Source organism: Psittacula echo (assembly GCF_963264785.1).
Source record: "Psittacula echo genome assembly, chromosome: Z".
In the NCBI taxonomy this organism is placed as follows: domain Eukaryota; kingdom Metazoa; phylum Chordata; class Aves; order Psittaciformes; family Psittacidae; genus Psittacula; species Psittacula echo.
Window position 1 is genome coordinate 18,027,794 of NC_137742.1, and position 72,089 is coordinate 18,099,882.

A 72,089-nucleotide genomic window follows, 5' to 3' on the forward strand; every position below is an offset into this window, starting at 1 on the left:
TGGGGCTACAAAACTGATGGACATGGGCAGAGCAGTTGATGTCATCTACCTGGACTTGTGCAAAGCGTTTGACACTGTCCCACATGACATCCTTGTCTCTAAATTGGAGAGACATCAATTTGATGGGTGGACCACTCGGTGGATAAAGAACTGGCTGGATGGCCGCACGCAAAGAGTTGTGGTCAATGGCTCAATGTCCAGCTGGAGACCAGTAACGAGTGTTGTCCCTCAGGGATTAGTGTTGGGACCGGTCTTGTTCAACATCTTTGTCGGTGACATGGACAGTGGGATTGAGTGCGCCCTCAGCAAGTTTGCCGATGACACCAAGCTGTGTGGTTCGGTTGATACGCCGGAGGGAAGGGATGCCATCCAGAGGGACCTCGACACACTTGTGAGGTGGGCTGATGCCAGCCTTATGAAGTTTAACCATGCCAAGTGCAAGGTCCTACACCTGGATCGGAGCAATCCAAGGCACGGCCACAGGTTGAGCAAAGAAGAGATTCAGAGCAGCCCTGCAGAGAAGGACTTGGGGGTGTTGGTCGATGAGAAAATGAACATGAGCCGGCTTCAGTGTGCGCTCGCAGCCCAGAAAACCGTACCCTGGGCTGCATCAGGAGGAGCTTGACCAGCAGGTCAAAGGCGGTGATCCTGCCCCTCTACTCTGCTCTCGTGAGACCTCACTTGGAGTATTGTGTGCAGTTCCGATGTCCTCAACATAAAAAGGAACATGGAACTGTTGGAACAAGTCCAGAGGAGGGCCACGAGGATGATCAGGGAACTGGAGCACCTCTCGTATGAAGACAGGCTGAGAAAGTTGGGGCTGTTCAGCCTGGAGAAGAGAAGGCTGCGTGGAGACCTCATAGCAGCCTTCCAGTATCTGAAGGGGACCTACAAGGATGCTGGGGAGGGACTATTCATCAGGGACTGTAGTGACAGGACAAGGGGTAACGGGTTCAAACTTAAACAGGGGAAGTTTGGATTGGATATAAGGAAGAAATTCTTTACTGAGAGGGTGGTCAGGCCCTGGAATGGGTTGCCCAGGGATGTTGTGAATGCTCCATCCCTGGCGGTGTTGAAGGCCAGGTTGGATGAGGCCTTGGGTGACATGGTTTAGTGTGAGGTGCCCCTGCCCATGGCAGGGGAGTTGCAACTAGATGATCTTAAGGTCCTTCCCCACCCTAACTATTCTATGATTCTAGGATTGTGAGCCTTCTACCCAGCAACAGAGGACACACAAGCTAATGATCAGGACAGAGCTTCTCTTCTTGGTTGCACTTCTATCATATCTCGGCATTCCTCCACTATCACATACATAATAGCATTTCTAGCTGTCACTGCTTCTGCTGGCTTTGTTACAAAGGTGCAGTCAGCAGATTAAGTTCTACCTGGAAGCTTAGACATGCAGGAGGCCTTAATACCCATGGCACTGCGTGCTTCAATGTCTCCTTTTTACATCAATATGATGTGCCTCAAAGAAATATATGGAAACAATCACTCCACAGGACATATTAAGCTTTCTACAAAGAAATACTGAAGACAGTGGTACTTGGAAACTTGCTGCTACCATGTTCAAAATGCATAACTGCAAGAAGTGTCAGTGAGATGGACTCAGACATCCATATAAACTAATCTGTTTAATTTGGGCAGAAGAAAATTAGGGAAAAGGAACCTCTGCTTTGGGAATTGACAGGTCCAGAGCATAATTCTTCTTCCTGGCCTGTAATAGGACATTTTTCTTACTGCCCTATCTACACTGAAATAATATAAACTTTCCCATGGAGACAAAACTCCAATTTTGAAGGACTGGAAAATATAATGGCAAAATGCAAGTAAACCATCTTAAAAACAAACAGGAAATTTTATCTGTAAATTTAGAAATTGTCTATCTGAACCCTTATTTATGAAAGTATTCCCTAGCAGCTGAGCCTGCTTTTTCACTTCTGCAGTTAGAAAATAATGTCCTTGTTTAGATGTTTCAACATCCTGTCTCAGTTTGTCCTTCCCAGCTGCATTTGTTTGGACTGAGAAAGCTATCAATCATGCAGCATAATCAATGTATGCTACTCTTTGTAGCTGTCAGTGACTCTCATGCATATTAATGTTGTAATTTTATTAAAGCTTTCGAACAAATAATATGATACTTGATGTGACACTGAGGAAGAGAATATAAGACATCAGGACTCATAAGTGAGTGGTGTATCCTACAGAATGATGGTGAATGTCCTTTAATCATTGTCTAAACAACAGTAGAAAAAAACCTCAAGCCTATGAGTAACTTCAGCTTCTCATCAATAAATTATTATCAATTTGATATTTCCCTCTTCAATTGCTAGTGTATCACATGAAATATTAATTACTGTTCCTGCATATTAGGCTGGACAGCTGGGAGTCCCTTACACATGTACTCCTGTGAGATCTGGGTCATTTTGAAAAGGCATCTCTGGGGACATACAGAAGTTTTTCTGAACTGCTGTTAAATTGGAGAAGACAGTAGAAATTAGAGTGATTTCATTGAGTAAGTCAGCAGAGAGAGGTGGCTTGCAGGCTGCACACTAATATCTATGCTGCCTTCAGGTCTGTCAGCTAAAATTAATGGCTCGCTGCAAACGAGAAAAGACTGTTTTCTGTGAGCTGCTAGGGGATAGAACAGCTTTGCAAGGTCACAGTCTGTGTACACTGTGTTCCTCATTAACCTCCACCCGGCCTAATCATCAGAGAAAAACAAAATCCCAGTGTAGACATACGATAGAAGACAGTAATATCTGATTAAATTTGGGAGACCAACAGGAGGTAAGTGAGCTTACTCTAAGAACAACATATTTAGCTAAATATGACTTTGGATGAACAAAGCTCGTTTTTAGTGGAGTTAAAGTAAGAAAAATATTAATATATTCCATACCTAAGAACAAAGTATGGTCCTACAATATTCACTTTATAGCATGCATTTCTTTTAAACACAGCTTTCTCATGCATTTTAACTTGCTGTCTTAATTTTCCAATCTCTATCAATATTAGCCATAACATTCTTTGTCTTCATTTATTTTAGGGCATGATCCATTTAGATTGCTCAGATAGAGCTCGTAATGGAAGGAAAAAGAGGAAAAAGGGCAGCAACTTTACATTATTTGCCAGAAAAGGGTATATTTTTGACCTTTAGCCACGATACTCAGCCCAAAATGAGTCAAAAGCTGTGTTCAAGAAAGAAACATGTTGTGTCTTCATTTCTCTCAGAAACTTAAACTTGGTATTAGATTTCTTCAGCTAGAAACAGAACTCTGTTTCTCTCAAGGGACTGAGAAGAAAGCACACAAAGCAAACTTTTAAAAAACTACATGAACATTTGGGAACTAAAGATATTGCAGAGCAAAGAAAAGCTTGAATAAAGTTAAAATAATCAAGATTAATTTCAAATAATAATATGTTTAATCAAAACAGTAGGAAATGTATATTGTTCACATGATACAGGTTGGCAAAATGATTAAGTAACACATTTTTGGCCAGTGAACTACAAAATGTAGATAGTTCACATGATATGCGCTGGTATAATGATGCTGCACTAGCTGTCACCAAATCGTACTGGGCACTGTGCATACCCTAACTTCAGTGAGCTTACAGATAGCTGCAAAGTGGCCATGTTTTGCCATCCCCTTGGAACTGCAGTTTTTCTCAGAAAGGAAGAAGCTCCTGAGGGTTTCTCAGGAGTGTGTGGCTTTCTTATTGGTGGAACACTGTGGGGACAAAATACGTTTTGGTTATGCTAATCTTTTTCAGATTTGGCCTATTGTACCTTAACAAATAGGTACCCTAAACTAAGCTTGAGGTATTACATGATTCAATCTGGAAAAATCAGGAAAACCTCATATCCAATATACTACACAAGGGCAAAGTTTTCTTTGTATTTTTTTTTTCCACAACTTTTAACATTTCCATAAAGCATTATTTAATATAGTGAATTACAAGAGCTCTTTCATATTCTTTTAATATACCTATGAGCTAGAGAAAGACTTTTGTACTTTCTTTATCACAATGGATAGGAGCAGATACTCGGTGAACTTTATTACTGTTCCTAAACTTAAATGCAGGGAACCATTTTGTTGTTATTTCTCCTAACATATCATAAAGAGTGAAAGCATACCAAGTAGCAGGTTTTGTGCATATATTGTATAGTTTATGCTACATATTTTAATTTTTATAGAATGAGTATACTTGCCTAATGCTTTGTTGTTTGACCTTCATTCTGGAAGGTCATGTCTTTCATATTAGCACAGCACATCATTAACTAGCATGGTTACTGACAGTGAGTTATAATGTTGGAATAACACAGTAGTGTTATTCACAGTGATTCTAATCAGGCCTGACAGGGAAAGAGTGTGAAGTCTGTACAGAAGGTGATTATCTAGAAACTGCTACTCCCCAGAACATTTGCAAGGGGTTTTGCATAGATCCAGTACTCGCAGTTTCCTGCTGATTACCCATGTCCTGTTTGGATAAAATCTGTGCCGCTGGAAAATACTTGTGGAAGAAAGTGGAGTCTTGTCAGGGAAAAAAAGAGATCTACACCTTTTATGATTAATAAAAGCTGATGTTTCAAGCCTTGCATCCTTGTCCTTTTTCGGTTGAAAGAGCCAGTGAAGAAAAGGTGGGCCAGATTCACCCTGGTACTAACTTTCAGCATCTTACTGTGGTAAAGAACTAGAAGTACTTTAGCTCAAACTGCTTAATAACAGAGGGCAACTTTAAGGCTATCTTGAATCTGAACTGCCATTGGAAGCATCTTGCTCTGTCTCTCCATGAAATGCAGAGGAAGTAAATCAAATAGATGGCTAAACTGGGAGGGCAGGTGCCCAAAGTTAGGAAACAAAAATTCTGGTCTGAGCATCCGCTGCTGTTGTACTTCTCTGACATCCCACTCATTTCTCAGTGACAGCGCTGTCTTTGGTCACACACTTTACTATCATCTGACAGTTGTCAAGTTCAACGCTATCTCCAGTAGTTTATGGCAAAATAAACAAAAACCAAAATATGACTCAGAAACTTAAGCAACAATTCGTTGTACAGATAGCAGTCTAATCTCCTGTAATGTGCATGTTTCCATGACCAGTCTTTGAATGCTGGCAGAAAGAAAACTGAGCCCTAAAATGGGTATAGAAATTTGGGAATTCCTTTCCTAAGGCTATCCCTGTGCTCAGGGCATCCCAGTGCTCAGGCCACACCAGCGGTCAGGTCACACCACCGGTCAGGGCATCCCTGTGCTCAGGGCATCCTTGTGCTCAAGCCATCCCTGTGCTCAAGGCATCCCAGAGTTCAGGCCATCCCAGACTTCAGGCACCCCGGCCCCTTCTCCCGTAGGGCTGTCGCTCCCGGATCGCTGAGCCATAAACGCTGCTGGGCTGCGCAGACCGACGCCAGCTCATCCTTAACCTGAAGGGCTGCAAAGAGCGGTAGGATAGTGACACCTCCTGGTCAAAGGAGAGATGAGCATAGCAAGCCCCAAACTGGCGTACTTCCTAGGGATGGCGGGGACTAATTATTACCTCTTGCAGTCATTTGCTTTTAAGATATTGATACCTAATTGCTTTGCACTGGTATCACGGGATCTCCTAGTGCTGGCAATCTTGATGCTATACTGAGGGTATTTATCTGCTGGTGTTTTTGACATGAGCTGAACTAAATAAATGAACTTTTGAGAAGTGAAAAGAACTTTTCTCAACCATTTTTGGTTTAAAAATCCTAATGAATATTCACTACCGAAGTAACGGAGAGAATAATACATCTCTAGTGATATATGGTAATGGTATTTCATTGCCTCATTCTAACGCTATGTGGCAAGCAAGTAAGTGCTCAGCATGACACAGACTGAATTTCTCATGTAAGGCGGGGTTTCACAGAGCATGACAGAGATGGCAAATCCCAGCACCCAATTTCTCTCACTGTCTGAAGACAGATGGACAGGTTAGGCTGCTGAATGTCTGAATCATGCCAGGATAATGTAGTTCAGATAAAACTTTATTTTATTCTTTCCACACACTGAAATTGCTGGTTCTTCAGAAAATCATCATAAGATCTCAGTTGAAATGTTAGTTATCAGTATAGACATTTATGAGTAGAATTTGTAGTGAGAAGAGAGGGAATCAAATAACAGGGAGGTTTGTTGGCTGACTCAGCTGATGTGTCAGTTCTGTACCTGTAGATCAACTGAGACTTTATGGAACACTGTAATGAAAAAATATTACTCTCTTAAAAATTTGTCTGGCACTTCATAACTCATTCAAATTGGTGATTTTCTTTAGAGTACTTGACCTGATGTTAGAACAGAAAGGTGGAATGCTAAATAGACTGGTACCACACTTTTTCATAAGTAGGGTGATTGGGGATGACAGTGATTAAATACAATGCCTCAAAATAAAAAGTCAATTTTAGTAGCATGATAACCAAATAACAGACCTTGATCATGCTCCTAGTTAGACATGTTGGTGCTTTGCTATTGCCCTTAATTTCAACAAGGTGTAACTTGAAGATCTTTGAGGGTCTTCAATTATTCACCAAACCATCATATGAAATTTCACTTCTGCTTACAGGATTTTATTCAAATGCTATGTTAATATTGACTGCTTCCAGAAATCACTTCTGCTGCACTCTTTTCAGCAACAATCTGCCTGCTTTCAGTAAAACCACTGCACCATGTATCTTCCTAGGCTGCATTTTTGTCTTTGGACTGTGTCTCTGTGATTCTTTCCATTCAGCAATGATGATGATGAGTAAGTATTTATAATTAAGTTATATTGGATGCTTTCAGTGAGAAATTGAGTGACAGCATACATGTAAGTGAAATTTTGCCATCCTTTTCTTCACCATCAGTAGTGTTACAGTAGTAACAAGGAAGCAGTACTTTTACTGCAGTTACCAAGTTTTGACAAGCAGGATGTAGGATTTCCTTCATTGGTACTTTTCATTTAATTATCCAACAGTTTGAACAATTTCCTTAGAAAGCCACATCAAGTGTCATATCATATTTCCTGACTGGCTTCACCCTGTCAAAGCAACTCCTCAGCTAGCTCAGTTGATCCCTGAACAGTTTGCCATGAATCCTTTTCTAGCATTCAGCACGGTGCTACAGGAATTTCCTTTCAGAGGTTAAAAGTCACCTCACGACTAGCAGGAGCAAGGCATGAGAAGAGAAAGACTTGGTCCTCTTTATGGGTGATTTTTTTTGTGTCGCTTTGACTACTGCAGAAATAGTTCTTCCCCAGTTTCTCCAGAAAGATACTTTTTTTTTTTTTTACAAATAAATTTAAACATAGGTTACGTTGGCCAGTGAAATCATTGAATTGACAAATCAATTGAGCTACAGCAGCCAGCTCCCAAGTCTTAATTTATCTTTTGATGTCCAAAATCTAGTAAGCAACTGATGACCAAACACATGCTGCACCACGGTGCTTTTCTGTGATTTAATTAAAATCAGATAGGAAAACCCATTTACAAGGTACATCTTCAAAGCACTGTGTGATTTGATTTGATCGATTTATTAAAGGAAATTATAATCTTAAATTTTCATCTGTGGAGTACAAAATTATGAGTTTATTTTGCTTGATTCACTCCCACACCTAGTTGAAGATGTCCCTGCTCATTGCAGTGGGGTTGGAATAGATGATCTTTGAAGATCTCTTCCAACCTAAACTATTATACGATTTTATATATAGAAAATAATTTTGGTCTTTCCTTTGCAGGCTGATTGACAGGAAGGTGCGTAGGAAATGCAACATGACAACACAGACTGCAGGTCAATCTCCTAGTTGGGCCTTAAAGCAGAAGATCATATTTTTAATTCTGCTAAGGTTTGTGGAAGAGAGATGAAAAATCAATTAATAGGCTTAAATTCGTAACACTGTGTCTTCAGCATGAATGAAAAGTGTTTAGTTCTAGAAATCCTTCAAATCTTGAAAACTACCAAAGGCAGATGAAGATAATTTGAAAAAATGTAAAATCCCAAACGCATGTTTGCCTTACCTATTGCCAAATATTGAATGACATGCTTTAAAGAATGACATATTATACATTCAGTGTTTTCAGGGGGAGGGGGAGAAATACTCACCGTATTTCTTTAACACTTGTTCTCATTACTTAGACCTTTGGGGTTTTGACTGCTGCTAGAAATTTACTGCCAGTTAACTCAGATGGCAAGAAGCCTTGATAGGTTTATCATTGGAAAAAAAGAGATTTTTGTGGTCTGTTTCAGGGTGAGTGTTGGAAAGGACACACAGCCTTGGAAGATACTGGTGTCCTGGGTCTGGCTGGAATGGAGTTAACGTCCTTCACAGCAGCCCATACAGTGCTGTCCTTCAAAATTGTGGCTAAACCAGTGCTGGTAACACAGCAGTATTTTGAGCACTGCTGAAAAGTGTTTCCACAGCATCATTCTGTCCCCTCAGCAAGTAAACTCAGAGTGGGCAAAACATTAGGGGGGTATCTAGCCAGGTCAGAAGACCCAAACTGACCAAAGCGATATTCCACAGCATCCTTGCCACTCATAAAAGCTCAAAGCAAGAAGAAGGAAGCGGGGACATTTCTGGTTATGGCACTTGTCTTCCCAAGCAGGTGTTACACATGCTGTGACCCTGGTTGCCAGGAATTGCTTGGACATCTGTCTGCCAATGGCAGGCAGCGAATTAATTCCTCTTTTCGCTTTATTTGCATGCACAGCCTTTTCTTCCCCTATTACAAGTGTCACTGTATTGATACAAGAGTCTTTTTGCTTTCCCTCTATTTGCTCCCTGTCTCAGAAGGGAGTGCAGAAAGTGAGCAGCTGTGTGGGTATTTCACTGTTGGCCAAGGTCAAAACCTCAAAGCTGGCTACTGACCAACATTAAAAGTGTACATGTAGGGGACATGTATCCCTAATACAGCCCTTCTAACATAAGAAACATAACTGAAGAAAATCAACAGCATTTCAACTGTCTTTTCTGAAATATTTAGTGTAACACTTACCTTCATATAAAAAAGCACAAAGTAAATCACATGTTAAGAAGAACACTGGTGGCCTGATAAGGTATATAAATGATTGCTACATAGCATTTTTCATTGGCAAAAACAAAAATCCGGACAAACTGTACCTTGGTTTCTCTTGATCTCTTGAAAGCATGGCAGGAACATAGTGATATGCTTCAGGGATATCTGCCATGATTTGAACCATCCTTGTATTAGACTGTCCTTGAGACAAAGGCTCTTATAAGTACTTGCTAATGGCAGAATCTTCATCTGAAAATTTACATAATTACTTTTTCAGCTTATCTAAGCTTTGATACTCACAATATGCTGCAGCAGTTAGTTCTCAAGTTTAATGATATCTCATGGGAAAATTACAACCTAACAATGTGTATGTAAACTAGCTCAAGTTTTGCAAGTATCAGCTTTTGTTATCTGTCCCTTAATCTTGTTCTAAATGTTATTCTTCTACAATTCTGAGAACTCATTTTCAGATTTATAGTCAAGAACTATCATCAAACTTCCTCATCTCACTAAGCACCCTTTTTGCTTTTACTAACATGTAGAACGTGAATCTTACCCCTGATCCCTCCTTGCTCTGTGAAAGCTGAATATTAACTATGTGTGCTTGTTTCTTGTTAAAGCAACTGTCAGCTTATAATATGTCTATCACTTTTTCCCTAGTCTTTTCAGAATCACTGGTATGGGACTTTGTTAGAAAGCCAAAGTACACGATTTCACTTCACATGTGCATCGGTTCCTTCCAGTAACTCCTACTGACTTCTGTGGAGACACTACCCCTATGCTGACTCTTCCTCATTGTACCACTTTACTCATCTGCTGATTTCTTTACTGACCTATGACCTGAAAGATTTTTTTTTCAGATACTTTCCAAACTTTAATTAACAATGAGCAGGGCAAGCTCTGATCTGGTGGACAAGCTTTCCTGTATCTGCCTTTCATGTGTGTCAGACAGATGTGCTGTCCAGATGTCTCACCTGCTTTATTCTTCCTTGCATTCCTGAGCTGGTCTGGTACCAAGGAGGAGAACTTTTCTAAAAATTTGTATCTTGCAAAAGCATACAGAAAGTATCTCTGGATGCAAAGGAAAGTCAAACAATCCATTTGGTTTGCTTTCATATATATTAAAACCATGAACTTAGAAAAGGACATTGGCATGCACAAAGATAGCTTTTCCTAATGTATGCTGTAACTGTACACATAGGATGTGGCAGAAAAACTACTAGCCTCATTGCCTATGTCCGGCATCTATTTCATCAAGTGGTAAACCATCAAATCTGCAGCAAAAATTTGCACAGGGATGACTGCTGCACAACACCCAATAGCAAGCCTCTCCTTCCCTATGAAGGCATAGCTGTTCCCCTTCATTCCCCCTTTTCTGAAACATTTGTAGTATTCCTTTGCATGTAGTAAGATACAGTGCCCTAAAGTAGCCCCCAGATTACTTGACATAACATTTATGCCTCCTGTTGAATGAACAATGAGCATGCCATCCTTTACTAGGTCTGATGTACTTCAGCAAATGCTATTCCTTCTAAAATGTGAGTTAGGAAAAAGCTTGCTCTCCTTTAAATGCACACAATTTGTTACTGCCAGAAAACAGCCAAGCAATGTAAAACTTTTCCAAAGGTGTAGAAGTCTGAAGGTTTCTAGGAAGAAACTCAGAATATTAGTTCATACATCTGCACAGTCAGTAATTGAGGCTTGGCAGAAGTTAAAAATCACCTGAACTATTATCAGCCATAGTATCTTACTTCCTCACAAGGGCATCTGATGGTGCTATAGACACTTGAAGTTCCTTCTGTTTAGCCTGACATAACAAGTATAGATCAGGAAGCTAGTTTCCCCAAGTTAACAGATCTGACAAATGCTTTTATTTACTTCTCCAAAAGCAAGCCGTTTCAAAGTGCGCATTTTCTATTCTATACACATGTGTCTGGCAAACTCTTGGAGCAGATTCTCCTGGAAGGCATGCTAAGGCACATGAAAAACAAGGAAGTGGTTGGTGACAGCCAGCATGGCTTCACTAAGGGGAAATCCTGCCTGACCAATTTGGTGCCTTCTATGATGGGGCTATGAAACTGATGGACAGGGGCAGAGCAATTGACGTCATCTACCTGGACTTGTGCAAACCCTTCAACATTGTCCCACATGACATCCTTGTCTCTAAATTGGAGAGACATCAGTTTGATGGGTGGACCACTTGGTGGATAAAGAACTGGCTGGATGGCCGCACGCAAAGAGTTGTGGTCAATGGCTCAATGTCCAGCTGGAGACCAGCAACGAGTGGTGTCCCTCAGGGATCGGTGTTGGGACCGGTCTTGTTCAACATCTTTGTCGGTGACATGGACAGGGATTGAGTGCGCCCTCAGCAAGTTTGCCGATGACACCAAGCTGTGTGGTTCGGTTGATACGCTGGAGGGAAGGGATGCCATCCAGAGGGACCTCAACACGCTTGTGAGGTGGGCTGATGCCAACCTTAAGAAGTTTAACCATGCCAAGTGCAAGCTCCTACACCTGGTCGGAGAAATCTGAGGCACAGCTACAGGTTGGGCAGAGAAGAGATTCAGAGAGCCCTGTGGAGAAGAACTTGCAAATGTTGGCTGATGAGAAACTTAACATGAGCCAGCTTCAGTGTGCACTCGCAGCCCAGAAAGCCAACCGTATCCTGGGCTGCACCAAAAGGAGTGTGACCAGCAGGTCAAAGGAGGTGATCCTGCCCCTCTACTCTGCTCTCATGAGACCTCACTTGGGAGTACTGCGTACAGTTCTGGTGTCCTCAACTTAAGGACATGGATCTGTTGCAGAAAGTCCAGAGGAGGGCCACAAGGACAATAAGAGAGCTGGAGCACCTCCCATATGAAAACAGGCTAAGAAAGTGGGGGCTGTTCAGCCTGGAAAAGAGAAGGCTGTGTGGAGACCTCATAGCAGCCTTCCAGTATCTGAAGGGGGCCTACAAGGATGCTGGGGAGGGACTCTTTGTTAGCGACTGTAGTGACAGGACAAGGGGTAATGGGTTAAAACTTAAACAGGGGAAGTTTAGATTGGATATAAGGAGGAAGTTCTTTACTGTGAGGGTTGTGAGGCACTGGAATGGGTTGCCCAAGGAGGTTGTGAATGCTCCATCCCCGGCGGTGTTCAAGGCCAGGTTGGACAGAGCCTTAGGTGACATGGTTGAGGGTGAGGTGCCCCTGTCCATGGCAGTGGGGTTGGAACTAGATGATCTCAAAGTCCTTTCCAACCCCAATTATTCTATGATTCTATGATTCTCTTTGGATGGAAAGAGGCAAGTAAGAACTTCTACATACACTGTACATTTCTGAATTGGTGGGTTTATCTCCTGGGCTTCCTTGCTTCATGGCATTTTCCTGATTCTTTCTTATAATTTATTTACTTCCCTTCTGTGTCCTAAGAGTTAACGGTCACAGAGATCTGCATGGCCATTCACTGAGCAAAACCACCACACCTGAACCTAGAACAATCCCAAGTCCCAGCTGTGCAAGTGCATGCAATGGCTGAGCTATGTGGCAAATGGAGATCAGCTCATCAAGATAAGCACACCACCATGAAACCAAAGTAATTCCCAAGTTTCAAGGAGTAGATGCATGACTTAGTCTTTTCTGATGGTCTCAGTGGAAGCTGAGGATAACATTGTAGATGCCCATCTATCAAGAAATCTAAAAGCTAATGTATTTTAAAATGTCTGACATGATTATCAGCTCTTTACCTATAGACAGATGAGGACTAAAGGGACTGAACACCACTTATTAAACAATATGGAAAGGCTATTGCTATTTTATTTGCACTGTGGAGATTACTTGTTTCTAATCCATTGTGCTTGTTTGAGCTGTCAGTTTTTTGTTTTTTGTTGTTTTTTTTTTTTAAGCAATACTGTTCTGTAAGTTTTCCTTTATGGTTTTCTAAAGTATGATGCATTTAGAAGACTATGACCATAAACAGCAAAGGATATAAATCCTCTTATTCTTCTCTTGGAAGAACTCCAAACTTTCACCCTCTGTTATTACTTTCCATTTCCTATGGCAGATTTTTGAAAAAGACAGTAGAGAAGTATGCGGTATTACAAACATATGGCTTCACTCTCTCACAGTAAATTGTCCTCCAAGAGCTCAGGCTGCAGATCCGACATCTGCTTAGGATGTGACTATTTATCAGCAGCACTTAGGTTTAGCCTTTGCTATTTTTGCCTAGACTCATACTTCTGTAAAAGAAGTTCTAACTAGCAGTAATATAGCTAACAGTACTCTACCCTCTTCCAAACATCTTCCTGCCTACCTCACTATCCTGTGCTGGGGCGAAACAGGTGCTCACAAACATTCAAAACAACTGCCAAAAGGGAAACTGAATGTACACTCACTGCAATTTATTTTAATTATTTAATCTCATTTGAACTCCTAAGGCAAACAGGGCAATCAGCAACGATGAGGTGTGTTACTTAACACAGAGACAGCATACATATGTACTAAGAAAGTGTCATATTACTTCTCTTTGTAAACATAGTACAAGGCAACCTAATGAAATATCCTCGTGTTCTCTCTAAAATAACTGAGAGGTAAAACTACGAAATATTCCAATTTCAAAGCCAGGTGCAATGATTTGTCTTCATGGGAAGATTAACACCATTTTAAATACATTTTGATATAAAAAAAATTAATATTGACTCAGAGGCTGAGATTTATCCTGCTTAACTTCAGATTCCATTTAGGCTGTTATTTTCTACTGGAAGATAATCCTGCCCACCCCACCCCTCATTAGCTGAGAAAACAGAAGGGACAGGTTCCTAACTTAAATGGCCAAATTAGAAGAAATTAATCTAGGCCAAATACAGTTATCTACATTCAGAAAGGAATTACTTAGGCATTACTTATCTTTGGCAATCTACCTAGAAGGTTATAGCTCCGAATAAAGGCAGTTTGTTACTCAAGCAAATGAGCAGTTTATGTCTAGTGTAAGATATATGGCTATGGACAAGAAAACAAATGAGAGTCTGGTTTTGCTTCTCTAAGACACCAAGCATAAGACCATACTCCACTTAATGGTTTCTTAATGGTTAAGTTTATTGGACTTATTTGTAAGTACAGTATTAACAATTCACACTACTCATAACTATTCTCCTTGTTATCTCATATACATCAAACAGAGGCTATTTCAATTTCTGTATACATTTTACCGCTTAAGCAAAACAATAAAACAGTTGTGTGAGCACAAAGTATAAAATCAGAATGTAAAAATAAGGCAAGTGTGATAAAAGCATTAAGCTTAGTAGTCATTCACTAGAAAAATAGATTTTGCTGCCAGGTTTCCTCTGAAACTTTTAACAAGCATATTGCAAATGAGAGAACAGAACTTAACTACAGTAAACAAATTCCTTTAAGGCACTGTTATGTAACTTTTAATGTCAATTTGAAAATAATCCAGCAACTCAGCTGACAGAAGTATTACCCTAGCAATAATTTAAAAAAAATATAGGAATAAATAAACCACCAAATTTTTCTTTGGTTAAATGAAAGGCTGAATGGAAAAACACATATTATGTTTCCATATGAAAAAAACCAATCATTTTGGCTAAGATGTAATAAACACGAATGAAGTCTTATACAATTCAACTACAAAAATGAACTTACCAACAATAAATTTAAACTCAGTTTCAGTAACAAGAATTGTTTAATGCATTAGATAAATACAAACTGGGTAAGAATAATAACAAGATTTCAAAACTATTTAAAATCAGTGGAGAAACACTTTTCAAGGACATTGCTTCCAATGTAAAATGTATCGCTTGGTTTTTTCACCTGTGCCAGTGCTTAGCAATGGCAGATTGCTTTCAGTCACTGTACAGAACTTCCTACACAAACATTCTGAATGGCACAGTTAAAAAAAAAAAAAATTGGCTTTTTCTCCTACAGATTTCCACTGTCTTCTCTGTACACATCTTAACTGCAAGTCATCTCAGTTACTACTGTCTGTCCCTCAGGACCTGTGCAGAGTAACTGCAGGTCCTTCCCATGTCCCTACAACTATTCTTCAACTGCTTTTTTCCTCACTCCTTGCCCATTCCTAATCTGGGGGAGCTGTCAGCTATAACTGCAACACAATACGGTTAATCATGGTGAGCGTGCATGTGCTGAGTAGCTCAACACTTGAAGGACCTCTCCACTTAAGAAGTCTCCCTACAGTTAAGACACCACTCAGTTTCCTCCTAATTGCTCAACAGTCAGTGTTGGAAAGCTTTGAGGGTGAATTTAAAGCAGGATACAAACCTCATTTTGTTTGGCTAAAAGAGTTAAAGGCACACAGATGCTGATTTCAGTATCAACATCAATACTGATGGGTTTTCCCTCTTCCTCAGGACTGCGTGTGTCAAATGACGTGTTAAGTAATCACTTAATTATCGTGGCCCACTATTGGGTGATTCTTAGGTTTAGAAACAGTCTTACAGTTCTATCTGAGCTCTATCTGAGCAAAAGTTTGGAAACTCTTCTATTATTTGTCGATCTTCACAAGGAACCTGGCCTCACAGCTGCTTGCGTTTACTTTGGACCTATGTGGAGGAAGAATTTGTAGTGACTACTTTAAAGCATTAGGAAACAGCCCTTCAGGATTGTTTTGCAGACCATATAGTCTTTTCCTCTAAAAAATGGATAAGGCTTTTGTTGGTATAGAAACCAATAAACTCTTGCATGAAAACAATTTCATCTTGGAAAACAAGATTAGCCCAACAAATGTATATGGCTGAGCCTAACCATTAGGTCAATTAGAGATTAGTGTACCTTATTAAAACTAATTTTGTGGATACTTACACTTAGCCCTGTCGTTTGTTGGAGATACCACTAATTATGCCAGTTTTCTAATATGCATCCTTTAATACTATTTATTGCCCTTTGTAGGGGAACCCAAGGTTTAAAACTACACAGACATACGATGAATAAAGCAACTTATCAATATGAAAAGCTACTTACCAACCTAAAACCAAACAGGAAACCCCCTGCAGATATGGCAACCACAACATGCTAGAGGCAGGTCAAGACAAAACAATAGTTACAGAAGCCAATTTGACCAAACTCTTAATAAAGTCCTGATAGGAGAAACACAGCATAGATGTAAAATCCATGCTTAATCCAGGTTTCCCGGTTCCTGCTTCCCTTCAGTGCAACCCTTTTTTGCTAACACCAAGAAAATATCTTAAGTCTGGCTGATGTTGGCCAAGACTTCATACCACAATTTCAGTATCAGATAGGAATGCTACGTGAAGGCAGAAATAAGTTGTTACCATCTCTGCTTAAAAGGTGGTCTTTTTTCCAGATAGTACCTAGCCTCCTTTTGGGCAAGAGATACTAATCCTACTTTATTCAGAATCTAACTCTTGGATCTATGTAAGCTTACTCTTTCCCACTACTGAAATAGCTACAAAAATTGTTTCAAACAATATACAGAAGTAAATCTTTCCAAACTGCAAACCATTTACTTGGTACAACAAAACAACTTTATAGCAACAATAAATTTGCATGAAAAGCTTTAAATGCATTCTGGTTTTTACAGTGCATATAGAAACTTCAAGGCAAACTACAATAAACACAGTATCTTAGAAAGGGAAATCTTTATCAGTGTTCAGCCCTTACACAGTCAATCACTTAATGCGTATATACTTCGCATTGTTTTTTACCTGGCCTTTAACTTGTAATTTTAAAGACGCAAAATAAACAATGAAAACAAAAAAGCATATATTAGACTGGATTTTGTCCCTCCATCTCCAACAGCTAATGCTAGGCTTTCTGTTATTTTCAAATCCATAAGAACAGTAAAACTAGAAAAATAAAGGAAGGGGATTAAACTTATTTTCTGTATTCCTTTATCTATGTTCAAAGAAAAATTACCAGTTTGAGGAAATTTTGTTTAGATGTTTCTTCCTTTCATTTCCCTAGGGAGTTTGCAAATGCTGCTTGCTTTTTCCTTACATTTTTGTTGAGAAAATAAATTATTTTGAAGACTTGACTTTTCCCTTAAGTTTTTCTTTTTTTTCTTTTAGATTAGCAAGCAAAGGCAACTAAGGCGATCAACTAATATTCTATTAGCTGCACCTTTTTCAATTGCTGATTGTATAAGTAAACAGTATATTTAGAATTATGGCAACTTCTAAAGCAGTATCTTAAGTTATAACAGCAGTGTCACAATTTTGTGTGTAAGAGAACTAGTGGTACTCATGTTGCTTTATCAAAATACTCTGAAAATTTTAGCTGCTCAAGACCTACTCTGTGCTTTAAGAGGAGTTTAAGGAACAATACAGTATGCTGCAAGAAGCAAACGGTATCAAGTAGACAGGACATAAGAACCACATAGCTATATTTGTGAAATTTCTGTGCTCTGTATAATCGCAAAACTCTTTGCAGCCCTCAGATCCTGCAGTAATTTTACAAGTGTAAAGAATTATTTCAGTTTCTTCGGATAAGTACTGTATCCTCTTTGCTTCTTTCAGCTACTCTGGAATACTCTGAAATACCTGGTCTGCACAGTATGTAAGTATTTAGCCTATTTAGAATTGCAGTATAGTAGCACATATATATGGCAGGACATCTTCAGAAAATTCGTATCTTAAGTATTCAGAATGTACCTATCTTCCTCATTTAAATGAAGCTAAGAAAAGTCAGAATGAAGACATTTTACTGTTAACAGCAAACTACAAACCTGTTAATGTTTAATTTAAATAATGATAAAGATTTCCCTTTGACAAGTTCTTTCATAAAAAATGGCTGTGTCACATTTGCTGCACCTTCTAGTAAAAGGCATTTTCTTTGGTGGAAATACTTTTTTGATCTTACAAGTCCAGCCTTGTAACACTTATAGGCCCATTCTATATCATCTGTACATTCAGTGAATGCAAAGTTAGTTCCAATTTAGAACATAAAACCAAACACATCAGTCAAACAACAGGAAGTCTAACCACATTAAAAAAAGCCTTTTAGTAGTAAAATGACAAATGTTACAGACAGCAGAGGTCTAAATGCAGTACATTGGAATACATTATCATCTGTACAAAATAAGCAGTTTCACAGCTATTTTAAAGGCATCTTATTTTCTTAAAGTGTAGAGGAGTTTACTTAGAAGCACAGTGGAGGTTTAAAATGCATAGCTGCATACTTCTGTAGCTTTGTGATGATTTCCATTTCTGTTGCCCGAAATCTCCTGAATTAAAGATAAACATATTTCCTTATAACATCAATTCTATTATTTTGCTACTTAATATTTTACCATATTTGTTTGAAAATAAGCTTTCTTTTTTGCGAATCTGAATCCTTAGTGATTCACTGAGTATCATGTGCAAAAAGGGCTTTACAAGAATAGGACCTCAGAACCAATACGGGATAAATTCTTTTGTGCTGGTTTTGGCTGGGATAAAGCTAATTTTCCTCACAGTAGCTGGTGTGGGCTGTGTTTCAAATTTGTGCTGGAAACAGCATAAATAATACACGAACATTTTCACTATTGCTGAGCAGGGCTTACAAAGTCAAGGCCTTTTCTGCTCTTCACACCGCTTCACCAGCGAGCAGGCTGAGGGTGCACAAGGAGTTAGGAAGGGAAAGCCAGGACAGCTGACCTCAAATGAACCAAGGGATATCCCATGCCATAAGACATCACACTCAACATAAAGAGCTATGGGAAGAAGGAAGGGAAGTGGGAATAATATGTGGAATTAAAGCATTTGTCTTCTCAAGTAACCATTATGTATGCTGTAGCCCAGCTTTATTGAAGGTGGCTGAACACCTACCTGATCATGGGAAGTGGTGCATGAATTCATCATTTGCTTTGCTTGTGTGTGGAGCTTTTGCTTTGCCCATTAAACTGTCTTTATCTCAACCCATGAGTTTTCTCACTTTTCTCCTTCTGAGTCTTTCCCCCATTCCACCAGGGGAGCATGAGCAACCAGCTGGGGGGGGCTTAGCTGCTACCCAGGGTTAAGCCATGACACCTTGAGAAACTAAGTCACAGCAATCACAAGTACAATATGTAGGAAAACAGAGGAGAGAATATGCTCTTGAAAGTACTTGTGATTATTTTCTGTTTGTTACTCTTCACCTGCCACTTCTCCTTCTGCTCTTTAAAACAAAGGGTAGGGAAACAATCTTCCTTCAAGTAGATGGCTTGTAATGAGTAGAAACACTACAAGCCGTGACATGAATACAAAGTCATTAATACCCCATCCTGAGATGAGAGATTGGGGTGCCAGATGCAGAGGGGGAATAACAAGAGGAAATAGCTACTGTGTAGGATTGGTGCTCAACTGACATACCATCATCTAACAAGCATTTCCATCTGGCATAAGTAGAAGCAATCTGTAATTATGCTGTAAAGAGTAACAAGGATGAGGGTGTTCACTATACAGCTACCACAGGGCTACATATCCTCTGCTTCCTTCTACCACTAAAGATTTCCATCACCATCTATTACACTTTGTCTACTTTCCTAGACTCCTATAATCCCTTGTTTCATATCTTTGGTACTGTCACATTCCCCATTTGCATGCTTTCTTCATAAACTCACTCAAAACCCAAAATACAGCCTAAAGACTAGGGGCTTAGATATATCAACAATTACGCACCTCAGCACTTACCCTGCCAACTACAGATATATTTCATCAGGAACCAGGTTATTAAGCAAATTAATCCAGGTCCTGTTTTAAGAACTGCATAGGTGAACAGAACTACTAAACCACAAGGATGATGACAACATTGAATTATAAGGGACTGGACTCATTGTCTTGCTGATAACACATCATAAATTACTATATATTGTTTTATCTAAACAATGGTTCTATTCCTATGTTCCCACATTAAAAAAAAAAAAAAAAATTAAAACAACCAACCAAAAAAACCCCAACAACCAACCACACTGGGACACTGGGATGGCACAATGGATTTCTTCATCCTTGTATTAGGCTGTTGAAGAAAATAATAAATTCTTTTCTCCATTTCATCTCTACATACCTTTTTAGGAACCAGATCAAATTCTTCTCTGCCTAGCCTCACTGCTTTCCAGACCACTGTCTTCTGATTTACTATAAGAAAGAAATGTTAAATCCGAGAACTCAGCTTTTTAGTAGGAGCACAGTCATTCCAGTCCCACAACCCAGTAAGACAGTACATCTAGTTGATTTTCCCTCTTCTAACACTTAAAGTTATAAGATTAAAAAAATTAAGCACCAAAAAAATCTGACTCTTGACATCTTTCAGCCAAGTAGTAAAGACAAGTCAATCCCCCTCAAAACCCCACAAAGTTCTGCACCTAAGGTATAGCAGTGACAGTAGTCCCAGAAATCACTGCTGTTACTATCGTTTTATTCAGTGAATAGAATTTGCATATAAAGTGAATGCTTAAACAATACACATCTCAATTTCTTCAGAATATTGGCTGAAATGCTATATGATTGCTTTTCCTGGAGTACCAACAACTAGCTATAGGGTGTTGGTCACAAAGACTTATATTAACAATACTCTCACTTAAACCAAACTACTTCTGAATCATTAGCCTCCTACCTAGAACTGTAGCATTATAGCATTATAGAACTGTAGCATTATAAGATATATAGCATCAGAATTGTAACATTCTAATTATAGCCTCATCAATCAAATTCAGATGTATATTAGTCATCATTTGATGTAACAGACCTGAGAAGTTCCCTTGGAGACACTCTCTCTGATACACAAATCTATCTTCTAAACAGCCAGTAGCTGATATAACTTTCAGTTATTAAAATCAGGCAAAAAGTAAAAGGTTTAGTAGATTTTCTTCACATGTGTGTATCTAAGACAGAACTCCAAACTAAAGATTGATTAGCTGATCAAAACCACATCCCACATCGCATCAAGCTTGAAAACATTATTTCAGTGCACTGTACTGTGCAGGGCTGCATAACAAGGGCGATTTTCAACTCAAGACATTTCCAGTCAGTCTCACCTCTGTGCCTGGCAAAATCTTGGAGCAGATTCTCCTGGAAGGCATGCTAAGGCACATGAAAAACAACAAGGTGCTTGGTGACAGCCAGCATGGCTTCCCTAAGGGGAAAACCTGCCTGACCAATTTGGTGGCCTTCTAATGATGGGGCTATGGAACTGATGGACAGGGGAAGAGCAGTTGACGTCATCTACCTGGACTTGTGCAAAGCATTTGACACTGTCCCACATGACATCCTTGTGTCTAAATTGGAGAGACATCAGTTTGACAGATTGACCACTTGGCTGATAAAGAACTGGGTGTACAGTTGCACACAGAGTTGTGGTCAATGGCTCTGTGTCCACCTGGAGACCAGCAACGAGTGGTGTCCCTCAGGGATCGGTGTTGGGACCGGTCTTGTTCAACATCTTTGTCGGTGACATGGACAGGGATTGAGTGCGCCCTCAGCAAGTTTGCCGATGACACCAAGCTGTGTGGTTCGGTTGATACGCTGGAGGGAAGGGATGCCATCCAGAGGGACCTCAACACGCTTGTGAGGTGGGCTGATGCCAACCTTAAGAAGTTTAACCATGCCAAGTGCAAGCTCCTACACCTGGGTCGGAGCAATCCCAGGCACAGCTACAGGTTGGGCAGAGAAGAGATTCAGAGAGCCCTGTGGAGAAGAACTTGCAAATGTTGGCTGATGAGAAACTTAACATGAGCCGGCTTCAGTGTGCACTTGCAGCCCAGAAAGCCAACCGTATCCTGGGCTGCACCAAAAGGAGCGTGACCAGCATGTTGAAGGAAGTGATCCTGCCCCTCTACTCTGCTCTCATGAGACCTCACTTGGGAGTACTGCGTACAGTTCTGGTGTCCTCAACTTAAGGACATGGATCTGTTGCAGAAAGTCCAGAGGAGGGCCACAAGGACAATAAGAGAGCTGGAGCACCTCCCATATGAAGACAGGCTAAGAAAGTTAATGTAACTGAATTTTAAAGCTGGTTAAAAGGGGGGTAAATACTAAAAATACATTTTCATCTAGCACTGCAAATAGGAATGGAAACATGAATACAACATAGGGAAACAAAGGTCACTGCAGCAAGAAATTCAAGAAGCATGCCATGCAGAAGGACAAAAGGAGAGAAACTTAAGTGAAGGGACTGAGACTAGAACATGTATTAGACTGGACACATTGAAAAAGAACTGCTAGGCTGCATCTCAAAACAAAAGGAAAGTTAACATGCCAGATGAAGTGACTGAGCTTCAAAGGATGGGCTGAGGGAGAGCAGTATAGCTTATTTTAGCAAGCAAGCTTTGCAGCATCCTCAGGATGGGGAAGCCTACATTGGAGCACCAACACTCAAGCAGCAGAACAGCAACGGAAGTGCCTACACCTGCCCCTTTAACTCCAGCAGTGCAGCCATCCTTGTGCCCAGGGAGCTGGAGCTATCAGCACCATGAGAGGCACTACTCCAAAGGTTGGTGTTAAACACCAAAATAGACAACACCACCAGCTCCCAATAACCCAGCAACTACTGGCTTACCTAGGATAATTTGGGCTTTGGCCACATGCAAGTGAGAGAAATTTATGTTATTATGGATAAATAAGAGAAAAGTTTCAAAGACTCTTTTATAAAATTTCTACCTGAAAGTGATTTTCCTCCTAATCACAGAGCTTCCCTGCCCATGGCAGTAGCAGATCGGATGAGATGACCTTTAAGGTCCTTTCAACTCAAACCATTCTATGATTTTAGAATGAGTTCATAACGAGAATACATGGTGTTTTCAAAAAAAATTAAATATATTCTGAAGACCAAAATTAAGTGCTGCACACTGGAATTTTTAAGGAAGCCTCAAGGAAAGGAATGAACTATACCTTCTCATTCATCACTAACCCATACCAATTGGGTCAACAACAAGGTATAATTTTATACAACATACTAATACACAAAAGAGCAAATATTTAACTATAGTACACAAATTTTTTACTTACAGATGCTCAATTTGGTCAAATTCTTTTTCGGCTTCTGTATAACAGAAAAAGAATTATATAAGGTCTCAATTTAACAAACACTATAAAACTTCTGGCTTATTATGTTATTTACTCCATGTCTAAGCAAAACACTTTTTTCATTTTATTAGTTTTCCTAGATTTATAGTTCAAATTATCTTGTTCCTCTGTTCAGTGGAAGTACCTGTGAATTTTTCAAAAAGCTTAATTTGATCAAGTTTTAGCCTGATTTTAGTACATTATATATACAATATATATACATACATATATGTATAAAACTGAAAAACATATATGCATATACATATAATATAGACACATATGCATAGGGTTTTTTTACATACATGTATCACTTCTGTTTCATCCTGTACATCTAGTTTGGCTCAACTATATGTGCTTTAGGTTCAACCACCAACATTAGTGCGTTCTGGTTTAATGCATTTTTTCCTTCTTACTCAATTGCTTAACAGAAGTTTCTCTCTTCAAGACTACTACGAGTTAATTCCATTCCTAAACAAGTACAGCCTCTAGATTATTTTGTCTTGAAAACAAAAGAGTAATGTCTATATCAAAACATTTATAGACAAGCACTGCTTACTGAAAGCACTTTGTACCTGAATTCAAGACTCATGAAAGAGATTTAAAAACCTAAAAATAATGCAGTGATCTAGAAGAAAGTGTTTTATCAGAAAAAAACAGACATGGAGGGGGGGGAAATCACACTGAACTTCATATATGAAGTGTTACATGTTGTATCTTTCTACTTTTGATTGCAATTTCAATGGAAAGCTAGAAAATGCTTACCTGTACGTTTTACTTTTGTTGAATATCTCTCGTAACAGACAATGACAGCTACTAAAACAACAACTTCAATCACAATTGCTATGAAGGGTTTGAGAGGCGCCATGAAGGACAGAACTTTAAGCTCCTGTCTTCCTTCACTTTTCCCTAATTCAAAAGTAGCTTCACACCAATATTCACCACCATCCTCCTTGGTGAGCTCCAGTATCTTCAGCTGGGTTATATTGGCAGACTTTTTACTAATTACATACCTGTCTGCCAGTAAAGACTCATTAATGACAATCTGAAATTAAAAAATACAAGTCTCATTAATGTAATGAGAAAGTGTCTAATTTTATATTATCGATAGCTCTACACAGAGTGATGTAAAAACAAGTTCAGAACAAGCGGCATTTGTGAATTCTGTTTACTGCACCTCCAAGGGAAAGTTTTATCTTAGCTGTCTGCCTGTGTTCCCTTTATATTCAGTGGAGGAAAATACACACTTTTAATGAGCAAGTTGTCTGACTTGTTTTAGTCTACTTCAGATGAAAGGCAGCCCTGAATCTACCGACTCTCCACTGACAAAGGCAGCTTCCGGTGTCAGGATGCAATACCCAGGTTTTACCACAGCACAAAGCATGTACTTTCAAAAGTTGAACTGGGAATGCTGCTTCACTGGAAATTATGTTGACAGTCTTACAAGCCAGTGCTACTCTTCAGCAGCACAGAGGAGGCAGATCTATCTACCTCCTCTCTAACTTATTTTAGAAATTAAATAGTGCTTTCCACAGAAAAGGGCTAGAACAAAGTGCCTATGCTTCCAAGACTAATGGGGATCTTAAAATGTGGGTATGTGAAAGAGGGAAACTGCTGAGCAAGATTTTTCCTTACAGCCTTTAAGGCAAGAGCAGAAGTGAGAAGAGATTTCAGCTCCTTCAGAATCAAGTGGCACAGCAGCCTCCACAATAAGATAACTTTCTTTAACTCCAGTGCCCCAGAGGCCATACAGACTGGGAAATACAGAATTACTTGTATATGGAGAAGGAGAAAAATGGGTATGTGCCTGTTCACCTCAAGCACCCAATACCTTTCATGTCTTTAGAAATGTCGTGCTGTAACATTTTTCTTGGTATCAAGCAGCAAAATTTGAACAAAATATGACCAGTAATATAGTAAAATGAAATACCTAATGACCTGCCTGATTTGTTTCACTTGTATCTAGGCTGTAAGAGTATGGCAGGGACTTTCTGGAAAGGGAACATCATAGAAAACAGAATAAAAACTAAATCCCTGTAATAACGACTATTCCTAAATAGCACAGACTTTTTTCCCCTCATGTACAGAGATTTAAATGAGCTTTAATAGAAATTCAATTAGTAGAGTCTACAGCAAAAGGTCATCGTATTTGACAAAGTGTCTGTACTTGGATTTTACCACATTGTTTTCTTGGCAAACAGATGGAAACCTTACCTGTTTACTTCCATTGGTCATATACCAGGTCCAAGAAATGGCTGTATAGCCAGGACATTCACAAGTCATTACAGCTGTATCTCTAAGGTAACTGATTGTGGGTTTTTCTTTTCGTTCAATTTTCGGTACTACGAAGTAGGAAAAAGTTCATTATGTGAGAGCTACAAATTTTAATTACAAAACTGCAAAAAGATATTTAGATATCTACTTACAGTAGTCCATTCACTTCCTTTTCCCTTAAAACATAGATGATTCTGTTATTCATGACATGATGTAAACGAAGAGTCATTTCAGGCTGACACTACACATACAGAATTTACACAGAAACTACGAGAATCCTGTTCACAGTTGCTGTCTGATCTTAAAAGTTGCCAATTAAAACTGAAAACCAAGTGACACTCAGATTGTGATTTCTACCCTTGCCCATTTCCTCTTTCCTTAAAAGCTGTGAGCTACATGCTTCAATTCTAGTACACTAGAAAAACATACTAATTTTTGGGCAACTTCACTCAATCAGCAAAATGTCATAGAAGTCTATTCCAGCCATAATGCTACAACATAATGGTATGTGGCAGTGATTCCGTATGCAGGGAGCTTCTCTTTGCAATTAAGGCAGAACAACAGACTGGTAGAACTCTGCAGTTAAAAATATTTTGAGTTGAAGTATGGCTTTCAGGTGCATGCACTATAAAAGAATGTCAGTCCAATCTTGGTAAGGACAGAACATTGCCAGAAGAAACAAGGCATCAGTTTGCAACTTCAGAGCTACTTGTCCCAGCCACTATAACTACAGATGACCCACAGCCTTCCACCAGCAAGAGTTGTTGAATATATTCAGGCATGCCACAGATATATTTGCTCAGCTGTAATTATATCACGATAGAGTATGAATTTTCCTTTCTCCCTTCTTCCTCTCTTTATTAGGATGCTTACCAGCATGTTTTCTTCAGATCCATTTATTTTAAATTTTACCTGAAAGTTTCATTGTTCTATCTTGTAAGTACAATCCAGTACATCTTAAATGTCACACTAGACTAATCAGGCCCAGAATTTGTTTTCAGCAGTTCTGATGGAACAATTTGGTATAAACTAAGATTGTGCTTGTTCACCTCCCTTTTGATTGGCTGAGCACAAATTAATTTTCCACAAAAAGTTCACTTCTTGTGAGCAACCAAGCTTCAAAATTTCCATTCCAGAAACAGATATGAAACCAATTTCTTAAAAAGAACACTGCTTAAAACCTCAGAATTTGCTGCACTATACATCAACCCAGCATCATTACTAGTGAAGTCTTCTCACTCCATACATATTTTTTTAATCATTAAACACTATCCTTCTAAAGAGCTGTGGCAGAGTACCTTCACTCCTGTCAGGTAACTGCCAGTAATTGTTTACACCTCCCTGGCAATTTATAGAAGAGAAAAAACAAAACAAGTTACAGAAAAAAAGAACTTAACATGGGAAAACAAACAGAAAACCCCCATACCCAGCAAAACAGGGGTTTTTTAGTCAAAAAGATTTAGCCATTCTGATGAGTGGCAAACAAACTACAGCTATTGACATACCAACAACACATATGACCACATTAGAATCATAGAATCATAGAATAGTTAGGATTGGAAAAGACCTTAAGATCATCTACTTCCAATCCCCCTGCCATGGGCAGGAACACTTCACACTAAACCACTCAAGGCCTCATCCAACCTGGCCTTGAACACCGCCAAGGATGGAGCATTCGCAGCCTCCCTGGGCAACCCATTCCAGGGCCTCACCACCCTTATGGTAAAGAACTTCTTCTTTATATCCAATCTAAACTTCCCCTGTTTAAGTTTGAACCCATTACCCCTTGTCCTATCACTACAGTCCCTGATAAAGAGTCCATCCCCAGCATCCTTGTCGGCCCCCTTCAGATACTGGAAGGCTGCTATGAGGTCTCCACACAGCCTTCTCTTCTCCAGGCTGAACAGCCCCAACTTCCTCAGGCTATCTTCATACGGAAGGTGCTCCAGTCACCTGATCATCCACATGGCCTTCCTCTGGACTTGTTCCGACAGAGCCATGTCCTTAAGTTGAGGACACCAGAACTGCACACAATACTCCAAGTGAGGTCTCACGAGAACAGAGTAGAAGGGCAGGATCACCTCCTTTGACCTGCTGGTCATGCTCCTCTTGATGGAGCCCAGGATACGGTTGGCTTTCTGGGCTGCGAGCGCACACTGAAGCCGGCTCATGTTCATTTTCTCATCAGCCAACACCCCCAAGCCCTTCTCTGCAGGGCTGCTCTGAATCTCTTCTCTGCCCAACCTGTAGCTGTGTCTGGGATTGCTCCGATCCAGGTGTAGGACCTTGCACTTGGCATGGTTAAACTTCGTAAGGTTGGCATCAGCCCACCTCACAAGTGTGTCAAGGTCCCTCTGGATGGCATCCCTTCCCTCCGGCGTATCAACTGAACCACACAGCTTGGTGTCATTGGCAAACTTGCTGAGGGCATACTCAATCCCACTGTCCATGTCACCCACAAAGATGTTGAACAAGACCGGTCCCAATACCTATCTCTGAGGGACACCACTCGTTACCGGTCTCCAGCCGGACATTGAGCCATTGACCACAACTCTTTGTGTGCAGCCATCCAGCCAGTTCTTTATCCACCGAGTGGTCCACCCATCAAATTGATGTCTCTCCAATTCAGAGACAAGGATGTCGTGTGGGACAGTGTCGAACACTTCGCACAAGTCCAGGTAGATGACATCAACTGCTCTGCCCCTGTCCATCAGTTTTGTAGCCCCATCATAGAAGGCCACCAAATTGGTCAGGCAGGACTTCCCCTTCGTGAAGCCATGCTGGCTGTCACCAACCAACTCCTTGTTTTTCATGTGTCTTAGCATGCCTTCCAGGAGAATCTCCTCCAAGAGTTTGCCAGGCACGGAGGTGAGACTGACTGGTCTGTAATTCCCCGGGTCATCCATATTTCCCTTCTTAAAAATGGGGGTTATATTTCCCTTTTTTCCAGTCATCAGGAACTTCACCTGACTGCCATGATTTTTCAAATATGATGGCCAGTGGCTTAGCAACTTCATTTGCCAGCTCCTTCAGGACCCACGGATGGACTTCATCAGGTCCCATGGACTTGTGTACGTTTAGGGTTTTGAGATAGTCTCGAACCAGACCCTCTGTTACAGTAGGCCTAGGGTCTTCATTCTTACAGTCCCTGCGTCCTCCTTCCAAGACTTGGGTGGTGTGGTCAGAGCCTTTGCCAGTGAAGACCGAGGCAAAGAAGTCATTAAGAACCTCAGCCTTCTCCAAATCCTGGGTAGCCAGCTCTCCCGATATCTTCCAGAGGGGCCCTACGTTGTCCCTAGTCTGTCTTTTATTCGCTATGTACCTACAGAATCCCTTCCTGTTGTCCTTCACATCCCTAGCCAAGTTTAATTCTAACTGGGCCTTAGCTTTCCTAACCTGGTCCCTAGCTTCCCGGACAACATCTCTGTATTCTTCCAGGCCACCTGTCCCTGCCTCCACTTTCTATAAGACTCCTTCTTCCTTTGAATTTTCCTCAGCAGCTCCTTATCCATCCAAGGAGGTTTCCTGGCCCTCCTGCTGCACTTCCTTCTAGTTGGGATGCAACACTCCTGAGCTTGTAGCAGGTGTTCCCTGAATAACAACCAACAGTCTTGGGCCCCCCTGCCCTCCAGGGCTATATCCCATGGATAGTCACAAACAAGGACACAAATATCCATCATGAGTTCTGAGATCTGGCTCTAACAGAGTGGTTAATCCTGAATGTGCAAGGGAATATTGTGCTTTGTTCCAGATATTTTTTCAAGAATTTTTACCCAGCACTGGTGCTGCACAGAAAAATGTTGAGATGAGCAGACAGGTGATCGCACCAGCATTTGTATCAGTCAAGAGTTCCACACTAGTTTATAAAGATGAGAGTTGCTTCACAGTGTGTATACCTGGACAGGTGCTCAAGGATCCCTCAACAAAGGGCAAACAAATTAATCTATTCTACCCTGTAATATAGCTACTACAACACTTCAAAATACCCATGAATGGTCTCCATATTTAATAATTTGATCTTCCTATAAGCATCTCTTGTTTTCTGCAGACATGGGTAAAAGCTTAACGCCTCAAAATTTGCAGGGTCATGCCATGCCAGAATGGGGAGGAAGGGAAGGAGAGGTAAGACATCCATAATGCCTAACTTCCCTGTGGGAAATCATTGCAGTTAGTAACAGCAGTGATGACTTTAGCCACCAAGTCTATCAACATATTACTCATCTTTCAGTTTGAGATTTGTTCTCCCTGCATTATTGACTGGAAGATTCAAGGACTTCTCCTTTCCATTTCCTTCACTCTTACATTAATCTTAAAAAATGTCAAGCCAGTACTTTTTATGGCACCAGAAGTGGCAGCATTCAACCACTGTGAAACAATTGTCCCATCTCCTTGTAATAAATCAACCAGTCCTATGCACTGTTCTGGAAAAGATGACTTTCCTATTGAGTCATTCCTGCCCTTAGTGAAACAGTTACTATATACTTTCAAATGAATAAGGTCTCCTTTCACTTTTTTAATCTAAACAGAATTGGGTAGACATTTAACTCAACTTTAACCATATACTGACAAGAAAAACATACAATCATTTTTAGAGATTAAAAAACCCGAGTAAACTACAATTTTTACTTTCTTCAGTATTACAAGCTAGTCTCCCCTGGCTGAAGGTTTGAAAACGGGTATCGTTTCAAGAGTTGAACATAAATGAGAGTTTTCTCAAGTCATATGAGAGATATCCCACTGAACAAAAGCAGCTTGTAGCACTGAAGTGCAACGCCGAGCTGGTTAGCCCAGCTGAGGTTAGGGTATTTGAAGAGGTAGCAGCCTGTGTTTAGTGAGAATCTCTCTCATATATATAGCAGCCTATGGACCCTTCAGAAATCAAATGTTTGTCTTGCTCTTTACAAAATTTGGATGGTGAGAATGGAAAAGGCAATAGCTCTCATTAAGATATGAAGATTCTCAGCAGCTTGTATTTGTTCAATTCCCACATCTTGCATTCAACTGGATTTCACCTACTACTGTTGGGACAATATTATTGGAGAAAAGAATGTAACAGAGAAGAAAGGGCACTCCTACTGCCCAATTAAACACAGTAACTTTTAATGTAAGTGCTGTTCTTAGACAGAATGACAGATGCACTAAAGCAGTAATTTGGTGTTTCAGAAATACGACTGAATTTATTCAAAAACCTGCCTCCATTCTGCCAATCATTTGCTCCTCTTGTAACATCGAATCTCAAGCCAAACTTCTAAGTCATTGGCCTTGCTTATTGAAGAATTTATCTGAGACACCATCCTTTCCTCCCAACCCCCAGAAAGTGATGAGCATTTATTTACTCCTGCTTAGGGATGGAAAAGGAAGGGGAAATCAGTTCCTCATTTAGGAAAAAAGTAGGCTTATACACTCTTTTGGTTGCTAGCAAGTTTTGTTAAAAAGGCTTCAAAATTCTTCTTCCCTCCACGCCTTTGACAGTGAGTAACACTTAGCTTGTCCATATTAGTCACTGCTTATCAAATTAAGTTGAAATTTCCATACTATCCAGAAGCCATAATAACACACAATTTCAATAGTCAAGTGAAGCAAAATCTAAAGTAAAATAAAACTGTAGTTAGTTAAAATTGAATACAATTACCTTGTAAGTGAAAAATACCACTGAGCTGTTTTTCACCTTTCAGGGTACAGCTGTAACTTCCCAACTTACTGCTATCCGAGACACTTACTCTTAAAACAAAAACAAAACAAAACAAAAAATTAAAAAAGAAATCACCAATTTGGTTTTCTGTTTGTATTCTCTTTTGTCCTACAACTATTGGTGACTGCTAACTAACATTCTAAATAAACAAAGAGATTAGCAGTGGATCAGAGAAGAGACATTGCCGAAACACTGGATTCAGGTTCACTGCGATGTAGAAACAGCATGACATTTTTAAGAAAATAGAAAAGCACAAGCACAGCTGTGAACATAAATATTTTCACCCTTGATGCTCGTAGAAGGCCAAACATTTTTAAGCAGTATGATCTACAGTTTACCAAACAGGATATACTATATAGTTCACATGGCGAACCCACGTCCAATGTAGGACTTCAGAAGAGATTATTTAAATGGTTTATTCTTTCTAAAGCTAATCAATGGCTAGCACAGCTTCAACACAGAACAGTTTTAAGGAGCTGCCACCTACTGAAGCCCAGCATTTCTGCCAGTAAACATTTCACAGGCACTTTGTACAAAGATTTACATGGCTGTGCTTGTGCATACAGACTAGCAAAAAAGTGAAATACATTCTCACCACATTTTCCATCATAGAAATTTTAGATAAATATTACTGATGTTAAGAAACCAAAGCTATACAGAAATCAACTGGAGACTACCTCATTACATGTCTGTAAAGGGGTTAATTTTAGAGTCCAACAGTAAATAGTATCAACTGAGTAAGATTTCTATATTTCTTGAGTCTCTTCAGAGGTTCTAAAGAGTTAAGAAAACCTTTAAAACAAAACATTTTTGCTGTAAAGCTGTTTTCTTCTCTGTTTTGCTAATTATGACCTCATCATTGATAACTTTCAGATTACTGCAAAGGAGCACTGAGTGGAAAAACATGGAACTTGAAAAAGTAATTGAGGTATTTTAGTAATCTCAGACTAAGACTACTTAAATTCTTGGTAATACAGGAGTTCTTCGTTCATGCTTGTGGTAACTGCAACCTCTCTCCTTTCCTGCAGCTTCAATATGCCAATTACAGACATATTAATCACTGCATCTTGCTCTAAGACACACATGACTAGTGCTGGCAGCATATATGCAAGGGATAACTCATTAGAACCTGCAAGTCAAACTGTCAAGAATGCTACTTACTTGATGCTCCAGCTGTTATCAGTTTTATTGGTATGACTGATTGTTTCATTTCCCCTCTTCCAAGTCACTTGAAAACTTTTCAAGTAAGAATATTCCTTGTCCAATATGCAAGTAAGTTCAACTTCAACTACCTTGTCCAAACTGATAGTTGTTTCCACAGGAGTACCAGAAGCACCTAGAAAGTTTAAAAACTATATTTACGAAAAACATTTCTTCATTGTGGAGGAAGAACAGATTCAAATTTGTGTTTTACATGTGCTGGATTACAAGTGTATATATTGTGTTGCTGTTATACTTTTCAGGCTAAAACTGCAAAAATCAGACAATGCCAGTAATTTTCTTAAGCCATAACTGAGTTATGATACACATTCATTCCAAAAATTACACACTCATTCTGTAAGTAAAATTCTTACAGAGTTCTAATATAGAAACATAGATATTCATTTCACTGAAAGCAAGATAAGACATTCTTCTACATAATTTAACCCAAACCGAAGTATACTAAGTACTTAGCTCTCGCCAGGGGCAACAGTATCTGCTCCCACTCTAAACTTCCTTTTCAAATTCACATTTGGTATTAAAAAAGCAGGATTTAATGGATTAAAAATACTAGTAAGCATAGCAAAAAATAATAATAATCTCAAAAAGTTTGACTTGTAAATATCTACAAGTACCCAAGTTTTAGCCAGTTGCATATTTTTATGATACTGCGAGACCACAGGTAATGTCCCACTGCTAGTGAAGATGCTGACAAAAATCCACAGCCTTAACATTTTTGGATCTGGCTTTTCATGCTACAGCTGCTGAATTTGAAAACAGATCATCTTCAGATTATGGCTGCCTTTGCCTTTCTAATGGCAAGCCAGCACAAGTGCAATACGAAAACATTCCAATACAGTAAAACCACCTGACATTTTTTATGCTTATGAAGCATGTTAAAAGCAAAAGTGAGTGTATCCAAAAAGTAGATTTCAACAGCAGATACTGCAAGGGTGTTAAGGCACTGCAACAAGTTGCCCACAGAAGCTGTGGCTACCCCATCTGTGGGAGAGTTCAAGTCCAGGTTGGATGGTGCTTAGAGGAACTTGGTCTAGAATAAAATGTCCTGCTTGTGGCAGCGGAGGTTGGTACCAGATGATTTTAAAGGTCCCTTCCAACCTTAACCAGTCTATGATAATCTGAATATCTTATATCTTCTCTGATCTACTCAGTCTTTTATAAATAACACACTTGACTTTTTACTGGTCAGCACTGATATTTTTATTTCATAATTGGCATTTTCTTTCATACCTGTTAGATACAACTGTGGTTAGTCTATCCAAATACTTCACCAAAAATTATTCCAGGCCTCACGTCAATCCTACATCTACCCAATAGTATTTGATGGTCAAGGGTACAGTTGTATTTCACAGCTCATTCAAATTCTTTGAGAAAAAGCAAGTTTTAACATACAGCTCATTGCCCTAGTACTGCAAGCCACACCTAAGCAGCAGCAAAGGCTGGCTGAAGTAGAAGCCCCAGATACTCCCATAAAAAAATTTAAACTTCACACATTTACAGCCTGCAGAACAGCACGCCCAAAAGTCCAAATCCCAGCCAAAATAGCACAGGTCTGTTGAATTACAGGTGCAACACCTTAAGCTTTCATAGCAAAGTCAGTAACTGCAATTCATTTATTAGAACCACCACACTTAATAAATGAGCCAAGCATAACTCATCTTGTCGTTTACGATAGAAGTAATTTTACAAATGGAACTGGTTTCAGAGTAGTTAAACCTTTACAGCAGATTAATCACACTGGCTAAAAGTAGAATCTGTACTTTGCAATTATTTAAAAACTTCACACTTTAAATGAATGGAATGTGAAAACCCTAAGCTGTTGAAGGCTAACCACTACCACAATCAATATCTGGGACATTTCTGTACCAAGAGTACATGTATCAGAACAAGAGATACTACCTTAAGCTTCCTGCTAGAAGAAAAACAGTGTAAATGCTGTAGAATAATGTCACTAAAATATCATACCAGAATTTTGCAATGGAATTCTAAATTATTTCCTCCAGTTGAGAGATATTTCAGTTAATTTTTCCAGTTGTCCAAGAAATTAGTTATAAATTATTATTATGGAAACTTCACATCCACTGTAGGAAGAGCTTTATCTTGCCTTTTCTCCATGCTTTAAATCCTGTAATGCTGCAAAGTTGACTAATACCTGCTGGTTAACAAGTACCCTAGCTTATGTGGTCTTCACAAGCAGATTCACTAGCACAAAGAAATTGTCACTTGGATTGATTTGGGTGAAACACATAGCTATGAGCTGGTTTTATTTGCGATTTTTAAAAAGTAAGAATCTTATTCTCCACTAATAAAAATAATTATTAGAACACAATACTCAATAATGCAACAAACATTAATATTTCCCTTTACTGGGCTCATCACATGCTTACTGTGAGCACTGTAACTTTATCAAGGAAGTGCCATCCTAGCTACTTCTGTAACTCGCACAAAAGGTTGTGCATAATCATAGGCTTTCAATATAACATAACTGGAAGAGAAAAATTACATACCAGGTAGGAGTAACTCATACTGCACAAAAGTAACACTCTGATCACTTGTCTGCCTGGACTCTTTTGTAGCAAGATTTGGACCTAATAAGGTTGTAAAGGAAGCAAAGTGATATGTTATGATCCTATAAAGGTAATCATACTGCAGAACATCAATACAGTGCTGCAATTATTTCTTACAGTAATATGAGGGAAAGAAAAGCCCCTTCCCAAATGCAGACTACTGTGGAGATCCTTTCACATACCTTGTGGGTTACAAGTCAGAATCTGAAAACTGCAGTGTTATGTGGCTGCTGCTATAGTAATTATGTCATTTTGGAAGACCATTTCTAGCTTTAATATACTGTAACTGTGAATGTCAATACTCTGAAGAAGTTGCAACTATCCATTTTAAAGCCTGATTCAAAGATTATAGGTGGGCCCTAGAACTGTACATGACTACATCAATGAGCTTGGAAAGCAATAAGCTTTAGGGAAAAAAAAAAAAAAAAAAGGGGCAAAAACACCCACCCACAAAAAAAACCAACCAACCAACAAAAAAAAACACCACCACAAACACACACACAGAGCGTAACCCAGAAGGACAGAACACTGCCATTCCCAAAGCCACTACAATTTAACTATATGGCCAAAAAGCCAGAAGTAGGCTATCTAATCTAGATGTAGCTCTAATAAATGCAGAGGCAAGAACATCCTGTGCTCCACTGCAACATGGTCAGTCCCTCACTGCTCCACAAAACTGCTGGGAACACTCTTTCTCAGAAGATACATATATTGACCATCATCTGCCTGACTAAAATATACTCATTTCCTTCTGTGAGGGAAAACTGTGTTTAGTAAGTTTTATACGGCCCGCAAAAACTCCTTTCTGTAGGGGTATGGATAGCCTACTTTCCAGGGACTACCTTTATAAAACTCAATACAGCTCTCAGGCAGGCAACTGTAAGCATGAACAGTCTGTTCCCACTACCCTAGTTGTTTTCATGCTCCATGCATTTCCAGGACAGAGCAAGAAAGCAAATTGATAAACTACAGCATTAATAGCAGATGTAGCCCCACTAAGAAAGCATCATCCTTCCACATCTACACACATAATTGTTTCTTTAATATTGTATTGTCTGCATACAAATCCCTAGTAAAGTGAAACATTGTGGGAGAAGGCATTAGAAGTTATGCTTAAAGGAAAGGTCAATTTAACACAGTTCTAGCAATTTTATTTTCTTTCAGTTTCCACAGCTACTTTATGTACAGCTTGAACATCTTTGTCTTGTTAATTGCCAACAAATACAAACCCTCCATAACCATTTCATATTAAAAAAAAATTAAAAAAAAAAAATTAAAAAAAACCACCAAGAACGAGGTAGAACCTTAGGGTAGCTGAAACAACCATTTCAGTAGAATGACACGATTGCTTTTACCAGGTACAGATACTTCATGTCCAAGTGTCACATGATCCGAAGGGCATCCCTGCGTTTGCCAACTGACAATTTGTGTAGTTGCCATGAGTTCTGAAAGGTGAGAAAAACCAAAACAGTTACAAAAAAATATTTTTCTTTCAATTTAGTGAAGAAACAAAAGCAACAGAGATTCCTCCTGCCCCACAGCAGATAAAACACACTAAATGTTTTTAGTTTTACGTGCTTGTAAAGCAATTTTGTCAATTTTATAATGCATTTCAGAAATATATAAATAGTAACCATATATTGAATCTGCCTAATCATGCAACATTATAGGGGAAAATTACACTAGTTTTTGTAGAAGAAAAAGGGCTTCATTATGTCTCCTGTGCATGGATGGAAAAGGTTCATATTCAGTCAGGAAACTGGAGAAAACTGGCCTAAATCTTGATTTCTTACTGACAGAAGCAGTGAGTGGCAGAGTTGATCACTGTGCAGTAAAAATAGTGCCTCTGAGAGCCTAGGTCTCCTCAGAATTACTCCCTCACTTTTCCTGCATAAAATACTGAACTTTGAGGCAAAGTTCTTGAACATATTTCTCTCAGCTACAATTTGAGAGAATCTGGCTGTGCTGAAGGAAGGCCCTGCTAGTGATTTGCATCCAAAGGTCTCTGAGGAAGCATAAGCACAGGTACCACATGCCTTCCAAGTTGCAGGACCATTTTGTAAAGCAGTGTTTTTCTTTTATCTGCATGCCAGCTCACAACACTAAGAACACTATGCCACAGGCAATCAGCCTTTTGCCTGGCTTGTTCCATCTGCACTTTCATACCTTCCCTCCTGCTTCAACAAGTTAAAGTAACAATAAACCTGTACATTAAGGTGGATGACACAGAAGAACACAGCTACATTTGGTTGCTGTTGACAGTAGACTGTTGTCAATCTCAGGTGCTATTACAAAATGGCTTTTTAAGCAAGAGAAAATTATAAAGCTGATCCGGTCCTCAAGATTCTTACACCTTAGCTCTTGCAGTGGCTTTAAAAGACCTAGATTACATATTTACTTCTCTTCCCTCTGAAAAGTCACAATCTTATTTTGAAAGACTAGTATAAAAATGCAAACTCTACACCATAATTTAATATCACTAGGAAAACGTATTATAGCTTTAGGTGTACTGAAATAAAACAATTACCAGGAAATGACTCATTAAGTCCATTCTTCATATTAGTCAAAGAGTTTGCCTGAGATTGACTGCTTGCATCTTGTGTTGTCATAGCTGGATCTAAAGAAAGAAAAAAGGGTTTAAAGAAACTTTACTCTCCCTAAGTTGAACTGAGTCAGAAGCATCTAGTTAATGAAAATAATTAAAACAGAATTTCCTCACCACAGCTTACTACCTACATTTTTTCCACAAATTCTGAGCATATACAGCCGAAGTGTGCAAGAACTACTTTTCATGATTTCTTTAGCTTACTTTAGGCAAGAAAAGATTAAAGAACAGAAGCAGTATTTGACCTCTAATTTCTGTAGACATATCTTTTCCTGTAGCTAGCCTATAGTAAGGCAAAGCCATTCTTCAGGATATTCCACCAGACCAATAAACTTTATAAGCTGTACTCAAATTCTGTCTTGTTTATGGGCTTAGACCACCATGTTTTATGACACTAACACTAGTTGGTTATTTTTAAACTAAGATTAGCAGATTCACTAATAGAATAAGGACCTCATTATAACCTTACACATCTAGCTTGGTTTGCGATGCAGTGAAAAACTTCCTTTCCTACTACTATTACCCTGATGAGCAAAGCAAAAGCATTTATCTTAAATATGGAGTTCAAGTAGGAATAATGATTATTTCCATTTATCACTACCGCAAACCTGACTCTGCTCCTGTAATACAGCTTTTGCAAGAGCCAGGCAAGACTCTGGGGTTTTGCTTTATGGTCTTGACTGGAGAAAGGACAGAGGAAAAGGGAGAAGACTTGCTTATTTTGAGTATATTATGCTGCGTTGCCCTTCTATTAAGAATTCAAGGTCCCTAGTTATTTTATAAAAATCAAGGTATTTATCCCTTCCTTTCTGTTCCCACATTTGGGTGGCAGAACTAGCTATTGTAAAATAAATGCCACTACCCTCAGATGCTTATGTATTTCAGGACATATTCTACTGCCGTAATACTAGGACACACTTGTTCTCAAACTCAGCGCAATCTCACATTAGTAGCTTTTAAGTGGTTTGGCTGGTACTTACACAGGGAAAAAAGAACACATGCTTTGCATTTGTAATTAAAGTCTGACGGGGTAATAATCTATGCTAGACATCCAAGACAGCAGCAAGTATAGATGGAAAGTCAAAAGCTACATCATACTTTAAAGTGTGCCCAAGCTCGCTGAGAGCTGCATGCCTTCAGCAGAAGTCAGCACCCCGCCAGTTCCTACACGTGAACAGCACTACTACTAACACTCCTGCCTCATTTCAGCACAATGGGCATAGACCACCCACAGACTCTCGCACTGGCACCTTCAGCACACGGTTACTCCAGACTACATTACAGTCATGCCCAGCTTGCACCATCTGCTTTCTCAATCTGCCTCAAAAGTAAAACAAGATAGTCAAATAATATTATTAAAAAATTAAGCATTAGCAGTTCTTAGCAACAGGCTCTTAATTCTTCATACTTCTTCACACCAATCCACTGGTCCTACAGCCAAGTGTTGCCTTCCAGCCCTTCACCTAAGCAAAAAACTTAAGAAATCTGCTCTGAGTATCTGCTGACTTATGACCCAGCTAGCAAGAAGACCAAGTCTTATTCTCTTCTTAACAAAGGCGCTGAGAGCTGGGAGAGCTATTATGCTTCCAATATTCATGGTACGGTTGAAGAAAGGTCCATGAATTTTTATATCTGTACCATCTCGAGGCATTCTAAGGATGTCATGGATCACTTGACCATCAGCTCAGTAGATGCATCATCTGCACAGTAATTAAAATCCCAAAAGATGATGAATTTAGAAGATGCTAGAGCCAAGCTATACAGCAGCTCTGTTATCGCTCTGTAAGGAACGCAGATAACCTGCAACATGTTTTGCATACTAATATGGCTCTCATCTTGGCTGTCTTCCTTGATTCACATACCAAGTGAAAGCAGTTCAAGTAGCATTATTTCTAGTCACCACCGCTTTCACATCTTAGCTCTTATCTGTCTACATGTCAAACTACATCGCAGAGATAACATTGCACTGCTCTTGTCTCATATACATCTGCTGAAGAGCATCAGAAATCAAGACAACCCAGCACTGCATGCTTCGTATCACCAAGTCAGGCAGTAATGTAAGCCAGTCAAATAGAATAACTTCTCAAACTACTGAGTCATGGCTGCATACCTTTGCCTACAATTGATGTGCATTAGATTTAATCAATAGTCTGGTGGCTTGCTTTTCTTTTGGTGCCCTGATCTTTATGCAGAAAGGAGCTAGGGAGAGTATGAGGTCATTAATTTCTTTTTCTGCCTTACCTCTGCTCTATATTGCAGCCAATACTTGGGGGATAGAGTGTGGATGTACCACACTTATCACCAGAGCAATTTCAGGCTTTAAAATCTATTCATTCTTTTTCAGCCAGAAAAGCAGCTGAATAGAAAAGCACTGAGATATAATTTGGTTTAATTTAACAGCATCAATTTAATGTTTAATTTAATGCCAATTTATTTCATACCGATTTCACATGTCTGTGCAAGCACACAGCACTCACTATCCAAAACCAGCCACCAGAACCTCTCAGTACTCCTAGGAAAGGTAAAAGCTCCTTGCTGAGCTCTCCCAAAAGCAGCAGAGGATTCACATAAATAAGACTTCCAAATATCCTGAGATAGAAGCCCTTTCCTCAGGACAAACCAGAAAAATCCAACCTGGAAGCAAAGTCTTTAAGAAATTAGGTGCATCCTCTACTCTTACAACTCCTTAGTATCTTTACGGGCAGAAGCTGGGAGATGAGATGTGGTGGGTTTGCTTTTCCTCAAGGAATGCTGCAACTGAACTAGGCAACCACAAAGGTTGCCTAATGAAGAAGCAAACAACAGTGTTGTGACACTACCCTTCCTTAGAAATTACTCTCAATTCAGTACAGAGTAAGAGTGATGGTTTAATTTTTATTTTCTTTTTTTCAAAACAATTAACATTTATAAGACTAAAAGACAAAAGCAACAGAATAAGAGCTCTTCTCAAGCTACTTATCAAAATAAAATCGAAGAGGCCTCTTGTGGTTTCTGCCTGACCAGCTGCAGAACACTACACAACCCAGCTTTCTGCAACTGTCCTTGTGCACTTACCACTTCCTCTGGTTGTTTCTACCGCAAGCACTCCTTTTGCCTGAAGAAGCCTGCTGAACCCTCACATCCCCTGAATGCACACTGTTTCTGGACTTCACAGGAAGACAATTTTAGCTCTCCACCCTCCAAAAGAACATGATATTCCCCTTTACTGCACGTGCACAGATAGCCCCTACGCCTGACAGGCTTTTTGTACGTTTGGTTAATAACCATTGAAAGCTTAAAATACCTCACGTTTAAATCACCATGGTAGGAAGTATGAAGCCTTCCTACCTAGTTTATACAAATATAAAAGCATTTAATATAAATCCAAAAAACAACAGCCTCTATATGGATAAAGGGTACTAATGCAGGTGGCTTATTTCTGAAGTCTGCTCAAAGCCAGATATCCACCACTTCAGGAAGATAGACTTTGGAAATTTTGGAAACACAAATAGGATTTTCTTGGGTTGGGTGTTTTGTGTGGTTCTGGCCCTTTTTTTTTTTTAAATATATTTTGTTTATTTTTCAGAAGATTATATTTCAGTGATGGCTTTACACAAACTTAGAACTGCTTCAACTACCTTTAGGTACTTTTCAGCAGCAGCAGTCACCAAAAAAAACCAACAAACATGTGGCTAACTTGCTATAATGTGACTCACGCTCCTACAATTATCAGGCCATTTACAGTCACAAAACATTTTGATTAATGAAATAAACTGTCTGAAAGGACTTAAAGCTTTGTGTACATAAATACACATGTATTTTACAGAAGCTTAAGAAGTACAGATTTTCCTCTGCGTGCATACATGAACATATGCATTTTAAACAAGCCTTAAAAAGTGTAAAACACATTTCCTGTCCTTATATATTCATACAAATTGTAATATTTATGCATTATATTAAACTACTACAAATTCTAGAGAGGTTATTATACACAAGGAGCAGTACTGCTTCTCTTAGTAGTAGAAAACCAACAGAGGCACAAAAACTTGTGTTGATATGTAATTGCTTCCATATCACACGCTGAAAATGCAGCTAAACCACTGATAGTGAATTGAAGTCTCAGCAATAATGTTCACATACATGCATCGGCAGAACTTTCTGCCTTGGCAAGACACACTCTAACAGTTACGTCCTGCAGAGCAAACATTAGCAATCTGATATTTCCTTCTAGTACCATTCTGTACTACTCTGCAATACTCCAAAACCAGCAATTAACATAAATACACTAGCTTTAGAGAAGGAAAAAATAAAAATAAAAACCAAACTCCTACTTCTGTTGAAAACCACTAAAGGAAGAACAGAGCCCAGTCAGTCCCCCAAGTCCCTCTTCCCTCTTGATTTTAGATGACCCATTTAAAACCCCAATCTAAAATCCTCCAAGCAATACTCCTCACAACCTGCCAGGCACACTTATAGTTTATGCAACTTACAAATGTGTGGTTTTCTCAGAACTTAAAACCATGCTTTACCCAATAAGCGTAAGGCAGCAATAAAACACTAAGTCCTACAACCCTCCCGCCCGCGAAGCAGGGAGCAGAGACGGTGGCAGACCCCAGGCCCAGTGCACCTTCTGCCCCTCAGCCAGCACCGCGCCGACCACCATGTTACCGCTAATTAGAGGGCGGCAGGGAGGGGGTCCCTACTTGCAGCAGACCTATGAGAAACCCAAGCACGTTTTTGAAACTAAAGGCGAGAGCACGCGGAGGCAGAGGGAAAACGGCACCAAGCAGCTCTGATCTCGGGGAAGGTCGGTGTCGCTGAAGAAACGCCTCGATCGTTTGAACAGGCAGGGTCGAGGGACACCCGCCCCGCCACGCCACGGAGTTCCCCTGGGGAGCCAGGGGGATGCTGCAAGGCAGGGAGAACCTTAGCTCGGCCGCAGCTCCCAGGTGGTGCCCCTGGCCCCCTTGCGCCATTCCACCCCGATTCTGAGGGCGGACAGGGTGGCTGCAGCATGACAATCACCCAGCCCAGCCCGCGAAACGAGAGAACATTTACCTGCTGAGCTCCCGCCCGAGAGACTGAGGTAGACGCAAAGTAGCAGCAGCCTCCCCAGGCACTTCCCGGCGAACGCGGCAGGCATAGTGCCACAACCGCCGAGATCTGCCGCTCCCGGCGACGCACAGGCCAGCTGGCTCGGCACCAGTCACTGGGGAAGCCTCGAGGGGGCCGGGGCGGCTCTGAAGGGGAGCCGGCTGCGGCACGGATCAGAACCAAAATAAAGCAGCCCAAAAGCCGCGGACAGGGCAAGTGGCAGGCAACGACTGCAAGAAAAAGGCTGTGAAGCCACCACAGGCACCACCTCTGCGCCTCACAGGGAGAACATCTATGTCCCCGCCGTGCTTCCCGCGGTGGGAAGAAGGGCGGGTGTGAGCACCGGTGGCTAATTGGTGGGTCCTCCGCAGCGGACGCGGCTCAGAGCCTCGCTGGGGCTGCTGGAGCTGATAAGATCTCGGACGGGGGTGGGTCCAGTCTTGCCCATGGTTGGAAGCAGGTGTTGCTGTGGGACCCACCTCGGGTCGAGCAGCCCTCCTTGGACGGCAGCTGGCTCTGGTAGGGTCTGCCTGAGGGAGTCTGCCTGGCGCAGCCGGCCTCGCGCTTTAGCAGGTGCTCTTACGGAGAGTTCAGCTTTGAGGATCAGTTGCAGCAGGGCGGGTGGGTTGTACTGTGTGAGAGCTGTGGCATTTCACAGGCCTTTCTCTGAATCTCCGGGTTTGGGCAGCAGTGCCCAGGGAGAACCATTTCTAACAAACGTGCCTCAGGATTTAGACTGAAGAACCAACTAAGTTGGAAAAGACCATTAAGATAAAATCCCAAAGGCTTGGTGCCTTCAAAAATCACAGTTTAATTGCTCAGACTGTTTGAATCCATATATAAGCGCATGTATAGTAAAACCTGTCATACATATAAGTATGTATGCATTTGTTACTTGATAAATAACTGACTTTTGCAGTATAAAATCTGGCAGGGTGGCATTCTCTGAGGGAGAGTCTCGATGATAAGGTACTTGCTGCCTATTCCTATCAAGATACGGTAGCTTTGGCTAATGCAGAAGTTGAACTCTATATGAGGTCTCTATCAGTGATGCAAAAAGGTCACTGCAACTAAGCCGGTGCATCATCTTAGCTCTCCTGTGCTGGCAGAGCTGTAGAAGTTTATGCAGAGCAGAAGTCAAACGCCCAGTGTGTTGATTTTCTAGCGCTGCACATGTTTAACATGTGCCATCCATGTCCTCCAAGACCAGTACAGTGTCCTTCAGATTAAAGTTTTCCATCATAAAACCTCCCCATAAATAAAATTAATGTCAAAAGACTGGGAACAGGATTGTTTTGTTAAGCCCCTGCTGCATGTCACAGGAAGCCTCAGGATTCCTGCTGGCTAAATGGGACCACGTACAGATAGGAGTCTTTTCTGTTGTTAGAAGAATTAATGCTCTTCATATGTTTGCAGCAGTGGGATGGAGCCTTCTGTGCTCCAGCTCTAAGGCTGTTCAGCTCACGTACAAAGTGTAAGAGGTCATACATCTGAGTAGTCAATGCACGTTGATGCCTACACAGCTGTAAATCCATTGCTTTTGAAATATAGCTCCAATCTATAGTTCTGTGGTGTGATAGACAGCACCAGTGTGCTCTAGGGAGGGACTGAACCCCCAGTTTTGTTAATCTGCCAGCCTGCTACAACTGCACAGAGCAGTGAGATTCGGGGAGAGAATCCAGTTCAGATAAGGCTATTTAGGAATGGCAGAACAGCTTTTAACAAGAAAAAAATGGAGTTTGAAAGCTGTTTTATCTGAACCAGTTAGAAGTGAATAGCCTCATCTCCTCGGGAAAGGAGAGAAAAGGGTGTGTTGACTTCCTTTAGATATGAAGTTAGCTCTCACTGGACTGGGTGAAAAGAAAACCTTATGTTCACCTGACTGGTAAGGCAGATTTTATCCACCTGGGAACCATGTGGATGGGTTCACAGTGTTGGGTGAGTCTGTGTGAAAATCTGTGTGGCTAAACTCCACCAGCTGGCAGGAGTAGAGCTGTGAGGACAGCGTCATCTAGGGCCTAGCTGTAATTTCATCAGTCCTTGCTCAGTGCAAATTATAGAGGTTCTGATGGAGGTGATTCATTTTGAGTGACCTGACATTATGTCCTGTTTTATAGAACTGTCTTCTGTCTTTCCCACCAAGTCATCTTGGGCAGAACATCAAAGCAGTCTGGGGACATGATGACCTTTTCAGGATTCCTTCTCAACTCTTCTTCAGGGCTTGTCCTCTGCTAAAGTTACATCCAACATGTACCTAATTCTGGGGAGGGAAGAAAACAAGTGATTACTAAACTCCTTCTGAGAGTGCTATATTTTCCTATACTCATTATATGAAATGCACAAACCACAAAGCAGTGGAAGGGAGAAAGGCACAGAGGAAGCAGAATTTGGAGGAACCAATCGAAGGATTTCAGTGCTCCGGAGTTTGCAGTACCATAACAACAAGCTAGTACATAATAACAAGCTTATAATAATAATTATTATTACATAATAATAATCCAGTGATGCTGCTGGATTTGGTAGATCATTAAGAGTGTAGGAGTGAGAGATTTCAGAAATTATGAGGTTATTGTTAACAAACTATGAGAAAGTAAAATAGTGGGGATCTTAAAAAAAATCAGCCATTTTATTTGTTTGCATTTGGAAACACTGGTGAGTAATGAGGAGTTTCAGGAAATGTATCTCTACTTAAATTTTACATACTAAGACTATCCTGCTCCATCTGTTACCATACAGCATATTTTCCTTTTCTGTCTTGAGCTAATTCTTTTCTCTCACTTCCAGAGAGAAACTTTGACTTGTTCTCACATGGTAATTAATTGGCAAATGTGACAGTCATCTTGGAACAAGGATATTCAACATTCATATGTTGAACCATACTATGGCTTACAAGAAAACTTTTAAATGAAACTCTGAAAATTGCTGTGACGTGCTGATTATTGGCTGAAGAAAGATGTGGATAACAATTTGTACTTTCACAGCTACCAAGTCTATGTTCTCAAAGCCCAGTCTTTGTCATTCCTTTATTTCTGTTAAAAACTAACCGAGTAAAATAATGAAAGGACATACTTGATCCAGCAGTTTCCTTGGCTGGAGGTTTGCTTTCTTATAAAATCCACTCAAACTGTGAAAAGATAACTAACTCACATGTGAGAAGAACCAGGAAAAGGAAGAAACAGTCAAAAGGGACTGAAAACCTCTTGAAGTGGCAGTTCAGATATGCTTCAAGGATGGTGCTTAGCAGTTTTCAGTATTTGAAGCTGAGTCATCAAGACCTTACTAAGTTTCTAGATTTTTCTAACATTCCAACAGTAACAAGTAGGTATTTGTTTATGGGTGTGAATTTTTTTAATTGGCAAAGTATCAAAATAAACAGCGGGAAATAGGAGAATCAGTTTAGATTTACGTCAGAAATTAGTCTTGTAAGCATGGCCAGGAGATAATTTTGCAAGGCTAGATAGTGACCAATCTGTATGGGCCACTATCAAAAAATATGTGCTGGAGTAGGTGCTATGCAACGTCTCCACAAGTCCCCCATTCTACGGTAACAGTTAGGTTATAATCAAAAAAGCAATGCAGAATGCATGTTTCTGAAGGCCAAAGCAACATACTGAATGCTAGAAACAAGACTAGAACCAGGATTGCATTGTCTTCCCCAAACATTTAGCTTTTGCTTGCCCTCTTTGAAGGATTTTAAACTGACCTCTTGGCTGGATTTAAAATTACTGGCCAGATTATGCAATCTGTGTGCTCTGCAATTGCCTGCTTTGCAATGTCTGCATTCTGCTGAGCAGCTGTAAATCCCAGTACCTCCTGTAACCTCCTCAAAGGCAATTTCAAAGATTAAGTATATAATCTCTATTGAGAATCCTGCCATTTATCTAATGCTTAATGTCGTGTTCTAAGATTGGAGCTGTAGATGAAACAAAAGTTTGGGCTGTAGTGCTTTAGAAACGTATTTCTTAAAAATCTTAGGTTGCTACCAGTACCAATTTTTGAGATTGGCAATACTGATCATACAAGATACAGTATCAATTGTTATTGTGCAGGATTTGCTTTTGTGCAGAGTTGCAGATTATGCAGTATGGCTTTGCTCAGAAAAGGTTTTATTCACATGGCAAATCCACCATCATCAGGAACTGGCAACCAGAAAGTCAGCCAAGTAAGATTTCTGGGAAACAGTTCTTCTGTCTCCTCTGCCTGCACACACACAAACACACACACATACATCCCGGCCTGAAGCCTGAACAAAATTGACATTTCTACTGGAAATAATGAAAAAAAATAAAAGTATTTTGTTTAAAATGCAATTGAAATCTTATATACTGACACCTACAAGATTTCCTACAATCTGTTATCTTAATGTAGAAATGATAACAATGTATGCCACCCTATTACACGGTTTGTTTTGCAAGCTGTTGCTTCACAGTGTGCAGAAAACATTTTAAATATCTCAAAAAAGACCACACTTTTTGGGGGGCGTGGTATCTTTCATTACAGTAACGTACCTGGAAAAAGTAAGACAGCTTCTGATCTGGACACAATTTAAGAGCAATTACTCTGTATAATTGTAATTATGCTGAGGGTACACAGTCTCAACTACTGCTTTAATACTAGGAAGAATAAATTATCCATTTTCCAACCTTTAAGCTCTTTAAAATGGTTTCTCTTTTGTGGTAAAGATAAAAAATCATAAGAGGCCTTGTATACAATAAACTATATGGGAAGGTCTCCTCCATTCTGCCACTTGCTCAATTATTAGCAGCACTAAGTGGGAGCACTAAGTCATCTGGTGAAACAGGCCTTGTTTACATCACCGAAATTGGGCTATGAGGGTGCCTCCTCTGGGGGAAGTAATGCACATGTTGCACAAGATAATGCTTCTCTGCCGTTTTTTTGTGGGTGTGATGACAGAGTGTAGACTTTTTCTCATTCTGCTGACCTATTTTATGGTTTTCCTGGGCTGTGGGTTGTTTCGTTTGTGGGATTTTTTTCCAGGTAGTTGACACTAACATAGTTCCTCTGAATTTATGTGGGGTTTTTTTAAATTTTGAAATATGTTTGTAATGCTGAAGATAAGACATCATAAAAAAGTAACAAGGGAAGTGGCCTAAGCCTTAGTGATAATATTCCAGGTGGAGGGAAGTAATTGACAATAAAGATAACTCCATGCATTTATTAGTCAACCTCAGTAAAATTTAGAAACTTTAACAGCATCCTTCACTTTCAATGTAGTTTTCCCTTTAGTCTTCATGTATTATTTTAGAATGAGGGAAAAAAGTGGAGAAAGCTATGTAATTAAACCTGTTATTTTCGATATCAAAATCCTGAGTTTTAGAAGTTTTTATTAGCCCTGCTTTTTAAATCTTTTCTCTCTTAAATAAAAGCTAAGGGTTTGTCTTGTTTGGTCTGTTTTGGTGTTTGGGTTGTTTCGGTTTTTTTTTTCTGAAATCACAGGACTCCACGAAAGGAGCAGAAAAAAGAAGAAAAAGGATTGAAAAAGGTGTGATAAAAATATTCAGCACTTTTACTGACTGCAGAGTCATAACCAAAACTGAAGAATTGAAGTGGGAAGAGCTATGTTGTCATTTGATTACTACAGAACTTTGCAGAGCATAGGTAAGGTATGTGCCTCTCCTCATCAGCACAGAGGCAGAGAACTCAGTCCCTATGCACTGGGAGTACCTAACAGTAGTCACTGTGACTGACTGTGAATATTCACTCTCCTAAAACTGAACTGTACACAGGTTGCCAGAAGCACACCATCTGAGGCAGCACAAGCAGATGTACCCTGGAATCCACATGCTACAAGAATATACCCCTTTTTTTTTGTACCATACTGTTTCTGTTCAAGAGAAAATTCCATCTCAGTTTACTGCAGTGATAATTCTCACAGCGCTTAATTCACCCAAATGCAACATTTATTTAACAGGTACTATTTAAACACCCTCTGAAATGAACACTACTCAGGCTTCAATAGCTTAGTACTGTAATTAAAAAAAAAAAATAAAAAATTAAGTTAGTCCAGAGAGAGGTGGTTTTGGATATTTTTCTTCAGGTGGGAAGGAAAACATAATTCTAGAACAAAACAGGCTGCAAACATTTCTAGTTCTTCACATACGGAAGAGCTTCTGTCAGGAATTTACTGTTTTCCAGTCTGCAGATATTTTGTTTGGAGAAGTAGAAATGGCATACAGCAAACAGAGTTCAGACAAAGGAAGAAAAGCTACAAGAATTCTCATAAAGAAACCTAATTGTCTGCAGTAAGAAAGAGAACCAGGAATCAGGCTTTGTGTGACTAGAATACTTATTTGTACAAACCATTTTCCCTCACTGTCTTTTTCAGTCCGAGTATACGTCATAATCCTATGGTTTCTTTGATGCCTAAAGTAGTATGTGCTCTTCTGCATGGAAAACATTTTCATACAGAGCTGTTAGCAGCCTCATTAGAAGTGTCCAGTGGCATCTGTGAGAGGGAAACTACAGAATTGTAAGACAGTCACCTTATGTATCTTTTTAGTCCTATTAATGCATAAATTTTATTTGACACTGGTAATAATGAAGTTAAAATGCCTTTTTCAGTTGTGCTTGTGTCACACCAGAAGTGTTCAAAGATGAACTTCTTAAGGTGACTTTTTAACAACAAATTTGTTGTGTTTGGCATTTTCTCAAAGAATTCATTGGGGTTATATTATAACTTGGACAATGTTATCAGTATTTCCAGGGGAAAAATACATAATGTATAATAATTATATAATATAATTATATAAGTATATATTAAGCATATCTTATTATGTAATATATGTTTAATATATATATTTAAGTGAAAGAAGGCTAAAATATGTTAGTGTGTAGACTGTGAATTTCAAAGAGAAAAGAATGGTAGTTAAGTAGTTTTTATGTTTAGGTCTGATGCAGCAATTGTTAGAATATTTCCAAATATATCTGCACTCAGCTGGGAGAGGATTATGCAAAGATAGCTTATTCTAATTGAGTTTTTCCTTTCAATACAATTAAAAAAAAAAGATTTCTCATGAAGAGAAGAATGTGCAGAATGTATCAATAGTGAGAAATCTATAAAAGTAATGTTTGGTTTTTTGTCAGCAATAACTGATATGAACTTATCCTAGCTGATCTATGAAGTTTATTTTAGGTTTTGTAAACCCCACATATGTCAGAAAAAAAGCATCTTCTCATGCTTCATTTTGCCAGCTTCATCTGCAGCTTGTTTCACCTTATTTGGCTGTAAGAGTTACTGGAACCAATAGTAAACTGTATTGTAGAATTTCAGTTTATACTATAAGAGTTAATTTGTTTGCAATTATTGCATTTTCTTTAATTCAGCTGCAAGTTAGCAACACTAAGCTTTTCAGAAGAAAAAATAATTTTCTTTTTTAAATAACTGAAATGAGGATAAGTAATAAATTATTTCTGACATCAGCAGGACTAGAAAGCCTATTGTAAGGGCTGTGTAATTATTTACTGGAAAATAAGGTTTCAGAAAAAAGTGTCAATCAGTCTGCTGTGAGGATGTTAGGTCATTTCTGACTGCTTAGATGAAATATATTCCTCTGACTGACTTCTTGTAATACTTGAAACAAGTCTTTCAGAAGAAAATGTGATTTCTCCATGTGGGCCATATTCCCATGCTTGCCAACACTTAGAGTATTTGTCCTCACATCAGACTTACGGGTAATGTTAACTCCAGTGACACACTAAGTTGCTCACCTGAGATAACCCAGGAAAAGTGTTAGACTTGACTGTTCTTTTCTAGCTTTTTCTGCCCTGTGCCAGGTTCGTTTTGGTTCCCCAGGATAAAGTTGAGTAGATAAAAATGGTACACAGGATGCACTGAAAAAGTCAGAGGCATTTCCTGCTGGCCTGTTTTATTACTCTTCTTGTAGGCAAGAGCAAGCGATGCCCTTTGTACAGACAGCATGTTTGGACCTGGCTTGGGAAGAATTTGTCTTGCCCCTGTAATACACAGCACAGATTGCAAGGTGAGCATCTGAGACTGCAGACAGCTGTGTGAACATGGTGATTTTGATGTAAGCAGATGTTTGAGCATTTTTACACACTGCATTATGTTGGAAATTAGATTCCAAGTACGAGTGACGTGAAAAACTGCTGTTGTACAACAGGTTCATGATCCTCTAGGACTTCTGCAAGGAATTTGATTGTTTGTAGATCTCTAGGACTTGATGATTACAGGTCTCCTGGACATATATCTAGTGTAGTGTATCAACTGGGAAATCCACTAGTTTTTTTTAAGCTGAAGTTTCTTGCAGAGGTCTTCACTAGGCTTTACAGATAAATACTGTCCCGCTTTACTGAAATGATGTGCTGATTTGAACTGTCCTGGGATATTCGAATTTGAAGTAAAATTCAGTTACAGTTTCTTACTGGTACACATTTCTTTTAAACATGTCTGAAAATTTAGTGAAATTATTTTAAGCTTCTCACAAAGTTGCTAAAATGAAGATTATTAATTCTAAATTACTTTAAGGTTTTTCTTCTCTTGATAATACACTCTTCAGGATGATGGTGCCTCACTATCAGAATGTCTCAAGTCAGTGTCAGTGCAGGTGTTAATTACATTTTTTTAATCCTTAAATAGTTTATACTTCCCACAGAGACCAGGACCTCCATGCAGTAACTTAACTGAACTTAGCAGCAGAAAAATAGGAGAATTTGGATTGCAGAAGTCGCTGCCAGAAACCTGTGACTAGAGTGGTTGGAAAATACATGATCCTCTTTTCACATGCCTTTCTTTGTCACTGTTCTACTTAATCTTGATAAGGGGGGTTGGACTAGATGACATTTAAAGGTTCTTTCCAAGCCAAATGATTCTGTGATCCTGTACAGGTATGGACAAATTTTCTGCATCATCCATTATGCCCCAGTTTATCAGTGCAGCATAATTCATGACTATTTTGACAGTTTCTGTGCAGCACCATCCTTGAACAGTGAAAGAGAAACCAGTTCTAAGGCAGCTCTTATAGCATCACAGAATGGTTAAGGTTGGAAGGGACCTTAAAGATACCTCATTCCAATCCCCTTGCCATGGCAGGAACTCCTTCCAGTAGACCAGTCATTCTTGTAGGCCCCTTTAGGTACTGGAAGCTGCTCTAAGGTCCTCTTGGAGCCTTCTCTTCTCCAGGCTGAACAACTCCCGACTTTCTCAGCCTGTCTTCATAGGAGAGGTCCTCCAGCCCTCTGAACAACTCTGTGTCCCTCTTGTGGTGGTGTCTCCAGAAATGGATGCAGTACTGCAGAAAGGGTCTCAAGAGAGCAGAGGGGGCAGGATCACCTCCTTTGACCTCCTGGTCACACTTCTTTTGATGCAGTGCAGCACATGGTTGGCTTTCTGGGCTGCGAGTGCACACTGCCAGTTCATGTTCAGACACCCTCAATTCCTACTCCAGAGGGCTGCTCTGAATCATTTTCCCTCCCAACCTGTAGGTATGCATGGGATTGCCCTGACCCAGGTGTAGGACCTTGCACTTGGCCTTGTTGAATGTCATGAGATTTGCGCTGCCCACTTATCAAGTCTGTCAAGGTCCCTCTGGATGGCATCCCTTCCCTCCAGGGTATCAACACGACAGTGCACTATTTTTCCAGCTGTTCTGTGCTGCAGAAGTTGCTCTGCCCATGGAAACTTCATGAATCACATGTCTTCTTCCTAGTAGGAAAAAAAACCCCGTGCATTTATTGCCTTTTTGACTGTTTCCCCTTTAGGCTGTGTATTCATTCTTGAAAATCTTTGCATTCTTTAGCAGACCTTTAAAGCATACTCTGTGATATCTCCAATAGAAGCAATACAAGTGTTATTAATGGATAAACAGAGATCCTTGCAAGGAAAGCCCATCTCTAGATGGGCTTGTAACAAGAAACATGACATGTTCCTTACAACACTTAAATTTAATCTCACTGACAGACTGAGTGATGACCTAGGCTTGTTTTGCTGGGAATAGAATTAATTTTCTTCACAGTAGCTGGTGTGGGCTGTGTTTCAAATTTGTGCTGGAAACAGCATAAATAACACAGGAACATTTTCACTATTGCTGAGCAGGGCTTACAAAGTCAAGGCCTTTTCTGCTCCTCGCACCACCCCACCAGCGAGCAGGCTGAGGGTGCACAAGGAGTTGGGAAGGCAAAGCCAGGACAGTTGACCCCAAATGAACCAAGGGATATCCCACGCCATAGAACATCACGCTCAACATAAAGAGCTATGGGAAGAAGGAAGGGAAGTGGGAATAATATGTGGAATTAAAGCATTTGTCTTCTCAAGTAACCATTATGCATGCTGTAGCCCGGCTTTATTGAAGGTGGCTGAACACCTACCTGACCATGGGAAGTGGTGAATGAATTCACCATTTGCTTTGCTTGTGTGTGGACCTTTTGCTTTACCCATTAAGCTGTCTTTATCTCAACCCATAAGTTTTCTTAATTTTACCCTTGTGATTCTTTCCCCCATTCCACCACAGGAGTGTGAGCAACTGGCTGGGTGGGACTTAGTTGCTACCCATTGTTACACCAGGACATGGCCTTTCAATTACCTCATTTCACACCCTTTTTCTGCAAAAAATGAATCTCTGATCGCATAGTTTTTGGTGGTGTTAAGTTGATGTTGGAAGAAAGGGGTGCATTTTTGCTGTCTACATTTTCCTAAAACACATACTGTGTAACGTTGGGTAAGATGCAAAAAAAACCTACACTTGGAGCTTTTCAAAAGAGGAACTTTTCAAAAGAGATGGGATCTTGTAATGGCAACCTGAAGTCAACTGACGCCGGATACACCACAGTTTCCAATTCTTTGTCTGTATGCCAAGTATGCAGCTTATCTGATTCACAGTATGACTGTCCACATTTAGTCCTAAACAGGCCTCTTCTGTAGTTTGAAAAAAAAAAAATTAAACTTCTGGGCTTTTAAAGAGGGAGCAAATTACAAAAGGAAAAATCTCACAAAAGGGCTGGACTTCTCTGAGAATTGAGCATACATTTTTCCAAAAGATTTCTACTGAGAACAGCAGTGCTATCAAGTAGCTCTTTTATGTTTCTCATTCAGATAATGCCTTTGTGCAGTGTTGGCTATTTTTTCAGTATTACAGCAGAAGCTAGAAAATAATGCTTATCAATTGCATGTTTGTTTCTTGCTCTCTTGGTGTTACCTACCTGCAATAGCTTTTGCCATTTTTTGTGCATGTGCATGCCTGAGTGTAACTTGAATGAAGAAGTACAGTCATCAGTTGTATTTCTTATCGAAGAAGATAAGAAATGTATCATCCCTGTAATGCTAATTTTATATAGGGTTTTTTTTATATACTTTTCTTCTTACATAGACCTGTTTGTAGAATACTATCAGATTGTGAACTACAGGCTTGTAGGAAACATGCATTAAGTTCTTCACAGGTCTGCACTAAGGTATCAGTTTTACTGTGAGTAGGGACTGATCAAAGAGCAGGCAGGAGCATGCTTGGGATCATACTAAACATTAGTGTGTGATTCATTCAACTATGTCGTATTAGGAATGGTTGAATCTCACCCAAAGTCCACAGATAGCCTTTTGACATGGATGAACTTGAATTTGAGTGCAGGCTTGCATCTGTATCTGGAAGACAGTGTAGACACAGCTGAAAGAAACCATGTTTATATGAAACACAACTAACAAATATGCAAATCATGCTTAAAGCAGGAAACCTTTTTCCAATGCAAAACTAAGTTTTTGTATGGTAATGGCAAGTCGTTGGGTTTGGTTTTCTTCACAGATAACAGTAGTCTGCCCTGGGGCACAACTGTGCAGGAAAGAAAACTTCTTTATAGGTTCTGCCTCATTATCCCTAGGCAGCTTCACTGCTGATACCAACATATTGACTTGCAAACACGCTGGATGCAGTAACAGTAGAGAGAGTAGATGAATGGTGGCAGCTATTTTATTTTGAGGAGGAGGGTGATCTCTGCTCAGCTGGGAGATGAATTGACTTTTACCACAGTCTACCACTAAGTATGTTTTTAAATCACAATCTCTGTTTTTAAAATCAGTAAGCCCTGTTAAGATAGAAAGAAGAAAAATGCACATATCTGCAACAATTCAGTGGTGGGTTAAACCTTTGTATAACAGAAATCACTGATATAAATTAAGAAAACACTTTCCCTTTTAAAGATAACCAAGAGTAACATCCATCTTGAAATCATGCAGAATCTGCCCTTCTCTGAGTTCTCACCAATTCTGGTTACAAGTATTTATCATTAAAAATTATAAACTAGAAGAGAAAATTGAATTTGGTTTGACTTTTTTGCAACTTCTGCTGCACTCTACATAGGGCACATTTATGCTCTCTGGCTTGGGAGTGCATATCTGAACCTCAGTTCTCTCTAATGAGCTAGAGAAATATCCTACTCCTGGCACGCCACCTAGTTTCCTCTGCATTTATGAGTAGAAATCTTCTTGGAGAAGAGCCAGCCCTCTGGGACAGCTTGATCACCCCCTGATACTCAGTGTAAGTTGTGCATCTCCTGAATTCCAGCTCCAAACAACAGAGGCACAGTGCCTTGCAGCAAACATCCCAGCAGCCAGGGATAAGAACCAGGTTAAGAGCCAAGATCCTTGTAACTGGACCATGCAAAGCAGACACTGTGAACACACTTTCGAATGGCAGTTCCCTTGTTCGTGTTTAGCCTTGAGATTGCAGAGAAACTCCTGGGGCTACAATATCTGGTACTATTTTAAACATAGTTAAGAATCTGATAGCATTCCTCTATTATAATAAATCACTTTCTTATACTTCGTGTGTAGTCTCCAACGAGTTTTAGATTCCTACTGTGTTTTGTTATTTCATTGGAAACTCACACATTTAGTCCCTTTATCCTTTCATTTTAAAGCCATCTTCCTTCAAAAACAGATCAGCAGCCTATGCTCATTTTCCCTTTCCTGAGCTTACTATTTCTTCTCTTAGGTAGGACATATCTAACAGTCAGTATTCCAGTTGCTTTAGTTTAAATGTGCTACAATTATCTGCATAGAGTGTGATATGGTTGCACTACATATAGTGCAATAATGTTTTGGTGTAAGAAGCTCAGAATGCAACAAGACTTTATAGTGCAATATATAGAGTACTGAATACTTTTATAAAGGTGACAGCATTCACTCATTGCTGAGACAAGCTAGTTTTAAACTGCTGACCTGTGAGATAAAAGAGGTGATCATTCTCTGGAGATACCTAAACAGCTGTGTAGTTTTAAATGTAAAATATTTCACTGATCCTCACTAGAATATGCTGCATGTTTGGTCAGTTTGGGAGATCTTAGATTTTTGAGTGCAGGTGGCAGGAGTCAGGTGAGACTGGTTGTGGTGGATCGTACATTTAGTGAAATGTCATAGTCATCATCAGTGTTCCTAATAACTGAATTTTACTGATATTATTGAATCACTGCAGTGTCTTGTTTTCTCTGACTTGCATTATATTGTCCTGCTAAGTATTGCATAAAAAATTAATGCTGTGATACACTGTACAAGACATATTTAAAATGAACACATTAATGTATGGGTGGTTTAAAAGGAGATGTGGAGTATTTATTGTCAAAACAGAGGGGAAAGGTTAGAATAAGAAATAAGTTGTGTGTTTTTACAGGGGTCTTTTATTCCTAGATTTGAATGCCATTTCAATATTGATGACTTCCATAGGGAGCTCTAATAAACACTTAAGTTCACAGAGAATTTCAAAGAAGCACCAGAAACATAATGGTGATGAAGAACTAGTACAACCATGAAGAAGCAAAATAGACTTTATTAAACAGAATGTTGTCAACAGCAGTTTGAAAAGGTGAAAGATATTCAGCTGCCACCAGTGTGTGTCAGATCCTTGATTTTTCCTCACTTAAGCGAAACTGACATTTTAAGTGTGCAGGATTGCATCTAAGAATGTCTCATTTCCTCTTGATAGCAAGCTGCAAGATGATGAACATCAGTTATGTGACTAGATCAAGAAGTGTAAATGTTTTAATGTGGTCTGTGTGATTTTTCAGTTATTTCTAATAATGCTTATATCAGTTCAACTTTCCAAACCATTATTCACCTCTCATGCCTATTATAATAGTAGATTGGATGGTGACAGTGTTTGGTGTTTCAGACTCTTAGAAATCTGAGAGAATACTGAATACTGAACATTGGCAAAGACTTCTCTTTGTTGCAATCAACACAATATCAGGAGACAACCTTAGTACCTTGGCTCTTCCTTGTGAACATTAAAGTGCATTATTTCAAACACTTGAATGCTACAGTTAATCCTGGTGTATCTGCCTAAATGCTACTGAGGACATCCCTGTAATCTGGTAATCTGCAAAGCAAAGCCTTAATTATCTAATTGTAGTTGATAATTCCAGAATTCTAGTGATGGTGACAAATACATTGTGAAAAATTTCATCACAGGAGCTTTGGAGAGCTTTCATTTCTTTTAAAGAGAGGAGAAAAAAAAGTGTGGGTCAAGTCCTTAAAGGTTTGGCACAGCACCTTAAATATCTTTAAGTGCTAGATGCTTCATGTGGTAGACAGCATCTAGCAAAACTAGTGGGAAAGCTAGGGAAACCACGTTAGGGAAAAGGATGTTTGTTGTGTGTCTTACTATTTCTTTCCTTGCCTTTCCCTATGCATAAAGTCAACACCTACTTATTTCTGGGGTTTTTCCCCTTGCCGTACCTACCCAAACCTCCATGAATTCATGGTGAGAAAAGTTGGGACTTGAGAAAGTTATACCTCAGAGTAAGACTGGAGTCATTTATTGTCTTTAGTGCAAGTCTTTTTAGTGCAAGTCTTTCCTTGCACTAAGTTATCTCTGTTTATAATCCAAATGCTGTTCTAGATTCTGTCTCAATTTTGTTGGAACAAGGAATTCATGTACTCCTGCACATGAAAATCTGCTCACCTATCATTATGCTGAATTTAGAACGGCCTGTTCAGTACTACAGTCAGCAATTTGCATCTGTTTTTATGCTGTAATCTGTCATCATTTGTATCTTCTCAGGTCTAATGCTTCTTCCCCTCAAGAAAGGATTGTTTTTTCCCTTTCCCTCAGGCTTGTCCTAACACTCTTCAGAGCTTTGTCTTTTTAACAGATTCTTTTCCATCCCACATCCAAGAATGAAGACAATGCTTTTATTTTTGTACCTGTTTAATATTGTGATGTTTTTATTTTGTTTCAGTAGCTATGCTTGTACAAACACTTCAGAATATATGAATTTCCTTAAGGAAAAAGGTAAAGCAAATCTGCCTTTGTCTTGCTAATGTGGGACTTAAAGTACATAACCAGATATTGCAAGCTCATTCGCAAGGCAAAAGTTATTGATACCAACATCCTGACTAAATTGCCCTTTCTACATTTATAATTAGAACAGATGTAGAGATCTATCTGTCCTAGGGATTGACCCTGACCTAAATTGGTTGATGAAAGAGATATTGTGAAATGACATCCTCTCAACATCCAGAGTGGGATAACATCCCCATGTTGAGGCAGCACTGAGATAGGACTTGCTCTTTCACCATTGCAGGCTCCAGCCCCATCCCTCACTCCCCTCTCCTCCCTCTCTCTGCAACAGCTCTTACATTTGTCACAGCATAATTAAAGATTAATTGGGCCAAAGATACAGACTGAAAAGGAGCATGAATCTGTGGTGTCACAGCCAGAGCACTTGCCGGAGAGTGACTGGAAATGCTCCAAATCCCATGTATGTACTTTGTTCAGTAACTGTTCTTGAAACAGTGTTGAGAATCCATTTTTTATTCTCATTTTGTGTTTCACATTTTACTTTCAGTGTGAAAGTCTTACCTAGTAGGTATCAAATCATGGTTTTCCTGTAGTTAAAACCTTTTTTCAGCCCTGCAGTGGGAAGCAGAAGAAGCCCCAGCAGCAGGGGAAGGTGCCCAGCCCCAGCCCTGAGGTATTCATGGCACACTTAGTAACTCCAGCATCTCTGAATACAAATGTGAAAATGAGCATTTCCTCACGGATCAGAAAGCAAGAAGACAAATGAGGTATGAAGCCGTACAGGTGTCATCCTTCTCTTCCCTCCCCACAGGAGACATGTCATGTCCCACCTGGTACCTATGTGTGCCAGTCAGGAGGCACCAGCAGGTCCTGACTGGTCCCCTGCCCCCCTTAGCCTCCCATGCCCCCATTTTCACCCAGAGCAGGCTGTCAGTCCCTGCTTGGGCTGCGTTTTCATAGAATCATAGAATCAACTGGTTTGAAAAAGAACTTTAAGATCATCAAGTCCAACCATTACCCCAGGACTGCAAAGTCCACCACTAAACCATGTCACTGTGGGCCTCATCTACGTGGATTTTGAACACTTCCAGGGATGCTGATTCCACCACTGCCCTAGGCAGCCTGTTCCAATGCCTGAGCACCCTCTCCTAATATTTTTCCTAATTATTCCTCATAGCCAATCTAAGCCTCCCCTGGCGCAGCTTGAGGCCGTTTCCTCTTGTCCTATCACTTGTTAGCTGGGAAAAGAGGCTGATCCCCACCTCACTACAACCTCCTTTCAGGCAGTTGTAGAGAGTGATAAGGTCTCCCCTGAACCTTCTCTTCTCCAGACTAACCGCCCCCCCCCCGGTCCCTCAGCCATTCCCCATCACACTTGTGCTCCAGACCCTGCACCAGCTCCATTGCCCTTCTCTGGCCCCGCTCCAGCACCTCAATGTCTCTCTTGCAGTGAGGGGCCCAGAACTGAACACAGGATTCGAGGTGCAGCCTCACCAGTGCCCAGTGCAGGGGGATGATCACTGCCTTGGCCCTGCTGGCCACACTGTTGCTGATACGTGCCAGGATGCTGTTGGCCTTCTTGGCTGCCTGGGCACAAGCTGGATCATGTTCAGTTCTATCAGCACCCCTAGGTCCTTTTCCATGAGCAGCTTTCCAGCCACTTTGCCCCAGGTCCATATGGGATTTGGGGTTGTTGTGACCCAGGTGCAGGACCCGGCACTGATCCTTGTTGAACCTCATTCCATTGGCTACAGCCCATCAATCCAGCCTGTCCAGATCCCTCTGCAGAGCCTTCCTATCCTTCAGCAGATCAACACTCCCACCCAACCTGGTGTCATCCACAAATTTACTGAGGGTGCATTTGATCCCCTCATCCAGATTGTCAATAAAGATACTAAACAACAATGGCCCTAACACCAAGCTCTGAGGGACACCACTAGTAGCAGCTCGCCAACAAGATGTGATGCCACTTAGCACCACTGTTTGGGCTTGGCCATCCAGGCAGTTTCCAATCTGGTGAAGAATCCTCCTATTCAGTTCACGAGCAGCCAATTTCTCCAGGAGAGCGCTGTGAGAGACAGTGTCAAATGCTTTACTTACTTAAATCCAAACCCACAATATCCACAGCCTTTCCTTCATCAACCAGATGGGTCACCTTACTGTAGAAGGAGATCAGGTTGGTCAAGCAGGACCTGCCCTTCATGAACCTGTGCTAACTGAGTCTGATCCCTCCATTTTCCCTCACATGGTTTGTGATCTCACTTAGAATCATCTGCTCCATGATCTTCCTCAGCACTGAGCTCAGGCTGACGGGCCTGTAGCTTCTGGGGTCTTCTTTCCTGCCCTTTTTGTAGAGAGGTGTCACACTGGCCAACATCAAATCCTCCAGGACCTCCCCGTTAGATCAGGGCTGCTGATAGATGATGGAGAATGGCTTGGCATGCTCCTCTGCCAGTTCCTTCAGCACTCTTGGGTTTAACCCATCTGGCCCCATGTGTACGTCTAACTGGAGCAGGAGGTTGGTAACCTCTTCTTCCTGAATTATGGGGACTTCAATCAGCTCCAGTCTCTGCCATCCAACTCATGGAACTGAGTACCCTGGGAATGGCTGGTGTGACTACTGAAGACTGAGGCAAAGGTAGCATAAGTACCTCAGCCTTTTCCTCATCCTTGGTTACTAGCTTTCCCCCAGTATTCTGTAAAGGATGGTGGTTCTCTTTGGCCCTCCTTTTGCTGCTAATATATTTGTGAAAGTACTTTTTATTATCTTTTATGGCAGTGGCCAGATTTAGTTCCATCTGTGCCTTTGCCTTTCTAACTTTCTCTCTACATAACAACATTCTTCTACTTCTCATGCGGTGACATTCCCTTCTTCCACAGGTGATAGATTCTCTTTTTTACCTGAGTTCCAGCACTATCTCCCTATTCAGCAAAGCTGATTTCTAACCTGTCAGTTTGATTTTCAGCACACAGGGACCGCCTGCTCCTGTGCCTTAAGGATTTCATTCTTTAAGGGTGTCCAGCCTTCCTGGACCCCTTTGTCCTTCTGTAGTATTTCCCAAGGAGTTCTGCCAACCAGCATCCTCAACAGGCTAAAGTCAGCCCTTTGGAAGTCTAAGGTAGATGTTTTGATGACTTTCTTGCTGACTTCTCCAAGGACTGAAAATTCAATCATTTCATGATTGCTCTGCCCAAGACAGCCTCCAAGCATCACATCACCCTCCAGTCCTCTCTGTTTGGAACAGCAAATCAAGTCATGCATCTCTCCTAGTTGGCTCAGTCACCAGCTGGGTCAGGAAGTTACCTTCCACACTCTCCAAGAACCTTCTGGGTTGTTTCTTCTCTGCTGTGTTGTACTACCAGACATCTGGTAGGTTGAAGTCCCCCACAAGAACAAGGGCAAGCAATTGTGAAACTTGTCCCAGTTGTTTGAAGAACACTTCATCTGTTACCTCATCATGCCTGGGTAGTCTATAACAGACTCCTATCAGCTTGGTTGGGCTTTCCAACCCTCAGCCTTCTCACTCACAACATTGAGTTCAAGGCAGCTGATGCACTCCCTGACATACAACACAACCCCAACACCTCTTTTTCTATGCCTACCCGTTCTGAAGAGGCTGTAGACATCCACTGCAGCACTCCAATCATGCAAATCATTCCACCACATTTCTGTCATGGCAATTATGTCATGATTTCCCTGTTGTACAATGGCTTCCAGCTCCTTGTGTGCTTGCTTCAGGTCCTGCCCAGAGTGTGGGTTAATCCCCTGTTGGAGCTTGTCTCCAGTCCATCTCCTCTTGCTCCTGACGGGGCTGCCTGGAGGTCCCTGGGGCTAAAGATGGATGCTGTGACCAGACGTCTGCCTCTTTCAGGTACATCTTCATCTCTCATTTCAAGGAGGTGGCCAGCCTGGGCAGAGGGGTATTTCAGTGATGGAGCCCAGGAAGATGCAGAAGTGTGAGAGGCCATGGAGGGTCTACCACAACAGCAAGTGCAGGCAGGCAGTGGTGCCATTTGTGTGCTAGGCTCCTCTCCAATCACTACATGAGTATTTCACCTAATGACAGTTTAATTAGTAACAGACCTTGGAGCAAAGACCAGGAAAAGGCCCTTGTGAAGTTATATCCTTTTCATGCCAGCTCCTGAAACCCAGTTACTGAAGAGGGACTTCTGGCAGCAGCCCTTGGTGAGAGCACACCTTGCAGAGGGGACTTTGAACAGCAGCTCTTTCTCCCGCTTACAAAGACATCCTACCTTCTGATCATTAACTCTGGCTCCTGGGACTCACTGTGGGGCTGTCCCCTGGCTGTCTTGTACAGACCTAGTGTTTGGGAACTGGCTTTCCTTGGGAAGGGGGGTGGCTCTTAGCAGTGCTAAAAAAAACATCCCAGAACGCAGAGGCGCATGCATGGATTGTAGTACAGTCTGGTTGGGGAATCTGAGCACCTCAGTCCCATCAAAATTAATGCATGATGTACAGAGCTAGAACTTTAGAGAGACACTTACCAAAGGCACAGCCCATGGCACCCTGTGACATTTGGATGTCTCTAAGGTAAAGTGCCAGCTAATGGTGTTTTCAGGCTAAGTAGATAATTCCTCTCTAAACACCTTTCCCTTTGAAGGACCTCTGTCTTCCCTGGATCTACCCCAGGTTCATACTAGTTGTTTGATTGTTACATACCTCCTAAGGGTTACATTTTCTTTAAAGCGCTCACATAATAATCTATTCAGAAAAGTAATCTTTCATTGCCTCAAGACAGGCAAACTCTTTTGTGATTGTCATTATGAATCTCCTCAAATCCAAGCGCTTTTACATAGTTCAGTCTTTAAATGTCCTCTTTTATTCTCATTTAGGAAACTATAGATTTGATAACAGTCCAGGATTTTAGTATTTTATTTTATCTAAAGACAAAATGTGCAAGGAGAAATATGGTAGTTTTTATTCCTTTAATTATGATTTTTTTTCTGAATTAGAGCAGTGAATTCTTGCTAACAACAAACCACTGAATGACGTAAAATAATCTTATCTGTAATTCGAATGGTTTAGCAATTCTTGAAGTAAAAATACACCTGTATTTTGCTCACTCACTACTTTTAAGCCTCAGTAAGAACTGCTCATGTTGTACAATAGTCAGCATTTTACTTCTATTTTTATGCATGCAATTTGTCATCAGTTTGTGCCTCTTTAGGACTTGGCAATGATTTCTTAAGTAGTTTCTTCTAGTTGCAGTGTTCTTTTGAAAAATTACTTTTCCTTCCTGAGGGTCCTTGGTAAAATGCAGAAGGTGGTATAGCGGCAGAAGTATTACAAACTAAAGCAGATGGCATTTCAGTTTCAGAGAATATAATGAAGCATGCACACAATGTTAACTGTCCATAGCCCAGAGCATTTCTTGCACTGGGTTGAAAATCAACTAGGCTTTTCCAGGAGGAAAGATTTTCATGTACCTTAAGAAGGTATCAGTAAAATAACATACAAATAAATCGAATCATTCCAAACTGGGAAAACTTGGAGAGGTCAATAATAATGGCTGGCTGATGCTTCTGAAGAGGTCTAGTCCTTTCTGATGACCATGTTTAAAACTCTCATGTAACCCAGAAACTGTAAGTAATTCCAAGTACTGAAACATCAAGATTCAGAGAAGACTTGAACTGACTCATCTACACCCCCAATCACTTCCTTTGGGAACTGTCACTAACATGATTAAATCAGTTTTGACCAATACATCATGGTTATTTGAGAATAGATTTCTCCACTATCAAAGGTGAAATAAACTTTGTTGTGGCTAAACTTTAAATGCGTCTTCAGATCAAAGGGTAATTTGAGTGGTTTTTTAAATGAGCTCTGTCATTGTTTCAAGACTGTTCTATTTCACAGAGAAGACTGCTTATAGTTCACTTTGGAGAAGGACTGAATTATGTGCTACTGTGGCAGAGTAAATAACACTGGTACTTACCACAATCAGCTGCATTTTTAGGGATAAAAAATGGTATTAAATCTGAGATTCCAATTTCTGGAACAGGCGTCAGACAATGTAACTACAGAGGCAAAATCAGTGTCTTCAGTATAAAACAATAATAAGCAAGATGCCCCTTGCTTGGTTTTAATATTTTTATGCTCTTGTCTCTTAACTGTCTTCTCTCTTGCAGTCTTTACCATTTTTTCTGTCAACACATTCTTGGATTATAACTCTTTGCCATGATATACATTTAAGTCCTTTTCATTTGTTATTCATTCTTTAAGACTGGGTTAGTAAATTGTATGCAACATACACTGTCAACCTTATATAAAATACAAAAACAGTTGCCAGTGATAAATCTTGCATGTACTTCAAAATTGGATCTAGTGTTTATATCTGATTTTAGGCTGCCTTACAGCATTATTAAGCAGAATAGTTATTACAACCCAGAACAGCACAGTCTGGGTATATGGATGGCTGTTTATTAACCATAAGATGATAGTTTAACACAAACCCTCCTACTTGGTTTTGCTTAAACTGCCAGTGGTCAAATTTCTTCAGATACCCAGTCATGATATTTCTCTTCTTCAAAACAGGAAATTACACTGTGTAGTAATGATCTAACTTAGAAAGAGGAAAACTCTTATCCATATGAGAAAATAAACTAGTATTTGGAAAACATGTACATGAATTTGAAGTTATCACACTTACATTGAGAATTTAACCATATTATGTTTTGAAAGGTAATACATGTTGGTATATTGGAAATATGTCAATTAAACTCAAGTAAGTTAAAAAAAAAAAAAGTATGATGGGAGGCAACTTTTTTAAATTGAAAGTAAACCATCCATTTTTATTGTCTACTTGGCTTATGTACCTAGTACTGATTCGTAGAACTTGCTAAGAACTCGCCAACAAAGTTGACAAGCAGGTATTCTTTATTGCAGCGCTGGGAAACACGGAGGGTATCTCCTCCTAATGTGTCTTGTCTGAAGAGACTGTGATGATATTGTTGCTTAGCATATGTATTCATTACATTTCCAGTAAATGTCATACATATTCATAACATTTCCGAGAACCACTTTCCATAATTCCATGCCCATTTCCATATGTGCACAGGAATGTGGTAGTGGTCTTTGGGCCCCCTGGTGGTAGTTTCTTCGTTATCTTCCTCTTCATCACTTCGTCCTTTGGCTGAACTTTAGATTTGCAAAGTCTCGTTGTCATGCCAGCAAACACTAGTTCAGTTCTAGCTGGTTATTGTAAAACATTTACCTAAGATACTTCTTCACTGTCATATACCACAAAGCTCTTACCCATTGCTATTGTTGAAAAGCCACCAAGCTCAACGTTACTTGACCACAAAGCAGAACTGATTTTAATTATTTACAAAACATTATACTTCATTTTGTATTTCTTTGTTTCAGTACATTTCCTTTCTAGTTCACCTATTGTTTTTAACCTCTCTCCTGCTTCCCAAAGCTCTTGGCTCCACTGATCTCCAAGATGATCCCAAACAAAACAAAATTGCATCAACTAGCATGAGGAGTGATCCCAGAACCCAAAGAATTTGTACAGCCAAAAGGTAATTTTTAGCTTTCACAAATAGTGACTACGCAAGGCTTCAGACATCTAAACTGTATAGTTTTGATTATATACAGCATTTTGAGGGTAGTGGTACACACCTTTCATAGAATCATAGAATCACAGAATCAACTTGGCTAGAAAAGACCTTTAAGATCATTGAGTTCAACCATTACCCCAGGACTGCCAAGCCCACCACTAAACCGTGTCACTGAGGGCCTCATCTGCACAGTTTGTGAACGCTTCCAGGGATGGTGACTCCAGCACTGCCCTGGGCAGCCTGTTCCAATGCCTGAGCACCTCCTCTGTGAAGAAATTTTTCCTAATATCCAACCTAAGCCTCCCCTGGCGCAGCTTGAGGCCGTTTCCTCTTGTCCTATCACTTGTTAGCTGGGAAAAGAGGCTGATCCCACCTCACTACAACCTCCTTTCAGGCAGTTGTAGAGAGCGATAAGGTCTCCCCTGAGCCTTTTCTTCACCAGACTAAACCCTGTCCCAGTCCCTCAGCCGTTCCCCATCACACTGGTGCTCCAGACCCTGCATCAGCTCCATTGCCTTTCTTGGGACTCGCTCCAGCACCTCAATGTCTCTTTTGCAGTGAGGGGCCCAGAACTGAACACAGGATTCGAGGTGCAGCCTCACCAGTGCCCAGTGCAGGGGGATGATCACTGCCCTGGCCCTGCTGGCCACACTATTGCCGATACAGGCCAGGATGCTGTTGGCCTTCTTGGCTGCCTGGGCACAAGCTGGATTATGTTCAGTGGCCGTCAATCATCGAGTTCCTTTCTCACTCAGATGTCTATTATTTGCTATGGCCTCAGAGACAAATATAAGGATTTAACAAATCTTATAATTTCAAATCCTTTTTACATTTTCTATTATGAGGTTATGAAGCACAAACTGAGTCCTTTTCTCCCAGTTATTTCTAGATGTAAATCAGAAAGTAGACCTACAGAATATTTCATGAAAGCTGTAAAAGGCCACGTAACATGCTTCATTCTTTCAGCTCACTGGGAGAAGTTTGATTCCAATACACTGTTTTTACCACTACAAAATATTTGACGATAACCAGTATAAATCAACTAGAAACTAAAGCTGACTACTGCAATGGACAAAGAACTACTACAAATATATAGGTCTCTACCCTCATTTCTTCCTGAAGAGTTAGAAATATTGCATTACTTTCTTAAAATATAATGTGGCCATAGTACAATACATAAATTTAAAGTGTGAAAGAATTTAATGGGCCATATGCTACTCAAGGAAATGAGTGTCTGAACTTGTTATCATATGCTTGTATGGACAGTAACTATATCTTCCTCCCCCCTTCCCCCCCCTTCCCCCCGCCCCCCAAGTATTTTTTCTAATTTACATTCCTCGCAAGTGGTGTTTAAAATAATTTTTGGATAGTATTACCACTCCTCCGTAAGTAGGAGGACAGAAGTGAGGGATGGTCTTAACAAGGATTGCTTCTATGGTTCACGTGGTGGGGAAACTCACCTCATCAAAATGCTGGTGTCTATTTAGGCAGAACAATGACACTTGATATTCCAGGCTGTGCAGAGGCCATTGCTTGACTTGGGGCTCTGTGCCCTCATAAACTGGGGCCCACTGTTCCCTGACTATCTGGAAAATAGTTTTTGAGACTGCAATTTAGATTATCATGGTGAGCATTCCTTGCTGGTTAATTTCATCACTTTGTGATGATTTGGTGTGTCCTTCTCACATCGAGTGTTTCACGCAGTACAGCTCAACCGCAAATTTTTAGGATCCCTGATGTGGAGTGACATATTCTGTGCTTCAGCAAAAGGTTTATGGTTTAGACTATCAGATTTATGTTCTTGCCTGTGCAAGGGTTAAGTAGACTACTTGACTGTAATCAGTGTATGCAAGATCAGATTTGGACTTGAGAAACTTCTCAAAATAGCTACAATCTGTCAGTGGGGTTTGCTGTGGTCCTGTCTCCTCTCTTGAATCAGCATGTTGCTTAATGTATAGTTCTGCCATGAGCTACTTCAAGAGCTGATTTTGCTGTAAGGTGCTTTTTATGTACACCTGATTTTTTACTTCATTCCCTGCACAAGCTCACTGTGGGTTTGCAAAAACTCCAATGCTGGTCTAGCAAAGCGAGTTAAAACACACAGCCAAAGATAGGATGCAAGTGGACTGTGGAAGCTTGAACTTGATTGGTCAAATTCCATCATTATTTTTTGGGGAAGAGAGGGGAATGAGGGAACTACCGTGTACAGTATTCTGCAGAGGCTGTTGTTTACATTCACGTAGAAATTCATATATTCAAAGTTTGGTTTGTTTGGTTTGGTTTTTTTTTTTATTTCTATATCAGCTTTCATGTTTCCCTGCTTGTGTGTATTCTTAAAAATCTCCTATTTACAGCCATTTTCACTGATCACATTTTGACCATTTGAAAAACATGACCCTACAGAAAACTAAAGACTGTGTCAATCAAGTATTTTTCTGAGACTTAAGGATTTCCAAACTCCAGAGGTGCTCAAATTATACCTTGTTTTTCTGGGCATTCCTCTTACTTATTCTTTCTTTCCTCTTAGGAGAGTACCAGAGTGATATATGTGATATATGAACAAATTCTCTTTCTATCAAGTAAAAAAAAGTTTGGGTATTTTTTATTCTCAGCAGAAAGTAACCTCCTTTCCAGATATGGGAAAGGTGAACTGAGTTCCTTCCTCTTAAGGAGACGGATCTTACACTTCTATACAGAGTGCCATTAATACGCAGCTCTCAGATGAGTGCTCTTGCTCTGCATTAGTGAAGCTTTTCTTCTTTGAGTCAAAAGTACATTGAGCGTGGGCCTGGAATCTGCCTGAGTGACTGTTAGACAAGGGAGCTGAAGGTTCATTACTTCTTTGTTCCAATCAAGGCAGAAACAAAACCAAACCTGGCTTCTGACAAGTGTTCCAAGGTAGGAGCTGAGGGAATTCTTTAGAGGGGGGTGCCCTTCTTGAACTTGTTTCACCTTCTGTAAAATACTTCGGTAGATGTCAAGAGACCAAGATGTGAGACATTGACATGAGGTCTCCTCAGGCCTTGTAAGCTATAGAATAAAAGGATGTTTCTTCACAGTCCAGTTTTATGTTTTCCTGGTTTTCCTCAAATGAGTGTCCCAAAATGAAACTTTTTGTTTCAGGCTGAAAAGATTAATGTTGTGATAAATGATCAGAACTTCTTTGTCTCCTATTTCAATCACAAAAAAAGATGACAAAAATAAAGTCAGCTTGATACAAACCAAGCATGGTTTTCCATTTCCTTTGATTTGGCAGTAGAATTCCCAGTTGAAAGGATCTAAGAAGGCTGAAGACCTTTGCCTTGCCATTTTTATGAATGTATGTATCACTACTTCATTTTTTAAACACTTCTACATGAACAGCTATCAAGTACTGCATTGCGTGAGATCTGTTCACTCTACTATTTTTAATAATTTGTAATACTTTATGATATACGTTGGAATGATGTTACTTAATACTGTGTCTTTCTTGATGATATGTGAGAAAATGGGGGAAATTAAGAGACCATCTCCCTGTCAGACCCCCAAAGTTATATAAAACTAAGGGAACCTTAGGGTAAAATGCAGCTTCTACTTCCAGGGTGGGATGCAGTCTAATGACTCCAGTAAGTTTCTCTCAGGATGTGCCAAGGCTTCAGGGTTACCTGGGGAACTACCACCAGGTAGATTCCATGCGTGCCAACTGCTTCCCACCCTGGAAGTAGCAGCTGCATTTTACCCTAAGATCCCCTTAGTGTGAAATTAGGAAAGTGGAGAAGACTCCATCCTAAGTTATGGGAGCAGTAAATGGGCTGAATTTGTCTTCTCACCCATAGGAACACCTATTTGGTAAGAACTTTATCTTATGCATGCTAAATAACTCATGCCAGCTGTTCTTAGTGATTATAGTATGGTTGTGTATCACTTCAAGCTTGTTTTTGCAGACAGTCCCTATCACTGGCAATCACTAACCTTAATTTGTCATGATTTTATATTAACAAAGAATGTTATTCCATAAACTGTAAGTGTTAGTCCTTCATGGGCAGCTGCAGTCACTGGCAGCAGGTAACATACTCAGATAAAGGTGGCAGGCCCACTGAGGGGTCTCCCTCATGCTGTTGGCACATTTCCCTGAACAAGTCAGTTGAATCACCCTCTGATGCAGCAGGACTGTTCAGTGAAGGGTCCCTATAATGGGATGCTCACAGACTGGTCAGGCATAAGGGTCTTGGTTTTCCTGGGGTGCCAATAGACAGATCAAACACTAGGGGTCAATAAAATCTCTTCCCCTTCACATGATGCCATGTAAATAGGTAAACATAGTTTTGTCTCAAAGGTAAGCACTAATATTAGTACCAGACACAGTATAGTGGTACATGGCTGCATACTGACATCATCCAATAAAATCATCCTGCTGGCTGAGTATTTTTTAAAACAAGCAAGTGTAAGGGGTGGGACTATAGCCAAATTGTAAGGGACTTGTAAATGTCTCCATGAATAATTCTTCCTACTATTTACGCAACTCTGCTGTTGTGACTGAGTTTACTGAAATGGATAAATCAGTGCTGAGTACTTTAGGAGTCTATCCAGCTGTATTTCTCTTTTAGCATTCTCTTGTCAATAAGAAATATTGTGCCAAAAGCTGTATCTGTGTAGTTTACAGAATTTAGATAATCATGTAGGAAGGTAAAAAATTAGTAAGAAAACAAAAATGAGCTTCATAGTAAAGAACAGTCCATAGCTATATAAAAAAGTCACCAAGATACGAGAATTAAGAGAAGTCATATGTAACATTTTAATACTGTTTTGCACACTAAAGCCTCATAGAACATCTCTATAAAAATGCAGTAGTATGAAGACAATGATGGACATATTCATAACTTGTTTCTGAGAATGGTAGATGTATAAAGAAAAGTTTACTGAAATGTTATCAACTGATTATTTTATGGGATATTTCTCCTCACTCTTGAGATATTCTGAATGGTTTCTGTGCTAGCCTCATGGTTTTCACCATTTTGAAAGAAAAAAAGGAAAGCATTGAACATAAAATGCTATATAAAAATATAAATTAAATAAAGTTTACATCTAGGAATAATTAATAATGACCTAGTTTCAACTATGGCTATTTTTCTATGCTATTCTCACTGTCCTGGGTTCAGCAGTAGCAGTCATTTTTCTCCTTAGGAGCTGGTGCGGTGCTGTGTTTTTGACTTTCAGCTGGGAACAACGCTGATAACACTGATGGTTTCAGTTGCTGCTCAGTAATGTTTACCCTGACCAAGGACTTTCTGAGTCTCATGCTCTGCCAGGGAGGAGGGGAAGCCGGGAGGAAGCAGAGACAGAACACCTGACCCAAACTAGCCAAAGAGGTATTCCATACCACAGCACGTCATGCCCAGTATATAAACTGGAGGCAGTTACCAGGAAGGGCTAGATCACTGCTCGGACGGGCTGGGTATTGTTCGGCAGGTGGTGAGTGGTTGTATTGTCTCCTCTTGTTATTTCCCTTATCATTATTATTATTGGTGGTAGCAGTAGTGATTTGTGTTATAGTTTAGTTCCTGGACTGTTCTTATCTCAACCCGTGGGAGTTACATTCTTTCGATTCTCCTCCCCATCCCTCTGGGAGCAGGGGGAGGAAGAAGGCGAGGGGCAGTGAGCGAGCGGCTGCGTGGTTCAGAATTACCAGCTGGGCTTAAACCATGACAGTTCTTTGTGGCACCCAGTGTAGGGCACAAAGGGTTGAGATAACGACAGATCTGACTGGAGTGTGTCTAATTGTATTTGTGATAAGCATGTATTGTTTTGGATTAATAGTCACTCGTCACAATGCTGATTTATTGGCTCTCAAAGTTGTTACTCTTGATCTCAGAGTTTCATAGAATCATAGAATCATAGAATCATAGAATACTAAGGATTGGAAAGGACCTTAATATCATCTAGTTCCAACCCCCCTGCCATGGGCAGGGGCACCTCACACTAAACCATGCCACCCAAGGCCTCATCCAACCTGGCCTTGAACACCGCCAGGGATGGAGCATTCACAACCTCCCTGGGCAACCCATTCCAGGGCCTCACCACCCTCACAGTAAAGAATTTCTTCCTTAGATCCAATCTAAACTTCCCCTGTTTAAGTTTGAACCCATTACCCCTTGTCCTGTCACTACAGTCCCTAACTAAGAGTCCCTCCCCAGCATCCCTATAGCCCCCCTCAGATACTGGAAGGCTGCTATGAGGTCTCCACGCAGCCTTCTCTTCTCCAGGCTGAACAGCCCCAACTTTCTCAGCCTGTCTCCATACGGGAGGTGCCCCAGTCCCCTGATCATCCTCGTGGCCCTCCTCTGGACTTGTTCCAACAGTTCCATGTTCTTTTTATGCTGAGGCCACCAGAACTGCACACAATACTCCAAGTGAGGTCTCACGAGAGCAGAGTAGAGGGGCAGGATCACCTCCTTCAACCTGCTGGTCACGATCCTCTTGATGCAGCCCAGGATACGGTTGGCTTTCTGGGCTGTGAGCGCACACTAAAGCTGGCTCATGTTCATTTTCTCATCGACCAACACCCCCAAGTCCTTCTCTGCAGGGCTGCTCTGAATCTCTCCTCTGCCCAACCTGTAGCTGTGCCTGGGATTGCTCCGACCCAGGTGTAGGACCTTGCACTTGGCATGGTTAAACCTCATAAGGTTGGCATCAGCCCACCTCATGAGCGTGTCAAGGTCCCTCTGGATGGCATCCCTTCCCTCCGGCGTATCAACCGAACCACACAGCTTGGTGTCATCGGCATTCAGCATGTTGTACCTTACTTACAGCCAGTATTCGGTGTCTTAGTGTTTATCGGCTG

At 40.3% G+C, this 72,089-nt stretch overlaps 1 protein-coding gene across 1 annotated transcript; it reads right to left on the reverse strand.

Annotated features, from left to right (window-relative positions):
- Positions 1 to 16,636: 16,636 nt before the first annotated feature.
- Positions 16,637 to 42,489, reverse strand: EMB (embigin). Its single transcript, XM_080637209.1, has 11 exons — positions 42,390 to 42,489; positions 37,275 to 37,364; positions 36,103 to 36,192; positions 34,688 to 34,768; positions 32,121 to 32,295; positions 30,900 to 30,988; positions 25,208 to 25,335; positions 23,759 to 24,038; positions 22,940 to 22,973; positions 20,001 to 20,071; positions 16,637 to 18,201 (listed from the first exon to the last, which is right to left on the reverse strand). The coding sequence occupies exons 1-10, from the start codon at positions 42,472 to 42,474 to the stop codon at positions 20,017 to 20,019; spliced, it is 1,107 nt and encodes a 368-aa protein (XP_080493335.1). The 5' UTR covers positions 42,475 to 42,489; the 3' UTR covers positions 16,637 to 18,201; positions 20,001 to 20,016.
- Positions 42,490 to 72,089: the final 29,600 nt, after the last annotated feature.

What these genes read in the sequence shown, in the direction of transcription:
- EMB (XM_080637209.1), bottom strand. Translation starts at nt 42,474, where the DNA reads ATGCCTGCCGCGTTCGCCGGGAAGTGCCTGGGGAGGCTGCTGCTACTT. An exon ending in TGACCAATGGAAGTAAACAG is followed by an intron (nt 24,039 to 25,207) that starts GTAAGGTTTCCA and finishes TTTTAATTTCAG; the next exon opens with ATTGTCATTAATGAGTCTTT. An exon ending in TTTGACCAAATTGAGCATCT is followed by an intron (nt 20,072 to 22,939) that starts GTAAGTAAAAAA and finishes TCTTTCTTATAG; the next exon opens with TAAATCAGAAGACAGTGGTC.